At 35.9% G+C, this 72,089-nt stretch overlaps 6 protein-coding genes across 9 annotated transcripts in view; 1 reads left to right on the top strand and 5 right to left on the bottom strand.

Annotated features, from left to right (window-relative positions):
• The window catches only part of LOC18767758 (protein LNK1), a 13,214-nt gene extending 2,906 nt beyond the window's left edge, over positions 1-10,308 (bottom strand). Inside the window, exons 1-6 of one of the 4 annotated variants that reach the window (XM_020569835.1) lie at positions 10,050-10,308; positions 8,526-8,638; positions 4,761-5,323; positions 4,284-4,632; positions 2,814-3,503; positions 584-732 (exon numbers count right to left, since the gene is read on the bottom strand). In XM_020569835.1, the coding sequence (XP_020425424.1) occupies positions 584-732; positions 2,814-3,503; positions 4,284-4,632; positions 4,761-5,323; positions 8,526-8,549 (1,775 nt within the window). In that variant the 5' untranslated portion in view covers positions 8,550-8,638; positions 10,050-10,308. Of the gene's footprint in view, positions 1-583; positions 733-2,813; positions 3,525-4,283; positions 4,633-4,760; positions 5,324-8,525; positions 8,645-10,049 lie in introns of all 4 variants that reach the window. The other 3 variants (XM_020569833.1, XM_007199664.2, XM_020569834.1) reach the window with 3 other exon arrangements.
• Positions 22,870-23,430, bottom strand: LOC109950831. The gene has a single exon (XM_020570970.1). The coding sequence runs from the start codon at positions 23,428-23,430 to the stop codon at positions 22,870-22,872; it is 561 nt and encodes a 186-aa protein (XP_020426559.1).
• Positions 32,080-38,346, top strand: LOC18767944 (annexin D1). The gene is made up of 5 exons (XM_007199170.2): positions 32,080-32,714; positions 33,665-33,810; positions 34,559-34,786; positions 37,098-37,310; positions 37,772-38,346. Exons 1-5 carry the CDS (start codon positions 32,639-32,641, stop codon positions 38,066-38,068), a joined length of 960 nt encoding a protein of 319 aa, XP_007199232.1. The 5' UTR covers positions 32,080-32,638; the 3' UTR covers positions 38,069-38,346.
• On the bottom strand, positions 40,417-41,016 carry LOC18767208 (IST1-like protein). Its single transcript, XM_007200013.1, has one exon. It carries the CDS (start codon positions 41,014-41,016, stop codon positions 40,417-40,419), a length of 600 nt encoding a protein of 199 aa, XP_007200075.1.
• LOC18766237 lies at positions 42,597-47,389 on the bottom strand. Its single transcript, XM_007200377.2, has 3 exons — positions 46,982-47,389; positions 45,630-45,786; positions 42,597-42,860 (listed from the first exon to the last, which is right to left on the bottom strand). The coding sequence occupies exons 1-3, from the start codon at positions 47,153-47,155 to the stop codon at positions 42,727-42,729; spliced, it is 465 nt and encodes a 154-aa protein (XP_007200439.1). The 5' UTR covers positions 47,156-47,389; the 3' UTR covers positions 42,597-42,726.
• Positions 50,032-56,257, bottom strand: LOC18766667 (ATP-dependent Clp protease proteolytic subunit 6, chloroplastic). The gene is made up of 9 exons (XM_020570765.1): positions 56,093-56,257; positions 55,919-55,983; positions 55,557-55,626; positions 54,880-55,081; positions 54,691-54,756; positions 53,944-54,084; positions 51,933-51,986; positions 50,940-51,032; positions 50,032-50,482 (listed from the first exon to the last, which is right to left on the bottom strand). Exons 1-9 carry the CDS (start codon positions 56,179-56,181, stop codon positions 50,435-50,437), a joined length of 828 nt encoding a protein of 275 aa, XP_020426354.1. The 5' UTR covers positions 56,182-56,257; the 3' UTR covers positions 50,032-50,434.

Raw genomic sequence — 72,089 nt, 5'->3', positions numbered from 1 at the left:
ATAATTCCCTCTTCCATCTCTTTCGTTTGTAAACCCTAATGGGTTTGACAAAGATGTCCTTATCACTCGTGCAAGAAAGACAGAGATGAGAAGGGAGGACGATCGTGCCAGTTAGAGAGAGTGGACTGAAAGATAGTGGACCGAAATGTAGTGATCCCCAATAATGACCTTAAACCACTTACTGACTGGATTTGGGTTAATTTACCGTGGGTATCTGAACTAGTAGAGATGTTCAATTTTTTACATAAACTCTTCCATGAGTGTAAATATTCTAAAACCTTTAGATGTATGAATAAATAAGCACACATACAGTAAGTAAAAACAGCGGTCAAAAACAGTGCACTGTGCGGGAATGCACAACTAGTAAACTAACTGGAATGTCTTGTGAAGATAGCAATACGGTATGAGTAGTCATAAAAGATTCAAGCAATGTCAATGTACCTAGTGTTTCACATATTTCATCAACATACTTAGGTAGCAGTATTATATTCTATAATGTTCTTTATGCACAGGTAGTAAACCAGTCGAGGAAAATAAGAATCAGAACAAGAAAATAACAGAACAGTGAGAAATAGTGACATACTTGTCTGTTTCTTGGGGCAACAATACTCCATTTGCTTCTCTACTGTCTATATTGCCACTTTTCTTATTTGCACAATTATGCCTCTGTTCTGCACTCTTTGCCAAGCGGTACAGACTATCCCTTATGCACAGTTTTGTCCTGATATCCAACTGAAATGAACAAGGTTCAGTAAATATAAGAAAGCTTAACCACAAAAGAAACTTTTCTATCAGTAAAGTTTTAAATGCACAATGACTTTACATCTGTAAAATCTTAACATAGAAGTCTATTTTTGTGTTCACATTACTACTAAATCAATTAATCATATAGAAGTTTCACTAAAGTATTAATAATATCACGACTTTTTTCCAGACCAATGCATTTGCATAACTCTAATAAAAAAATATAAAATTAAAATAAATATCAGAAAAAGTAAGACACACTAGAAGAGGTTTTTTTTTTTTTTGGTTCTAACTAGAAGAGATTTTGACTTCTCCACAAATCAACCCAAGGTTCTCGTAAATCGTAATATGTATGCTTCTCCAAGTTACCATGCACTTCAATTTAAAGTAAATATTTACGTTGCCAGCAGACACAAAGTACTAATTTTCGGAGTACCAATCTCACATAACACAATAACAAAGTAACAAAATATATTGTGGCAAAAGGCTGTTGCCCATTTTCACAAAACCTCACTCTTTCACCATAAAACTCAAAAAAAGACAACATGAAGTGAAAGAAAGAATCCCTTTCGATGTTTGTCCCCGGCACAAACTAGTGCCTCTAGACAACTTTCGCATTCTATCCATTCCCATGCAGCCCATACTTACACCACAATTGCAGCATACCATACAGACCATACAGGATTATTGAATTGGAACAATTCTTACTAAGCCAAAATCTTGGCCAAATAGTTGTTCATCCTAGACATTTTTGTGTCCTATTACCACCCACTGTAGTGAAGTAAAGTTTTTTAAGCAAAACAGTTTGTTAAAGGGATAGAATGAAAGAGTTTCTAGATTTGGCATTTCTCTGTGGTAGCACGAGTAAGCTCTGCCAAAGACAATCTCTCCACCATACCTCCTACTGCCCCAAAATTTCACACCTCTCTCCGTGGAGGATTTTTTATTAAAATAAAAAGAAAGTTGAGATAGACAACTAAGAGGAATTTGGGATTAGTACTTTATTCTGAGCATTCACTAAACAATGGCTTCTACTTTTATCTTCATATCTTCCACTGATTACTTTTTATAACTTTAAGGTCACATTTTCTTTAAGGCCATATACTTTGGAAAGATAATAAATTGATATCAAGCTTTATGCCAAATGTTTGAGGCTGAGTAAGTGATTGAAAAGGAATGCTTTCTTTGTTATCCATTGAAGACGCTTAGAACCTATAAATTTTTGTTCATTTACCATTGCTCCCAAAAGCTTAAGCTATTAGGATGTCGGCCAACAGTTATTTTATATTCAACAAAAACTCTTCCTTTCCCAAGTTCTGGGACAGCAGGGCAACCTCATTCCAAAGAAGAGCATCTTAAATTAGGGATTCTGCTTCATACTTCTTTTCCCTTCCAATCCTTAAGTTTCCTTGATATCATCACTCTCAAATATAGAAATTCATGATATCCACCTCATATTTGTATTGTGTGTTAGGTTTTCCAGTGAATGATGAGCTTCCCAATTGAAGAAGGTTTCATATACTTGGTGATGAATTGCTTTCCCAATTGATGAACCCCACTATCATGGCTATACAAGGAGAGCAGCTGTGCTCGTTTACAAGAATCAGGGAGCAAGAGAGAAAAATATTCATAATACCACTCAAGGACTTAGAGAGAGAGAGAGAGAGAGAGAGAGAGAGAGAGAGAGAGAGAGAGAGAATATTGAAGGGCAAAATGTGTGAGAGAGAAGAAAATAGGTAAGAGTGTTTCCTTGTTTTCTTCTTCTTGTTCTTTCTAGTCATTCATCAGGCCTTGAACCTAGAGGCTTCATAAAGATGTTTTCTTGTAGCCATTATTGATATAGTGGAGATTTATTGTTGCTGCCTTGTGGACGTAGGTGCATAGCTGAACCACGTTAATTCTTGGTGTTCTTTATCTTACTTATTTGCTTTGGTTTCTTGAGTTCGTTTGTCTTTCCTGTTCTTAAACAATTGCACAACATTGTGCACTGGATGAGGCACTATCAGGAAGTGCGTGTGCAAGCATGAATTTAAATTATGTGCATTGTAAAGTTCTGTAAATTAGTATACCTGCTCTGTTACTTGTTGAAGCTGGCGAAAACTAGTTGCTTCTAGTGATATCTCATCCAGCACAGAGCTCAAGCAAGAGCTCTCCTGTAGATCTGAAGAATCAAATTCTGCTTGCATTCCTATACTGGCTCCTCCTTCAACATCACTATGGCCTTCAGTCTCATTTGCAGATTGCTGCACTTTCTTTTGAACTGAAACCGGATCACAATATGTCTCTGGATTTTCGATAGCCAAAATGTTAAAACATTTAGAAAATGGGGGTTCATAATCCCCAGACAACAGTTGCTTTTCTTTCTTTACTACAGAAGGAGCATTGAATGGACCACAAGAACTCTCCATGGACAGTACTTGATTTGATGCATAGGAAGTCTCCTTCAGAGAAGGACATGGGCGGATATTATTGTCAGATTGGGTGCCGGATACAGTTGGGCAGACTGAAGTTTGATCTGATGGATGACTATAGTCCAAGTGCATATATGGAATATTTGTCGGCATGTATCTCACAGATTCAGTTACCGTTTTTTGTTTATGCTGATGAATGGCAGGAGTAGAATAAACTTGACAGGATGAGTCTGCATAGGGATGGTTTGCATTCTGAAATTGGTTCAGGTCACTGTAATGAGGAAATGAACCACCCTTTTCTACATATCGGTCTATTCTTTCCCCTTCTGGTTGTTTGTGGTGCTTTGGCTGCATTTTATCAAAATTAATCTGTCAGCAAATATAGAATCTGTTAATACTATTTTTCAGAGAACAGTTTGCTACTGCATTTAATGTCACTTTGGTGCACTGTGGTGATAAATATGTAACTGAAAACTTTTTGATGTTAACATGGATAAAGCATTTAGAGGTTTGCGAAGAATTGCAAACACCTTTCAAACACAAACCAAAAACTTCTAACAATTCCGTGCCCTAAGATGAACCACACTGATGGTTGTCCAAAGATCGAAAAAAGCATCATTGGAGGCAAAAAAAAAAAAAGGAGGATTGCAGTTATTTAAGATTTCTGTGAAGCTAAGTGCAGGTTCTATGCCCATTAGAGAACTTCATATACTATGTTCACAACTATAAAACTATGTAGTCATAGATATTGGATGCACATTGACCTGCAAGATTCCATTTCAGAATCTTTTTCCTTTTTTAATAATTAATTTGCTATGCTACATCATTGAGGACAGAATCAGCTTGTGGCTGGAGGGGGCTGAAGCCAACCCCAATTTATTTTTATATTTTATTTAGTAATTCTCCTATGTAAATCTAGCATGACATTCCAACTAATTCCCAATCGTAGCCAATCTCATCCACTCCCACTGGACCCAAAATTAAAAATGTAGCTCCACCACTTTCGAACTCAATACCACCAATGATATAAGTGTGTGAATATGTTATCCAGGATCCTTCAGACATTCACCAGGAAAATACAATATAAAATCCAAATATAGTAGCCTTTCATGCAGAGACCATACAAACCTGTTCTTTTAGCGTCAAGTCATCCCCTATTTCAGATTTTGCATCTGAGCCTTTCACAACTGATAAGTGGCCAAGAGTATCCCGTACACCAGCATCCATACCTGGGGAACTAATGTTGTCACCCATGGAAGTCCCTTTTTTATTCAGACCATTGGTTAAAGGATCCACATTTTCCAGCTTGGAAGCTTCACCGTTTTCCGATAGACTTTTTGCAGTTGCCTCTGAACATGAAAACTTGATGCCAGACTTCAACGCATCTTCAGATCCTTCAGCAGAATTTGAAGATAAAAACCAGCACAACTCATCTTCATTATTGAGACTTCCTAGCCCAAATGTTGAATCACAACTTCTGCGACAGAACCAGAGACCCATATTACAAGTTACAATCACTATCTGAAAAATGTATGTATTGTATGTAACACACAAAAGGAAAAGATAATAAAAAACTACTGTAAGAGAAGAGGCCATAGAGCGTACCTAAACATCCTGTCAACATCCTCAAAATTTCCTATATCCGACCAACCATAATATAAAAGATCGCTGCTATCTCTGTCTTCACGATCATTATCCAAGAAGCTGAGGTCATTATCTGTTTCGGATATGTGATTTAGAGGGTAATCATATAAGTTGTTATCAACTACAGTACATCCGTCGCCCATGATATTGTCTTTGGCATCACTACCGCTTGAATCTGGATTACCACTTTTTAAACAATGGTTGGACATCCCTGTATCATCAGATGCTATGCTTGTCACTTCTTTGATTGAGTCACCATTACATGAAGAAGCATACGCACCATCGGGTGTGTTGGACAATGAAACCTTTTCCAGCATGGTACTCTTCTTAGTCAGAGTTTTCTCCTTTCTTTGAAGTTCAGAAATAGTTGCACAATTTGCACTACTTGGGATGCCAATTAGATCACGCCTTGGTTTCTTACGACTATCACCCTCTACTGGAAACTGATCATCATGCTCAATGCCAGGATGAGGTACTATATGGTCGTCACTCTCACCAAACTCATACCACGCGTTATCTTCAAGCTGTAACATCAATGTCATTAATTTAGATGTAAGACAAAATAATCTGGAAAAAATGAAAAACATCCATCAATACATAGAACGGAAAGGCAAACCAAAAACTTAATCATTATAACTTTCAGGCAAAAATTTAAGTCACAGCCAAAATAATTCATAGGGAAAATATGTACATACTATCAGGAATCAAACTCCATTTAACAGATTTCAGATGTGGCGTAACAAAAACATAGCAACAGCAAAATAAGATGCTTGGAAAATGAAACAAAACCTTTTAAAACACTTTAGAAAATTAAATGTTCTGAATGAAAAATTAAAGCTGTTCACAGGAAAAGGTATTTTTCCAGTTTATGATTCAATAACTACTTATATGTGAGAAGTAAGCCGCCAAGACCCAAAGCATTACCCAGCTTTTAAAAAATATAAATAAAAAAGGATTGTGGCTAACTGTTTTTTGTCTGTCACATAATGGAATGGAAAATGGTTAATAGCCCAACTTTTTCTCCCAACTTTTGTTTCCCAACCTATGTGACCCTTGACATGCACACTATATCATTGCACTGGAAAACTCACCATGTTATAGCACCCAATGGAAACATTCCCTGTTTGTTGGGAAAATGAAGTTGGTATGCATTGTCCTAATGGAATTGTTCAATCACGGGAGCTAAATTGTAAATGGGCTAACCTTTTTTATCAACCCCATTTATCAATGGCTACATGTCTCTGTTACGGAAGATAACCAATTGAATGAATATCAAAATAAGACACCTTAAAACATCTTCACCTTTTTTTTTTTTTTTTTTTTTTTTAAAAATACCCAGAAAACTAATCCACTTTGCTGATCAGATTCAAAACTGGACCCCCACCTGCCCTACAATCTTTGAGAGGCACAAAACACTGGCAAATAGCTAGGTAGGTACCTTTGAGGGTTTTGAACCTCAGACCACATGGAGCAAACCAAGGGCCTGACCAATTCCACTAACCCCTCGTTAGTAAACACCTTGACATTTATGTTCTAAGTTTATTAACTGAAAATTTTAGACAACCAAAATGAAAATTCCACTACTTAACGTAATTTTGAATACCTAAGGAGTGCAAGTTGAAAAGGGAACACAAAAAATTTATCACCCCCACCTGAAATAAAGGTTAAGGAGAAAAATGAAAGAAACACAAAGTTTATTTTATTTTTGAAAAGAAGAAAGCTATATCAACGAAAGAGGTCATTTCAACCAGTGGCCAAGGACTTGGGGATGATCTGCTCTTCATAGACAAACTTGGGATTTGCGATCCCAAGTAAGATCGGTTCAGGACTATGGAAGGGGTCCATACCCCCTTTAGGTTAATGCGGGAGTTAATCCCATAGAGATAATAAATATTTTGCCTGTAAATACAATGGGATGAATTACATCCCGATGATATCAAATCTCCGAATCATTCTCTTGAGGCCCATCCTAAATAACTACAGAAAATAGATAGATGGGAGATGGAAGAGAATAAAGTCACACAAAGATTCTGGAATGACCCAGCTCAACTGGACTCCCTAAACAGCCTAAACCAGAATGAAGATAGTGCTTGCATTTCATAGCCTAGGTTCATAACGCTTGAGAATAAATGAATTAATCTCATGAAGATATAACAAGACGCATATGAGAGGCACTGTGATGTAATGGAAATTCACAAAGTAGCTCATAAAAAATACATATGCAATTAAACTTGACCAAAAAATGAAGTGTATCTAACTTTTGACACATAAGTAGTCGAGTCGTCCTACCAGACATATAACGTTTCTGCTCTTCCACAACACAAACAATACAATCTACATGTACTGTTCAAAAATAATAAAAATAAAAATAAAAATAAATACTGTTACTAGTATCAACTCAAACAATACAAACTGGATACAGAAACTCCACCACTCCATACAGAACAAAGACACTTCCGAACAAAGTCCGATTCCTTGACGTTAAAACAACTAATCCTAACATATTCAGGCCTTCCCATCTAAAAGTAATGCAAACAGGCTTAAATCCCCAAAGACAGTAGAAACAGATTCCCAGCTAGATGAGTGGACCTTTCCTCTATGGCACACGTTTGCTTCTTTAGAATATTTTCTTGATGCAATGTTTTTCAGGTATTGGATATAAGAACACTTCTGACCCAACGCAAAAAAAAAAAAAGGATATAAGAACGCTCGTCGAATCACATCTTGGTAAATACAAAACACAGGAAAAGTATCCCTAAAGCAATATGATACTACTAAAGCACGATATATATATATCCCTTGAATATTCCACAAGAAATTGCCTAAGTCACAAAAGTTTGAAAGAAAAAAAATTAAGTTAAACAGAAGCAGCAACTTTTGATGTCTTATGCTCTTGTAATTAAACTGTGAAATGCATGTAATATAAAACGAAACAAAAGGCCAAAAAAGAAAGGGGTCAACTTACTAACTAACTCCATCAGCACCATGTTAAAAGTGAAAATGATTTTGGGATGAAATAAAGTAACAATTGAGAGTCAACAAACATAAAGTAAGCCTAATCCCATAAAATATATATACACATATATAAAGTAAGCCTAATTTCAAAAAGACCTTGTTAAGGGAAAAGGGAGAGAATAAGATGCATTAACTATAATCCTAGAAGAATCAAAACAAACTACAAACCATAACTACAAGAGAAAACAAAAACACTTAATTTAGCAAACTACATCGTGCTACTGAAAAAAAATTAGAAACCAAAGTATTCTAAGAAACTAGTTGTAGTTTTATCCTCCAACATATCCGACTACATATAAGGTTTAAAATATGACAAAACAGCCAGTAGAAACCCTATTACAGAAATTTAACAATGAGAATATGCGGATTGTAATCTTATAACAACTCAACTAGTGCGTATCTGTATCCCAATATTTTTTGTTTTAGGTAACCCTTAATCCCACCCTACCATAAAGAAGGAAAATCCAAAATACTCTGAAGGCAGGATTCAGTCCCTGGCCCCTTGTGTGATGACAAGAACTTTACCAACTGAACCAGCTGGCACCCTCAGAGTCCCAACATGTATCATATGATAAGCACACAATTGCAAAAGAAATTAGCATAACCTCAAATTGAGTCTCAAGTGGAAACAATCAAAAAGTATTATGCAGAAGTTCACATCAACCAACCACATACTGTCAATAAAAAATTAAAAATTAAAAAATTTACTACCTCATACAAGCATAAGTCTGACATTCCGGCACAAAGTTCTACCCTCCACTGAAGACACAATTAACTCTTTTATCTGATGTCATGTTTGTGGAAAAAGATATGTTTGTGCCTTTCTACACCTGCAAAAGAACATGGAAACATATTATAAAAGCATCAAACTTGCAGGAGTATTACCACTCATAATAACAGAAAAGAAAAAAAAACGAAGGAAAAAAAAAAAATACAAATACAAATAGAGGAAAGAGAAACATGTGAAACATGTGAGACACTCTAAACACTCAACTCAAATCAGTGATACAATGGTAAGTAAGTTAGTAACAATCATGATAATCCTTATGAGCTACGCAACCCTTCACTTTCTACAGTTTTCAGCAAAGCAAATTATCAAATTTAGTTAAAAATTTCTGAGCTAGCACCAAGAAAAAAGGAAAACAAACCCAGTTTAAATTTTAAGTAAACGTATATGTTAAATTACTTGAGATTCATGGAAAATAATCATCCACCAAAAAACCAGAAATTTCATAGCAATATAAATATGTTTGTGATCAACCTTGCTTGGAAAACTCCGCATACCAACAGAACTTTGAAAGAACACAACCAGAAGGGAAAGTAAAAAAAATACTCAAACTTGAATTTCTTAAGAAATCTCAGGCTTCAAGTTTATTTGTGATTTTGGATTGAATGGGGAACAAACTAAACTTAGTCTCAAATGATGAAGAACATGAGGCCCAGTTTTTATAATTCTTCTCATCTCCATCTTGCAATGGATAATTTTTCTAATAAGAAAACGGCACAAAAGTTTTAAAAATTAATCAAAACACAGTGCATAGTTCATAACTTATTATGGGCCCATAAAATTTTGGGAAAATATTGGTCAGGTCATAAATGTTGATGTAGTTTTAAGGTTATCAGTATAATAGTAAAGATTTAACTTTAACCTTGTTGTATTTATTAAATATGATCCAAGAAAATTAAACCTCAGTCCACTTTTTGCCTTTGAACCTTAGGCCTAAGTAAACCCTTATTTTCCACACCCAAAAAAAAAAAAAAAACCTTATTTAACTGAGAACACAAATTCTTTTCTCAATCATTTCAAGCCCCAAAAATATAGTTCTGTACTTCAGTAGAAAAAAAAAGTACGGTAAGGGACAGATTTACAGATCTGTCCATCATCAACATATAGTTCAAAAAACTGAACCATATTTTCAGAGGTGAAACTGCTGCTATTTTTACTCCAAGAAAACTTCAAAAACATTCAGCCACAAGTAGAAATAGTGTTAGAATCAGGTGAATTCTTTTCCCTCTGCGTTTTGAGTTCTTAATAATTAAATTTTAAAAAATTTAAAAATAATCATTTCTCTTATAACATTTTCTCAGCAACCAAAATGGAGGTAATTTCAATAACCCAAAAAAGAAAACCATACATACATAACAAAACTGCTATTAAAAATAGAAAGTTGTAGCTGAAAAAAGAAAAAAGTAAAGCAAACAGTAGATGTTTCCAACAAACACTATCACACTCACCTGGAAATGGAATTTTTCTAGGAAAATCTAAATTTTCCTGGAAAACAAAACAGATGGGCGATGAAATCACAAGAAGAGAGAAGAGCTTGTTAGCCCTAATTTGGAGTTGTTTTTTTCTGGGAGGTTCCTGAGCAGAGGCGTTCTCTCGAGCAGAACAACAAGAAAGAAAGAAGGTATCAGAGAACTGAATTTTTATTTATTTATTTATTTACTCATATTATTTTATTGATTTCTTGGATTAATAAAATTGAGTAGCGCAGCGGGCGACACGTGGCGAGGAGATCAACAACGCGGAGAGGGTTGCCATCAGAATTCGTGGATGAGAGTTGGGCGATGAGATCCGATCAGTTTCTGCGGTTCGATTGGTCCACGTAATTTAGAAGTTTCTGGAAAAACGACTCTTGGCTGGTCCCACCGAGTGTTGTGTGGTTGTGATGGTGGAGGAAGCGCGTGGTTTAGTGGGTCACGTATGCTTTGCATACAAAGGCACTGGCCACCAATTCTTGTCAGTACTTAATTCACTGATGAACTTGAGGAAAATGATAAATAAATGGGTTTTATGCTGGAATAGATTTGAACTGAAACTGGAATTTCTATCTTATGTGGTTAAGAGGTGGTTTGAGAGGCATGCGGAGTCTTAGGTTCCATTCCCACCATCCCCAAAAATCAATTTTATAAAAAAAAAATTTGACCGAAACTTTTATTCATAAATAGACTTATGGGGTGGTTATTAATCCAGTTGTGAAGGAATTGAATTGGAGAGAGTCAAAATCTGAATTCTTAGTGAAGTTGTTTACTAAATTACTAGCCTATCTGCACGCGCTTCCGCGCTTGCGAGAGGTTTTTTTTTAAGAATAAGTAAATTTATTTTAGAATTAAAAAAGATAATGGATAGTTGTGTTCCATAAAAATAGGATCCATTATCTGCTTTTTCTTTTTCTTTTAATTTTTTTAAATATGAAAAAGTGTGAATTTACCATATTATCCTCATTTAATTAATAATTTGAATTCTTAATGTTTGCATTAACCAAGGGCATTTTCTGGTATTTTGAATGTTTCACCATTCTCTGCCTTTTGCTTTATATATATAGATGTGGAATTAGGGTTAGGAACGGTACTGATTTCTTATAAGTTGTTTACATTAGGATAGTGTATTCAATTAAGATTCTAAAAGATTTTTAAGAAGTTTAAGGTCGAGGTGGATTCAATCATGATTTTATAGAAGTCTAAAAAAATCGAGGTGTATTCAATTTGGATGTATTCAATCATAACTTTAAAAGACTGAATACAAGTTTGGGTGTATTAAAAAATTCATTGATTTTAAAGGAAATGCAAAAAGTGACGGCTTTCGTTTGATTCTAGACTAATTTTTGGCCATGACAAATCTTTACTTCCCCAGAGATTTTGATAGATATATTGTTTTTATTCTCAAGATATGATTTCACCACCTTTACTACCACCATCTTGTCATGGCTATTGTCGCTGCCGCCATTACCTCCACCACCACCACCCACGACCCCACCACCACCACCACCACCATCCGCACCCCTATTACCAACACCATTGTCATTGTCACCATCATCGACCCCACCCATAGTGCCGCTACCTCCACCACCATGACCACCGACCCCACCCTCACCATCACGACCACTATCGCCACTGCCACCACCACCACCACCACCGCTGCTACCACCAATATTTTTTTATTTCTTAAACAATTGCATTATTGTTTTTACAAATCTTTTATTTTTTAGTGCTCTAAACTCCATTAAAATCAATAATAAAAGTCTAACAAACTCAATTAAAATCTATACACGAACCTGGGTCTCCCTTAGGAAATCCCGACGCGTCATGCGTCTCCTTAAGGACACTTTTTGTGGACTGCATTTCCCTTAGGACGCTTATAGTTGTTGCCTTATGTCTCCCTTAGGACGTTGCTTATGGGCGACAGTCTGCTTTTTTTTTTTCTTTTTTTTTTCTTTTGCCACATTGTTGAATGAGAAATTGAACTTGCTTTGATGTTTATATGATTACATCGCTTTAATGAAAATAACTAGATAAATAACCTAGAATTTCCAGTAGCTAATTTTCTCTTTCATAAATGGATAGGGCTCAGTCGTCTACCAGGAACTCAGCTGGTAAGAAGAAGCTTCATGGGTAATATCTTTGGAGGTGACAGGCATTCTATTGTCTTTGAATCTCCTTCCCTTCTATGGTGTCAAGTGACAGGACCTAACCCAAATTTCATTTTGGAATTTGTGTCGAACCCTGTGCATGTCTGACACTTGGCCAATGTCGAACACAAATGTCTAAAATACCCTTCTTAACCTAAATCCAAAGATTCTTTTAGAGTTCGACTGCTACCGGAAACCTACAGAGTCTCTCCTAAAAAAGGCTCAAACCAACAAATTTTCACCTATAAATAGAGTCACAAAAGAAGATTTTCCCAAACGTTCAGCATGCACAAGTTAGGTTCACACACAAAACAGTTAATTCGGTTGGCTTCAAGCCTTATAGGGTTTGAGGACTATATCAGAATATAACTAATTCAATTAAGTTTACACCCAGAAATTTAATTACAACAGAGTAAGCCCCTACATAAGAGAGAAGAAGGAAATGTAGTAGATGGTGGAAAGCCCTCAAATGGTTGTCCGGTACTCATCTATTGCCTGGGGGGCGCAAAACAAAGAAAGTGTGAGTGGATAGAAAATTAAATGTTAACATAGTAAGAACATAATAACCCCACCATTTAAAATTATTAGCAAACTAGATTTAATTCTATGCTATATTTATCCAAGAAAATGGTATTCATACATAAGCATAATATATTAAACAAAGGACAAAACACTGATTTAAAATAAATAAAAGAATTTCTCAACTGTAAAACTATCTACCCAGATATATCCATGAAAAATTCATCAATTCTAATAGTTTACCGTCAATTCTAGGTATCACACATGTGGCCACATGTGTGATACATCCTCGCAGAACTCAGGGGACACAAAGTCAGCCTGAGACGCAATCCTCGCAACACAAGGTTCGAGCGTCCCCTAGACTCGTGGCGCATGGTCATATGCACGTAGACTTATCCAAAAGTAACCAAATTGTCTGAAGACAAACCATTTTCTGACAACAACTGAGATGTCCGAGGACATCGTAAAATCAGAAGGCAACCAAAGGATATCTAGCTGGTTTTGAAAAATATTTTCGAAACTTTTCTCAAATTTAGTTTCCAAACCATTCTCAATTCACCGAACTAATCTCACTCTTATCAATAATAACAAAAATGATAATAATCTTAATAATGATAATACAATAATAATAATTATAACATTAATAATAATAACCTTTTCTTAGCCGAAACCAAATGCTTGGAAAGTAAACGCTGTAATTAATTAATTCATAAAGAAATTCATAAAATCATCTTGATATGAAAAAGTATTATAAAGTAAATGTCCACTCACTGTGAGTCCAAGCTTGCTTGACCTATCGAAGGTCCCTCCGATTGCGCACGTAAAGTCTGAGCGCCTAAGAAAGAATATAAACTTTGATTAATAAAAGTTTCGTCTCAACCCTTAATCAAAACCCAATTCCAAGAATTAAAAAGTGTGTGCACACTTCTCGAAAAGTTTGTTACCGGTTTGACTAAACCCTTTCAACAAATTCCAAGAATTTCATTGAGTTTTGACAGCCTAACTTATCGAACCCAAGAATAATGAATAGGTAATTTTTAGTAAAATACTCAACCGATCAAATTTAGCTAATCCGAGCATACCGCCGTGCTCAGGACAACTAGGGGATAATTTTAGGATGAATGGTTTGTCGATGTATGACTGACGCGTCGCCACTCCCCATCGCTGACGGTGGTGGCATGAGAAATTTTCAACAACCAAAAAATCTCCAAACCACCGACCAATTTTTGTACCAACAAGTCAAGCATATTTAGAGGAGCGTTTCTAATTCTTGAACCCCGGCTAAGGGCTGGAGCATGCTGGAGGGGCAAGGCTGGGGAATGGGATAGGTCTGGGACTTGGGGGGGGGGGGGGGGGGGGGGGGATGGGTTTCAGCTAGGGCTTGGAATGGACCTCCCGTGGCAATGGGTTTTGGCTGGGGTTTTAGTGTTTAAGGTTTATGCGGTTGCTAAAGGAGATATAGCGGTTGGTTGGCAATAGGGTTGCTAGGGGAGGGGAGTGGCAATAGGTTTGGTTTAGTGTCTTTTTCTTATTCTTCTTTTTTTTTCTTTTTTTTCTCTTGTTGTCAATTTTCCTAATTTTCTTCTTCTTTTTTTTTCAAAAAAATAAATTTTTAAAATGATTTAACTGAAAATTAGATGAAATGTTGAGGATTTAGACTGCAGGGGGAAATTGGCGAAAAAAAAGTTAATATCCTTAATTTTCTATTAAAAAAAACAGGATAACGGGTGAATCGAAAGTTAGGTACAAGTTCAAGGGGAAATCACTAGTTAACCCAAAATTTAAATATCAAGAAACATGAGAACTGAACATAAACTTCTATTTAAACCAAAGTAATTTACATTGTAATTTTACAACGGACTTTTAACCTCTTTTTTTTTTACAACAAAACATCTAAAACCAACCACAACTCGTTCTTCTTGTTTCCACGTAACAAACTAAACTTCATATTCAAAACTTGCAATAGATTTAATAAGGAGTGAGCACTACATGCTCAGTAAGGGTCCTATGTCTTATGTGATTAGTGAGATTTATAATGTACAATTTATGCAATGCATGAATGAACTTCAATTCTACCCAACCCGTTAATCTATATAATAGGGGTAAGCAAATCTGCATGTCCCATACCAAGCATTTTATCACTGAACCATTGATCTCCACGCCCAAATCACCCAATCGACAATTATACCGCCGATTTCCTAATCTACTGTGCACACGGGCTCGCCTAAACTTGGTCCCTATAATGGTCAAACTCAACTACACAAAAGATCCTTCCCATTAACCTCTTTTTCATAATTTCTTTATCAACCCAAGAATTCCAACCACCACCGATAACATATGAACATGTTAACATTAATCAAATTATAATGATAATTGACAACATGTAAACACTCAATATCAAGGATAATAATCAAATAATATTACCAAACATAATATAGTGTTCAACAATATTTAATATTTAAATCAATTTATGCAAAGCCTCCCCAAGAAAAACCCTACCTCAAATCCAAAGCTATTGTATAACTCCTGGTTGCAAGTCCAAACACTTTAGACTTCTCCAAAATCTCACAACACTTTAGTTCTCACTTTTTTTTTCTTTTTCTACGAATTTTAGGAAACTAAAGCAATTTAAGTGAAGAACTTATGATACAAGAAGTATAAGGGAGTGCTATTTATAGGACCCTACCCTAAAATTGTGCCACACAACTAGTCTATAGTTTCCTAGAGCACTTGGGTAGCTTGAAAGTAGTCTGCCACACCGAATATAGCCCTATGCGTTGACTTTGTAGAGTGCTTAATGAGCACTCTCAAATTAAGGCTATAAATAAGAATACATACAATGCCTACACCTCCTGCTTAAATATTCCACCTCATGCTTTAACAAGATTTGAGAACTATATGCTTGCAACACATCAATTTTGAATAGAATGCTTAGTAAGCATAAGGGGCTTTCTAAATGCTTTTGTAAAGTGTAAAAATATTTAATAAATCTTACATAGGTGTAATGACCCGGTAAATACCATTTCACCCTAGAATATTTTATTTGGTTTAAAGTTGACTTTTTGACCGGGAAGGAATTTGGGTATTTCGACTATACTATTGCGTAGAGCACGGCGATATGAGTTTATGGACACGTGGTGGGCTCAAATCGAAGTTGTAACAAGAGAGATACGATCAAAATACCTTCAGTGGCATAACCATAATTTTGGCAAAAAGGGTTTGATAAATCTGATTTCTCTCTCTCTCTCTCTCTCTCTCTCTCTCTCTCTCTCCCTCTCCCCGCATCGTCGTCCCCCCTATTGCAAAAACACAGCCATTTCCTCCGGCCAAGCCTCTCATCACATCCCGGTCCTTCCCCATTGCCAACAACCGCTCTGGGCGACTGAAAAACGAAGAAAACCGCCGGAACTTCGCGAGTTTTCTCCGGCTCCAATATCTCTCCTCCAGCCGTCATTTTTGGTGATCAAGGTATGAATTTTTATCTATTCTTCATACTCTAGCTGCCTGTTGGGTAGGATTCGATCAATTCCTAGTTTAGGTAGCTTGATTTTCGAATTGGATTTCGGCCGGTTTTGGGATTGTGATTCTGGCCACTTTCAGTCAGTTTTTGGGGTATGTCGAAAACAAAAGTGGTTCCAAATAGAGTGTTATACGTAGGGTAGGAACCTTGAGGCGTGCTTTTGAGAATTTCCGGCAATGCCTAATCACTTTGGACACCCAAGCGCTGCCGTCAAGTGTGGCGGTGCGTGGGCAGTGTAGAAAAAGGGCATTGTGTCCCGATGCGATCCCCTTGTTGTCTTGAGCGCGTAGGTGTGCTCGAATTTCAATTTGGATACCGTTTGAGTCTTGAACGGATATCGTATATTATGTGTTATTCAGGTTCGATAGGTTTGAACCGTTGGATAGTCTTAGATTTATAATATGTTAATCTAGACATTCTTAGGATTGTATGGGATTCGACGGATCATAAAACGGAGCCCCGGATACTCCGAAAATGCCAACCCTAGAGGTTCCTAGTAACCGTCCAATCGTGCGATCGTGAGCGATCCGACTGTCCGATTCGGACCAAAATTATGGGACGTGTACCCTAAACCTTGTGGAACCCATAGGAACTTTCGGATGGGAATTTGGGGGTCGTTTGCCCCGTGGACCCGTTTGACCAAGTTTAGGTAGTTTGACTCTCGGTTGACCGTGAGTCTTCCGAGGTAGTTTCACCCTTCGAAAGGTATTAGGATAACCTTTTTATTGAATCTTAGTTGTTATTTGAGGTTAAATTGGAAATTGATTTGATTTAGGATTTTCCTTAGAGGTTGTTACTTATCATTAATAAATATTATTTGATTATAAATAAAGTCTAATGTTCTAGTTGTGTAATACAGTATTTTATGAAATTTGTGTGAAAACAAGCATTGAATAATATTTAAATTGTTCTATGATCTTTATGAAATTTTGGTTTATGTGCATGATCGTTGGTCTAAAAATAATATTATTTTCCTGATTAAATTACGTTGCAGTCTACTATAGACTGGTATCACTAAATTGGGAATAACTCTATTATTAGTTTAGATAATTGAGAGTATGTCAGTTTGAAGTGCTATACGTACTACCCTAAATACCACCCTATGATTGTTAGGTCACACGTGGCGTAGAATTTTCCAGCTTGCTGACAGACCCAATATGTGGCGTTGGATGTTCCGGCATATGGGAAGATTTTATGATTGTCTCACGTGGCGTAGGTTATCCAGCGTGAAGACAGACCCCATACGTGGCTTTGGATGTTCCGGCGTATGAGGGAGATTATGTGATGGTTAGGTCATACGTGGCATAGGTTATCCGGCGTGTTGACTGACCCCATACGTGGCGCCGGATGTTCCGGCATACGGGGAGATTTTGTGATTGTTAGGTCTCACGTGGCGTAGGTTATCCGGCGTGAGGACAGACCTCATACGTGGCTTTGGATGTTCCGGCGTATGAGAGAGATTATGTGATGGTTAGGTTACATGTGTCGTAGGTTATCCGGCGTGTTGACAGACCTCATACGTGGCGTTGGATGTTCCAACGTATGGGGAGATTTTGTGATTGTTAGGTCCCACGTGGCGTAGGTTATCCGGCGTATGAGGGAGATTATGTGATGGTTAGGTCACACATGGCGTAGGTTATCCGGCATGTTGACAGACCCCATACGTAGCGTTGGATGTTCCGACGTATGGGGAGATTTTGTGATTGTTAGGTCCTACATGGCATAGGTTATCCGGCGCGAGGACAGACCCCATACGTGACTTTGGATGTTCTGGCGTATGAGGGAGATTATGTGATGGTTAGGTCACACGTGGCGTAAGTTATCCGGCGTGCTGACAGATCCCATACGTGGCTTTGGATGTTCCGGCGTATGGGGGAGATTATGTGATGGTTAGGCCACCTGTGGTGTAGGTTATCTGGCGTGCTGACAAACTCCATACGTGGCGTTGGATGTTCTGGCGTATGGGGAGATTATGTGATTAACAGAGAGATGAATAAAGGTATTGCATGTGTTTGGAATCGGAATTTAGTGAAAAGAACTACGTATGGCTTGATCCCTTAGTAAGGGTACGTAAGCAGCCTAGGGTAGTGCCTAGGTGCAGCCGCGGGCTAAACTTTACTTATGTTGTTTTAGTGAGTGGGTTGCTGAATTTGTAGTTGGTCTTGAAATTCGGATGGAAACGAGGCTTGATTAAAAAGTTATTCTATGTTGATTACAATAGGCATTCATAAATAAGTTTGAGTTTGTTATATGCATTGTTTAATGCTTTAATTTGATTCAAGAGCATTGCTGGCGATTCTGTTTCGAGTTATTTGAAGGTCGGAGGCCGTTTATGTGAATTGCCTGAAGTTATATTGTTCGTGCTGCCTGTTGGGATATAAATTGTGAATTTTGTGCAGGTTGAAATTTGGGGAATGTTCAACTTACAGGGAAGACTCTGCCGAAATTTCGGTAGAAAGTCTTGTGCCCTTATTCCTTTTTGGGAAAAAGGATATAGTTTTAGAAGTGGGCCCGACATCGGGGTGATGTCGAGAATTTTCACAGGATTCGTCTCGAGTTTCGGGAAATTCGGGACGGGTCCTGTCGATAGGGCTGATATGAATTAACATAGTGAAAGCTATACAATAAAATTTGATAAGGTAGGCTATACTAGTTTATAGCCAGACTCATATCATGTGGCTTGCCATGAAAATATATATATATTATTAATTATATAGTATGCAAAGATTAAATATTAATATGTATATATATATATTCTTTTTTCTTTTTTTTAAAGACAGGGTTTCACAATCTACCTTCCATAAAATAAATTTCGTCCTCGAAATTTTGAAACGTACCTGAGTGAAGGAAAAGTTCTGGATATTTTTCTTTCATCTCAGCTTCTAATTCCCATGTAGCCTCTTCTGTATTCACATATAACTAAAGAATTTTAATTAGTGGAATAGTCTTCATACGCAACACTTGTTCTTTATGATCTAATATCTGTATTGGTCTTTCTTCAAAAGATAATTGCTCATCTATGTTTAGTTCTCTCCAATCTAAAACATGCGTTGGATCTGGTTCATATTTTCGAAGCATAGAGACATGAAACACATTATGAACATTCGAAAGTTGAGGTGGTGGTGCTAACTTGTAAGCTACTTCCCTAATCCGTTGTAGTACTTCAAAAGGCCCAATAAATCGTGGGGCTAATTTTCCAGACTTTCCAAATCTTGTAACTCCTTTTCGAGGTGAAACTTTAAGGAATACATGATCTCCAATATTAAACTTCAATGGCCTTGTTCTTCTATCAACATAATTCTTTTGCCGACACTGAGCAGTATGCAAGCGTTGTTTAATAGTTTTGATATTCTCTGTTGTTTCTTGTACAAGATCATGTCCTAATAACAAAGTTTCACTTACTTCTGCCTAACATAAAGGTGATCTACATGATCTACCATAGAGTGCTTCGTATGTGCCATTTCGATACTGGATTGGAAACTGTTGTTATAAGCAAATTTTGCCAAAGCAAAATGATCTTCCCAAGTTTCATGAAAATCCAAAATACAAGCTCTTAGCATATCTTCTAAGTTCTAGATAGTCCTTTCTGATTGTCCATTAGTTTCGGGATGAAATGCACTACTAAAATTCAATTGACTTCCTAATGCTTTTTGCAAAGTACCCCAAAATTGAGAAATAAACTTTGAATCAGAAACAATTGAAATAGGAATTCCATGTAATCTCATTATCTCTCGAATATATAATTTCCTAAGAGTTATTGTGAAATCTATCGTTTTGACTGATATGAAATGTGCAGACTTGGTTCAACGATCTACAATAACTCATACTGTATCTTTACCTCTAGGTGATCGTGGTAAACCTGTTACGAAATCCATTGTGATATGATCCCATTTCCATTGTGTAACAGGGAAAGGGTGAAGAGGGCCAGCGGGTTACTGATATTCAGCTTTCAATTGTTGACAAGTTAAACATTTTGATACAAAAGTTGCTACGTTTCTCTTCATACCATTCCACCAAAACTGACGACGTAAATCTTCATACATTTTTGTACTTCCTGGATGAATAGTGTATGATGAGTAATGAGCTTCATGAAGAATTTCATTCTTTAATTCTGGAATTTTAGGTACATATAATTTACCTAAATACCTCAAACCATTTTCTTCATGAAAGGTCCAACCTTCTATTTTATCTCCATCCAAAATATGTTCTTGAATTGATTTACAGGTGTTATCCTCTTGTTGTTTTTCAACAACTTTTCCTAGCAAATTGGTCTTATTACCAAGTTTTAAAGATAAGCATCATATTCATATTCGTTCACATGTAAATCATAATCTTGAATACAATTCATTATTTTCCATTTTTGAATTTGTAGTCCTGCTACAAATCCATGTGTATTCCTACTTAGAGCATCTGCCACTATATTAGCCTTCCCAGGATGATAATGTAGACCAAAATCATAATCTTCTAAGTATTCCATCCAACGTTTTTGTCTCAGGTTAAGCTCTTTCTGAGTGAAAAGATATTTCAAACTTTTATTATCAGAGTAAAGCTCAAATCTTTCACCATAAAGATAATGTCGCAAGTCTTTAAAGCATGTACAATTGCTGCGAATTCCAAATCATGTAGGATAATTTCTTTCCTGATTTGTCAATTGACGAGAAGCATAAGCTACTCTATTAGATTGCATCAAAACACATCCTAATCCTTGTTTAGATGCATCTGTGTAAACCACATACCCTATGTCCCATTCAGGAATAATCAGTACTGGTGCAGTAGTCAATCGAGTTTTCAATTGTTGGAATGACATTTCACATTCTTAACTCCATATAAATTTCACTCTTTTTCTGGTCAGTTTGGTCATTGGTGCAGCTATTCGAGAAAAATCTTTTATAAACCTCCTATAATAACCAGCTAATCCAAGGAAACTACGTATCTCCGAGATATTCTTTAGTTGACTCCAATTCAATACTGCCTCTACTTTGGAAGAATCAATTGAAATACCTTCATTGGAAATTACATGTCCTAAAAATTTTACTTGTTTCAACTAGAATTCACACTTACTCAACTTTGCATACAGTTGATTTTCTCTTAATGTTTGTAAAACGATTCACAAATGTTCCTCATGTTCTACCTGAGATTTGGAATATATAAGAATATCATCAATGAATACGATGACAAACTGATCTAAATAAGGTGGGAAAATTCGGTTCATCATATCCATAAATGTTGATGGTGCATTTGTCAATCCGTAAGGCATAACTAAAAATTCATAATGCCCATATCGAGTCCGAAAAGCTATTTTGGGTATATCTTCAGCTTTGACTCGAAGTTGGTGGTAACCAGATCAAAGATCAATCTTTGAAAAGAAATGAGAACTTCTTAACTAATCGAATAAGTCATCAATTCTAGGCAAAGGATATTTGTTCTTTATTGTGACCCTATTTAATTGACGATAATCAATACACATTCGAAGAGTTAAATCTTCTTTTTTTTTTTTTTTTTACAAAGAGAGCAAGTGCACCCCATGGTGAAGTACTAGGATGGATATATCCTTTTGCTTGTAATTCTTTGAGTTGCATCTTAAGTTCTTTCAGTTCAACTGGGGCCATATGATGAGGAGGTATAGAAATAGGTGTTGTACCTGTGTATATTTCTATAGCAGACTCTACTTCACGCTTTTGAGGTAAACCATGCAAATCTTCTGGAAAAACATTGCTAAATTCCTTTACTACATGAATAAGTTGTATCGGAGATTTTTCTACTTCTTCAATTCCGATTCTAGCTATCCAACTCAAATATTTATAATCTCCAACACCATATTTCAGGATTTCCTTTTTCACAAAGAAACTAAAGGTTTCTTCCTTAGTAATGTGTAAGCCAATCCATTCCTAAAATAATATAATATTCCAACATTTCCAATACCATCAAATCAACAAAAATTCTATGGCCCGACATCTCTGTCATGCAAGATCTACATACTTTATCAACTTCTAGACTACCACCCAAAGGAGATCCAATTAAAAAAGAAGGTTTCATATTTTCAAATTCTAACTCAAGCGTTGATGCAAAAGATGTGGATATAAAAGAGTGTGTAGCTCCACAGTCAAATAACACTCTAGCCCAAGAGTAAAATACCAAAAACATAACTTCTATTGTTTTAGGCTCAGTTTGATCGTTCACATTTCCCACAATGTATACTCTTCCTTGTGTGAATTGTCCAGATTTCTTTACAACTACAGGGACCCGTGGTCTAATTTGAGAATATTGTCCTCCTAGACATTATGATAATTGGCTAGTAACTGGGCAAGGCTAGTAACTAGTCTTGCCCAGTTAGATTGAGATTGAAAAGTAGTATAACTTTGAGGTGGCGGTGGAGCACGAAAAGGTACATGTGGAGGACGATATAGTGTCTGCTGTACTTGAGGTCCTTGATATCTTTGAAGTTGTGGACAAAATCTCTTTACATGTCCCACTTGTTTGCACTAATAACATAGTGGTGGTCCGAAATTTTCTTGTGATTGATACTGAGGAGTATTAAATCTTGTTCGTTTATTTATTTGTCCACTAATTGAATCCCAAGTTCTCTTAGTTTCAAGTCTTTGCTCTGCTATATGTGCTCTATCAACCACATCAGTATACTTAATTTCAAAATGTCAACCTTTTCCAAAATTGACGGTCTCAATCCTTCTTCAAATCGTTTTGCTTTTGTTGCATCATCAGGGATCATATATGGTGCAAAACGCATGAGTTCTTCAAACTTAGACTGATACTGATCAACAATTAAGTTGCCTTGGACAAGGTTAACAAACTCCCTTGCTTTCATTGCTTTCATAGTACTTGGAAAATACTTTTCCATGAAAATACTTTCGAAGGCCTCCCAAATTGTAATTTCAGTATTAGGCATACTCATAATCGACTCCCACCAAAGGTATACTTGTCCTTCTAGATAGGTACAAGCAGTAACAACTCTAATGTCTCCCGGAATTCTTTGATTATCCATCTTTCTCTTAAGTTGCCTCAACCATTCTTTAGTTGTCATAGGATTTGGTTCACCTTTAAATATCGTTGGTTTCGTCTTATGAAATTCTCCTTGTATCCTCATAACTCGATCTTCTTCAATTTCATGACGGAGATCTTGGTTACTATTTTCTCTAATTGCTGAAGCCATATCCTGAATGGCTAAGATTACTCAAGCATCTCCAATGAACTCATTTCTAGATTCAGCCATCTTAAATAAATAAAAAGAAAATTATCTAAAAACAATATTATGAAATAGTAAAATAAAAGTTTAAGAGAAAGAATAAACAAAAAACTCATTTATTATATTTCACAAAATTTTACAAAAGTAAACACAATTTTACAAAAACTTAAACTTATCTTACAAAACCTGACGATTTGTTTCTACAACTATAAACATTTATATAACTCTCTTTCTTCAATACTAATTTTCTTCATCAGAACTGATAATAATCACTTCGGATAGTGACTGAACTTCTATAGGCCTAGTGACTGATCCAATTGACTCGATAGGCTCCCAAGGAGACTTATAAGTAGGTTCCTGAGCAGATTCCTCATTACCCCTTTTACTAGTCATCTTGTCTAAACCATTGATCTCCAAGCCCAAATCACCCAATCAACAATTATACTGTTGATTTCCTAATCTACTGTGCACATGGGCTCGCCTAAACTTGGTCCCTACAATGGTCAGACTCAACTACACAAAAGATCATTCCCATTACCCTTCCATAATTTCTTTATTAACCCAATAATTCCAACCACCATTGATAACATATGAACATGTCAATATTAATCAAATTATAATGATAATTGACAACATATAAACACCCAATATCAAGGATAATAATCAAATAATATTACCAAGCATAATGTGTTTGCAATATTTAATTAAATCAATTTATGGAAAGCCTCCCTAAGAAAAACCCCTACCTCAAATCGAAAGCTATTGTATAACTCCTGGTTGCAAGTCCAAACACTTTAGGCTTCTCCAAAATCTCATAACACTTTAGTTCTTACTTTTTTTGTTTTTTTTTTCCTAAGGATTTTAGGAACTAAAGCTATTTAAGTGAAGAACTTATGATACAAGAAGTATAAGGGAGTGTTATTTACAAGACCTCACCCTAAAATTGTGCCACACAACTAGTCTATAGTTTCCTAGAGTACTTGGGTGGCTTGAAAGTAGTCTACCACACCAAATATAGCCCTATGCATTGGCTTTGTAGAGTGCTTAGTGAGCACTCTCAAATTAAGGCTATAAATAAGAATACACACAATGCTTGCACCTCCTACTTAAATATTCCACCTCATGCTTTAACAAGATTTGAGAACTATATGCTTGCAACACGTCAATTTTGAACAGAATACTTAGTAAGCATAATGGCCTTTCTAAATGCTTTTGTAAAGTGTAAAAATATATAATAAATATTACATAGGGCTAATATGAATTAACATATATACAGTAAAATTTGATAAGGTAGGCTATACTAATTTATAGCCAGAGTCATATCATGTGGCTTGCCATGAAAAATATATGTATAAATATATATTATTAATTATATAGTATGCAAAGATTAAATATTAATATGTATGTATATATATATATCATACAGGGTTTTACATAGAGCTTTGGCCTCGATCCATTTAGTAAAGTCGTCAATGGTGACGATCATCATGTCTTTCTTGGCCGGTGTCGGTGGCATGGGACCTACTAGGTCATGGCCACAAACTGTTATGCGTATGGTAGACTTCGGCAGGCAGGTTTGGAATCGGTTTGTACCTTTGGCATCGATCTCATCTTTTGACATACTCAGTGGAGTCATGGAGCATGGTGGACCCGAAATAGCCTATGTTTAGAGTCTTCTGGGCAAGTGATCTGCCCCCAGAGTGGTTGCCACACTCGTCATCGTGAATTTTGCAGAGCATCTCAAGTGTTCGATGGTACTTTATACAAGTGAGATGATGGCTGGAGTATGATCGGTGAATGAGCTTGTTGTCTTGCATGTTGTATCTCGTGGCCTTCTCCTGAACCTTCCAAGCTTCAGACTTTTCCTTTGGCAGATTTTTAGTTGCCAAGTAATCGATGATGGGGTCTTGCCAACTAGGGTCATCATCAATTTGTATTGAGTCAATTTTTTCTATCTCTTCAATGCTTGGTCAGTCAAGGTGTTCGATTGGGATGAAGCATCTGAACTGGGTGTCTAGCACTGAACCTAGGCTTGCCAATGCATCTACATGAGTGTTCTCTGCTGAGGAACTTGTTTGATAGTGAAAGTGGGGAATTTCAAAAGCATTTGGACTTTGTCTAAGTACTGGATCAATCGTGGGTGTTTTGCTATGCGCACGCCCGAAGCTTGATTTATGATCAGTTGGGAGTCTGAGTAGATGACCAATTTCTTGATCGACAGTTCTTTTGCTAAGCCCAATCCGGAGAGCAATGCCTCATATTCTACTTCTTGTTTGAAGCTGGAAAGCCCAATGTGATGGCTTGTTCTAACAAAGTTCCATCTTAGGGTGATTATGATGATGCCTGCCCTAGCTCTCTTATAATTTAATGCTCCATCTAAGCGCAACTGCCACATATCTTTGGGCAGGTCTGGATTGGCAAAGGAGGTACCTTCTGCTCTCAAATTTTCCTTGTTTTTTGTGACCATCTTCTCTTCTTCAGTTGTTAGAGTAAACTCTACAACAAAATCTACTAAAGCCTGAGCATTTATAGCAGTCTTTGGCCGGTAAAAGAGGTCGTACTGACTGAGTTTGATAGCCCATTTCATGACGATTATTCGGTGAGCATGATAGTAAGGTCTTAACTTTCTTGTGGAAACTACAAGTGACAAAATGAGCCTATCTATTTTAGGATAGCGAGTCTCTGCATCGAGAAGGGCTTTTGACGTGTAGAATACCAGATGTTGTGCCCTCCCAACTCTTCCTGGATGAAAACTTAGCTTACTGCTGAGTTAGATACCACCAGGTAAATGAACTAATCTTCGCATGTTACTGGTTTTGAGCATAGGGGGGCGAAGTGAGGTAAGTCTTCAAGTTTTGAAAGGCTATTTCGCACTCTTCGTCCCATGTGTGTCTTTGTCCTTTCTTCAAGGCTTTGAAGAATGACCTGTACTTGTCAGTAGATCTTGAAAGAAATCGGTTAAGAGTTGCAGCTCTACCCGTTAGACTTTGCATCTCATCTGTCGTGGCAGGCAACTTCATGTTGAGGATAGCCTTGATTTGATTAGGATGTGCTTCGATGCCTCTTTGGTGACTAAGTATCCCAAAAATTGGCCGGATAAGACTCCAAATGTGCACTTGCTCGAATTCAACTTCATTTGGTATTTCGGAGCAGGCTGAAAGCTTCAACAAGATTCTTGATGTGGTCTACTCATCGGGGAGCTTTGACTAGCATGTTGTCTACGTAGACCTCCATAGTCTTGCCGATCTTCTCCTTGAAAACCTTGTTCATTAACCTTTAGTAAGTTGCTCCGGCGTTCTTCAGCCCAAAGGGCATGACTTTGTAGCAATATGTACCCCTTTCGATAATGAATAAGGTCTTTGCTTTGTCGTCTTCATGCAACTGAGTAGTTGATTACTAGAAGTTGAATCTATGAGTTGATCAATTCTTGGCAGTGAAAAGTTATCCTTTAAGCATGCCTTATTAAGGTTGGCGTAGTCGATGCAAACTTTTTTCTTGCCTTGGTCTTTCTTTGCTACTGGAACAACATTGGCCAGCCACTTTGTGTAAGAGACTTCTTCAATGAAACTGACAGCTAGGAGCTTGTCAGGATGGCTACCTGATGGCAACCTGCTCTGGAGCGAAGTTGCATTTCTTTTGTGCTACTGTACTGCTGGCTGGGTTAACGTGAAGGCGATGGAAGATAACCTGTGGGTTGATGCCTGTCATGTCAGATGATGACCTTGCAAACATGTCGTTGTTGTTATAGAGGAAGGTAGTCAGTTCCACCTTCACCTCTGGGCTTAGGTGCGAGCTGCTAGGCACTTTTCTCTCTGACTTGTCAGGATCAAAGGGTACTAGCTCAAAGTCCTCTTCGAGCTTCCATCCTTCTTCAAGAGAGGCCTCCATACGAATTCCCTTGGCTTGGTCTTGACTCTTTGATTGCTATTGAGGAGTATGTATTCCCTTTCCTTTTTAGTCTACTCGACTGTTAGGAGCGAGATCTGCTACCTCTTCTGCTTGTTTTGCTCCCTTCAGATCTACTTGATTTATAGGTACAAATCGTGCTTGCTTGCTTTTCTTCAACCCTTGAGTTGAGCATTCTCTTGCCATTCCCTGATCGCTGTTGATCTGGCCGATACCGCCCCAGGGACTGGATAACGGATTTTCTGATACGTGGCGGACGTGATGGCGTTGATCTTGCCAATTCATGGTCTGCCTAGGATGCCATTGTAAGGGGAGACTTCATCAATGATCATAAAGGTTTGCTAGCTAATTACCGATGGGAAGTAGACATCAAGGTCTATCGTGTTAATAATAACTGAAGTCGCACTATTGAAGTCAGTCAGTGACCTGGCTGATTTGTTGATCTTTGTCTCTATGCCCATATGCTGGACGACCGACAATTGTAGGATGATGGCTGCGTTGCCCTTGCCTACGTAGATTCGGTTGACCATGGCTTGAGCAATCTGAATGCTGATTATGAGTGTGTCGTTGTGCGGCAGATCGAGGCCAATTAAATCTTTCTTTTAGAAGCCGATCACAGGATTGTCTTCAGCTGATGAGAGGCTAGTTAAGACTTGTGAGATTACAATGTCATGTTTAATATTCCTTTTCTTTTCTTTGCTGGTTAGCCCGAACTCCTTGGAGTCGGCTAGGATAGTGTTAATTGATGAACAAAATGTTATATCTCGCAAGTGCACAAATCGATATGATAGTATAGCAAGCAAATACGAGAGTTGTCCCATAGAGATTTGTAAAGTTTATCAATTAATTCCAAGTATGAATACCTTAAGAAAACTAGAAAATAAAAATGAAACTTTAAAAGTACTAAAATAGCCGAAAATAAGATAACTAAATTTTAATCTGAGTGTTGAAAATCAAAAAAATAAAATGAACAAAGGTTGGAAATTGGTTTTGAAAATCAATGGATGAAAACTAGGATTTCGACTTCACCAGAACAATCCTATTCTATGTATTGAGTGGATTTTGAGAATAAAGTTCCAATTCAATTCCAAGGGTTCGTTCTTTCTTTATTATGATGATTCGTTCGGCCACGGTGTCCCCAAGTATCCTAAATTAAACCTAACTAATGAATCCCATAGCCAAATTTAATCGAGAACCCGTTAAGTGTACGAAGAACAATCAAGAGCTAAGAAGTGTCTTAGCTTAAACCCCGGCTTTAATAACAACACATTCATTCATAGTGCATATAAGATTAGGGATGAACCCTTCACCTTATCTTAGACAATCCAAAACACCTATAACGGCTAATTACAAAAACTATGCAATGTTCCAACCACTCCTTTTACGGTACAAACTTGGGTATGAACATAAAGTGACCAAATTCTTTGACCAATTGATTTCGGATCAAGCCCAAAACTTAGGGAACATTATAATATGGTGTGAGGAATCATTTGGTGAGTTTTTACTTAAATTCAATTACTATAACTATGCAAAGTTCCAACCATTCCATTTACGGTATGGTTAGCGCTGGTGTCTTCCACGATTCGAGCGCCGCTGATTGACTTCGTCATTAACTTGCAAGGGCTGACCTCCTCGGCTGTCCTACTTGTGTGGCGTATTGGTGGACTACGCCTGCAAGGGATTCCATGTGGCTTGTCGATGGAAATTGGTTCTTCGGGAGTAGACTGTAGAGCGCCTTTCTTCATGAACCCCGAGGGTCCATAGATTGACCTCCCCGAGGTCCTAACCTCCCATGAACATTTCCTTGTGGGCCCAGGCGAGGGCCAATGTCAAGTCGCGAGCCCAGCCTTTTTTTGCATATTGGTCCTTGGACTCAACCAAAATCGAAGACTCAGTCTGCTTTGAGCGTGGGGTCGCAGATGCTTGTGACATGTCGGCATGCTAATCACGCTCTTGTATTTCTCCTTATCGCGCATTGGTCCATCCTTCTCTCTTCACCTTGCGGTCCAAGGCTAAGGTTTTGGACCAAGTCTATCTGGTTGAGGAGTTATCTCACCAAGTTGTTTTGGTCATCCATTTTCTAGGTCAGCTAGTCAACTCTAAGACTGAGGTCTACTTGGCTTCATGGATTAAGAGGAGAGAATTGTGTGGAGCCCAATTGAACACGAGCTAGGGTTTCGTTTGAGGTGTATGCGGGAAGCGTTAGTCGAGTGTGGTGGCAAGCGAGGGAACGGATGAAGTTGTTCCAAGATCATGCCATAACTTGTGATGATGGTGAGATTGCCGTGATGGGAGCTAAGTGCGGCAGCGGCGGCCGTGTGGAGAAGGATTGCTTGATCCAGCCGCGAGGTGGTGCGGCAGCAAGTGGTGCGGCAGCAAGGCCGTGGCAGCCACAAGACTGTGTGGTTGCGGAGCGGTTCTGGGTCGACAATGTGCGAGGTAGATCATGGCGCATGGTAGTGAAAGAAACTGTCGCCAGATAAGTATGCCTATGAGGCGATGCTGGCGACGACGAGTCCATGATGTGCAACTGGAGACGGAGTCTCAGTTGCGGGGCCGAGAGGAAGAATGACGGTTGGAGTCATGGAAGAAGCCATGGTGCTGCTAAGGTTTTAGGTCACAATCTCGGGGGTGAAAAGCAGCAGTTGCCTCGGTGTCGCAATGTCGCAGTGTCGTGGAGGCTTGGATCGGTCGTGGATTGGATCATTGCGACGATCTTGTTTCTCATGCTTCTGCTTCCTGTCAGGGTTATTCAGAAAGCTTTGGTTGAGTGAAAAAAAAAAAAAAAAAAAAGAGGAGCAAATAGATTCCTTTGATTCAAGAGCACGCGTTGAGTATAATTGGCGCTCTCAATGAAAGCACCAAATGTTTGTGCAAATATCTCACAGGAGAATATTTGCTTGAAGATCCTTTGCCTTTTGAACTTCTTTCTCTCACTTCCTCGATTCCTGTAAAATCAAACAAGAATAAAAGACCACACCCCAGGGGTGTTGGCCAAACGCTCTCCGATGTCTAAGTTAGTTCGATTGAATCCTTGAGAAATAATAGCTAAAAACGGGTACAGAGTTTTCTCTATGGGGACACTGGGGTAGCCGGAGCCGTGTATGAAAATATGGAGAGATAGGGGGACGGTGGGAGAGAGAGAGAGAGAGAGAGAGAGAGAGAGAGAGAGAGAGAGAGAGAGAGAGAGAGAGAGAGTAGGTTTCTCGTGTCAAAATTAGATTATCTTGTGTGTTGAATGTAGCCATGTGTTTATAGGGTTCTAGGTATCTAAGGGTTTTTCAAAGAATATCTTCTTATTTTGAAGAAAAATATTCTTTCCCCAAATTGTAGAGATTGAATCAATTAGGGATTTGATTGGGAACAAATCACTAATTGATGATGATATCTCCCGAATAGGATAACCCTAATTTGGTGATATTTTCTTTTAATTGGTGATTATATTCCCAAATATAAGATAATATCCCATATTTAAGATAATATCCCTATTTTTACTATCAATTAATTGGCCAAATAAATGGCCTCAATTAATTGACCTAGGAGATATTATTCTTGTCCACATTGCACTTTGTGATTGGAAATCGGACTATTTGCTCCCACAAATCTCACTCGCATTTTCATTCCTCCTTGTGAAGTAAACACATGAGTCGATAATCGGAATTCAACTCCTCATTTTGATTCTAATTAATGATTAGTAAACATGCCACTAATGAAAAATTGAATTTTGACATAACCTTAACTATCTTATATTTGTATAGATACTCTTCATTTAAATTAACTATCTTATATTTGTTAGTGGGATATAACTCAATTGTATGAGCACTTCCACCTCCATTCATGTGGGTAGAGGTTCGAAACCCCCAAACATTCAATAAATATTTGTGTATACCCTCCAATCGCTTGTAAAAAATAAAAAAAAAAATTAGACCACCAAATGTTTTGACCAAAAAAGAAAAGTAGACCACGAAATACCAATCACTAGTAACCCTATTCATTTCATCAGTTTCTTAATTTCTCTTAAATGGAATTGGGATTGTTGTTACACCATTGACTTCGAATTTTTTTTATTGCTTCTTAGTGTGTGGTGGCAGATATATGTGATTGTTTTGTGGGTGTGGCTGTCAATTGAGTTTCTTGAGAAGTTTTTTCGTGGCTAAGGCAAATGGGATGGTCGGGTGGATATGGTGGCATGGTGTGGTTGTTTGGGCAGGAGGAGGAGTTAGTGGTGGTCATGGTGGGAGCGGTGGCTAGGAAAATGATCTTAAACCATCGTTGTGATTGTATTTTAAGCAGAAGCCAAAGTCAAAAAACTCTAACGCTTATCCAGACCTAGCAATTCATTCTATGCTTTGTATTTCAGGCAGTTCTGCCTGGATTAATTTGTTATATCTCCATAAATTCGTGTATTTTGCTCTACCTACTATTTTTTTAGATAAATTGTGAAGTCATTACCAGTCTGAGGCATAGAAAAGAACTTTCTTGGGCGGTTTCCCCACCCAAAATCACAATAGTTTGTTTAAAGTCTATTACTTGGGGCGCAAGTATATAAAGTCATTCAAATATGTTAGATCTCTAATTGCTAATAGTGGCACACTCACATAAAAGAAAGTTAATCCAAAAATTATTAAATAGTTAAAAGATTAATGAAAATTTTTACTTAGCTTACAATAGGATCAAATATAAAAAGGGTAACAGAAAGAAACCGTGGTGGTCTGAAGAGCATATAATTGAGTTTATACCATTTGTCATGAAATTTTTATTGAAACGAAGCTTTGTGCAAATGTGTATTTTAATAAATTGTCAGATGTAAGATTTATTTGGGAGTAATTTTGAATAAGTTAATAATCCCTTTTATGGATAATTAGTTCTTCATATAATTATTGAAGTAGTTCTTTTTTTTTTCTTTTTCTTTTTTGCCAATATTTAGGCAGGGAGAGGGGGTGCAAACTCACACGCTTTACAATGTCAAGCCTCGAACTTAAGACCAGCTAGGTGGAGACAAAGCTCCTTACCACTACATTAGTAGGTCACAGCGGCACGGACAATCACTTAAGCAGTCATAAGTAATACGCGTAATGTAAATACACACCATCAACATAATAAGCAATTTAGCTCACCATAAATTGAACAATAACCCAAACTTGGATTAGTAACGCTTTGACGTTTATAAAGCCAACACATATTCCTTTCTTTTTTATACCCACCCACGCATATATAATGGCATGTTCAATTCTCTAACACACACATATTCACCGTCACCAGAACAAAAATGGCTACGTTTGCAGTACCGCAGCAGATCCCTCCGGTGGCTGAAGACTGTGAAAGGCTTCGTAAAGCTATGCAAGGTCATCTCTCTCTCTCTCTCTCTCTCTCTCTCTCTCTCTCTCTCTCTCTCAGAGTAAAATGAATAAAAAATGTGCTATATATATATATGGAAAGATCCAAAACATTGATACTATAAAATCATTATTAGCAAATGCTGTGGTTATTTCTGGATCTGTTTTCTGTTGATTTTTTACTTTTGTAATTCCTATGTGAATCACTTTCATAAGATTTAGTATGATCACTATGGTTTGATTTAACCTTTTCTTATTTTTATTTTTATTTTTTTTCCCCATCGAATTTGGATCTTTTTCTATAACAGAAACCATATCACATGCTAAGTTCATGTAGGATGGACAATGTCAAAGGGATGTTTGGATGACAAGATTTAAAATGTGAGATTTAGATTTGACCTTTTTTAGTGTATATAACCTTTATGAACAATTTTTTTAAACAAGGAAACATAATAGGGGAGGAGAGGGAATCAAACTTAGGACCTAGAAATATAATAGGAGAGGAGGGAATCGAACTTAGAACCTAAAAAACTTAAAGATCTTTTAAAATTATAGATTTGAAAGAACATTTATGTCTCCGTTATTTGACATGTCGTAATTGTTTTACAATAATAAAATTTATAAATAGATTTCATCAACATAAGCTTATTAAGAAAATTTACAAATTGCTGGAAATGAAAATCCTTAATTTTTACTTTTTCCATCCAAACTGTTTAATCTTTACTCGAATTTCAATTTCAAGTATCCGTATTTTTACCATTTGGTCTTTTTCTTTGTATGGTGTAAATATATGCGCATGGTTTTGTTCCACAGCCTCATGGTTTAAGCTGGTACCTTAAATAATTAAACCAGGCAGATGTGGATTATATGCCAGTTTTTCAGGACGTTGTTTACAAAATGATATATGCATGAAAAGAAAATATTTACAAATTTAAAGTTGATACAATGTTGAATTGCAGGGTGGGGAACAGATGAGAATGCGATCATATCCATATTGACCCATAGGAATGCGAGGCAACGATGTTTGATACGACAAACTTATGCTGAGAAATATGGAGAGGATTTTTTCAAACCTCTACAGGACGAACTTTCTGGTGACTTTTTGGTGAGTTCTTACTTCTTCTGATTTTATTATCAATTCATTAAATAGGGTCGATTTTGAGATTTTGAGCGTTTTGTGTGAAACTTAAATTGAAACCCTCACATAATCTAATACGAAAATACTCAAAATCATTTGCTGTAACTTAATGTCAAATAATTTTTTTTATAACTAAAATTCATCATCAATTAGCATACTATGTCACTCACAAATCAAATTCAGAACAATTTTAATGTCTTCATTTGAGAAAGTTAAATATTAGTATATGTAAGGTACAAAAAACGAAGTAGTATATTTTGTACTTAATTATATATATATATATATATATATACACTTGATTACAGGGAGCTTAAGTTGAGGAATTTCTCAAATAAGCTTAATTGAGAGACACTCTTGTAGGGCCCGCTTTGTATTGTATTTCACTAATCCAAACCATCTATTTTGTAGATACTCATTCAAATATCATCTCTGCAAAAAAATCACTTAACTCCGATATCATTTGACCACTCAATTGAATTATTAAAATTTTAGTAATTTCTTGAAGCACCGTGTTCATTTATTTTGTAAGACACAATTAGATATCGAAACGGTTTTCGATTTGTCTAATTTTTTGCAACGATAATCTATGAATGAAGACCTAAAAAATAAATAGTTTGGATCATTGAAAACAATTCGTATGATACCTCATTAATTAAATATACATAATTACAGTAGCTAATTGCATGGCTGTCTACGTATACATGCACGCATGCAGAGGGCAGTGCTTCTATGGACACCACATCCAGCTGAACGTGATGCATTGCTAGCTAATGAAGTTACCAAGAAGAAACATTCAGCTGCCCATAATCATTTGGTTATAATGGAAATAGCTTGTACAAGAACTTCGCGAGAGCTTTTCCAGGTGAGAGAAGATTATCATGCTCGCTACAAGAGATCTCTCGAAGAAGATATTGCTTACCACACAACTGGAGATTTTCGCAAGGTACACAAGGGCAAAACAATTCATTTTCATAAGAATGAGCTATAATATATTATATATATATTTCGTCTAAGGAGCTGCTCGGAGTAATTTGGGCTAGTTCTAATATAGGCCCTACAATTTTTTATTTTCTAGACATCAATTCATTAATTTTCAAATTTATGTTTAAAACCTAAATTCAAACTAAAATACCCCGTAAGATATCAAAGGTCATAGTACTCCTATATGTTTACATTGTTTGCCACCACTTCAAATAAATCAACATGACGTTTTTCAGCATGTCATTAAGTCTCTCATTTTTTATTCATACTTCCTCATTTATAGCATATCAATGTCTCCCGTTTTTTTTTCAGGCATCCCTAAAATTTCAACCAATAAAAAAAATCCTTAAATTTTCAACCAATAAAACATTCGTCAAATTTTGTCCCAATAAAATATTATAAGTAAATTATTATCAATACAATATAATGTACCTACAAATTTACCTATCTTGTATATATCCAATACACAGTCCTGATCTTTTGGACTACAAGGGTCCAAGAGATTTGTGGTCACTCACCATTGGATGTAAATTCAACGGTTCACTCACTCTTGTATTCCTTTTAAAAAACTTTTTTGAACCATTGGATTAATATCTAACGGTGGGTGACCACAATCTCTTGGACTCCTGTGATCCAAGAGATCGGGATTGATCCAATACATGTAGGTATATTATTTTCACAGTATACCTATTAATGTGCTGGCTTTAACCTACAATATGTACATATCCAATATAATATAATAGGTAAATTATTATCAATGCAATAGAATGTAATGTACCTACAAATTCACCTATATATCTTGTATATATGCAATAAGGGTAGGTAAATTATTTTCACAATATACCTATAAATGTGTTGGCTTCAATTAATATGCCGATAATATACCCATAATAGGTAAATGACAAATTATATTATTGCATAATAGGAAATTATTAGATAAATTTTATCCAAAATGCGTTTATAAAAGTTGGGTATATTATTTGAATAATAAGTAAATTCATACTAGGTACATTATTTTTAGTAAAAGAAGTAATAGGTATGTTATTTTTTCAACATAAAATTATATATACGCTATTATCTATATATATAAAGCAAAAGGCAGAGAATGGTGAAACATTCAAAATACCAGAAAATGCCCTTGGTTAATGCAAACATTAAGAATTGAAATTATTAATTAAATGAGGATAATATGGTAAATTCATAATTTTTCATATTAAAAAAATTAAAATTAAAAGAAAATTCAAATAATGAATCCTATTTTTATGGAACACAACTATCCATTATCTTTTTTAATTCTAAAATAAATTTAAATTTTTTAAAAAAAAAGCCTCTCGCAGGCGCAGAAGAGCGTGCAGAGAGGCTAGTATTTATAAAACAATAATATAATGGATAATTAATCACGTATACTTCATAAATAAATAAATAAATATTTTTTTATCAAATAAACCGGCTAGGTATGTTAAATATAAATTTATTGTTAAATTTAAAAAAGTTACCAAATTAATTCTTACATCCATTTGGAGATCTTTCCAAATTCAACATGTGTCATTAGTTACAATCCAATTAAAAATTGTTTCTATATTTATTCCTACATTAATATACAAAATGCAATAATGACTTAGTTGGGGGTATTTTATGAATAGAAAAAAATACAATAAATTCAATTTTGCACTAGATTAGGTAACTTGCCAAGTTGGATCCTAGTCATTGGGTTTTATTTAGAAAAAAACAGGATTTTATTCAAACCAAAAATAAAGAGATGGGTTGTAGTTGAGGAAAAATGACTTTGAAAGGGTTAAGCTAAATTTACTATAATTTTTCTATGATAGAGTGGGCTAGCTATAATTTCCACTAACTAAGTGAACTTCCTAAACTTTAACACTAAATTAATTTTTGAAAAACATTCGCACTAACCTAGAGCCCGCCTTAGTCTAAGGTGGCTCCATCATTGGGTATACATATACATGTGTGTGCATACATATAAAACCTACGTAACACTGGATTTTGTCAAATAATCTGACATCGTAAGATGATTATGTGCTATATTGCAAACATGGACTAGAAACTCAGAAAAGAATCAATCTAATTAACAGATAGTGTAGAACTTGATCTAATTTTATTATACTTGGCAACTTTTTTCTAGGTTTGTTAAATTTAAAGTTACAATTGATTTATACCACACAAAAAAAATTAAATAAAATGTCTAATTAATATTCTATTCTAGATTTTTTATTCTAGATGTACTGTTAATTTTTTTGTCCTTGCGTGGCAAGCTATTGGTACCTCTGGTGAGTACTTACAGGTACGAGGGAGGTGAGGTTGATATGACGGTGGCGAATTCAGAGGCTAACATACTTCAAGAGAAAATATCTGAAAAGGCTTATAATCATGATGAGCTCATCAGAATTCTAACTACTAGGAGCAAAGCACAACTGAATGCAACATTCAAAGTCTATAACGACCAATTTGGCCATCCTCTCAACAAGGTTCTACTAGATCGCTATTTAATAATATTTGCAAAAATATATGTGCCGGCTGTTTTTATTTACACTCCAAAATAATCATTATATACTCGTTATTTATTTATTTTTAAAAAATAATGCATAATGATAATTTTAGACTGTCAATAGTCATCATAGACAAACAATCATTTAATTAATTAATGGTGATTGTATGCGCACACATGTTTTTTTTTTTTTTTTTTTTTATATAAACGCTATTTGAGGAGGAAAATTTAAATACAAAAACTCATGTACACGAATAACTGCTCTTAATTAATGGAGCTACAAGCCGTTAATGTTGAGGATAGAAAGAGAGAGTGGTAGGAGAAAAAACGTACATATGGAAGCATTATATTAATTTCTCTTTTGCTTTTTAAATGATTGTTCAATACAGTTTTACTGTTTATTTTTTGAGTTTTTTTTTTTTTTTTTTTTTTTCCCTGCAGGACCTGAAGAAAAAGCCAAAGGATGAATACCTTGGGTTAGTGAGGGCCACCGTACAATGCTTGACATGCCCGGAAAAGTATTATGAGAAAGCTCTCCGGCTGTCGATGAAGGGCCTCGGAACGACGGAGGAGACTCTGACCAGAGTTGTAGTAACTCGAGCGGAGGTTGACATGAAGAGTATAATGGAACAGTATCAACTCAAGAATAGTGTCCCTTTGGTTCAGGACATAAAGAGTGATACTTCTGGGGACTACTTGGCCACGTTGCTTGCCTTGGTTGGTCAATCATCATCATGATGCGTGAGAATGAAAATTATACTAATAATAATCATAATAATATACGTTGCAAAACAAATTGTTAATTTTCTAATAATAATAAATCTTCTCTCTTTTTCATTTTTTATCAAGCTTGTCTTATAATTCAAACTAGCATTCGGTCTAGTTGTATTTGTCTCCAATTAGTTGGAGGAGATTTTAAGTTCGACTCACATAAATAACATTTGGTCTTGTGGGCCTGTAGCTTCATTGTGGATATATTGACTTGTGAACCATGAATTTTTAGATAGTTGGGTTAGCTAAAAATTTTAGGGAGTGTTGCAGAAGAAAAAAAAACAAAAACAAAAAAACTTGTGGAAGGAAACAAACAATCAAAACTGTAGCTTACACGTTTATTATATACACGTGGATGTCATTAAAATAATAAAAAAGAAGAGTACTACTAAACGAACTCTAAAATTAACTAAGTACACCCTATACCAAATTATTTATTGAAGTACTAACTTACCCTAATATAAAATGACCAAAAAGAATATATAGAATTGTGAAACAAATATAATTTTAATAAGTACACCCAACTAGTGTAGTGGTTTGGAGTATTTACTCCCTCAGGCAAGGTCCTGGGTTCGAGTCCTAGCATTCGTGTTGTGTGTGTGAGTTTAATATGCTATCGCCCCTTTCAATAGGAAAGGACTTCAAAAAAAAAAAAAAAAAAAAAAAAGTACACCCAACTCACCGTATTCAACCCTAATTTGTAAGTGAAAAACCCTTCCAAGCTTCTTGTTGTACTTCGAGTGCAACCTTTCAAGGCTCTTCTAATTTACTGCGTCATGTACATCCTAGTTGCAAAACAAGAATTTAACAATGTTCACCAAGGCGTGATGAAGAGAGGTAGATTCTTTGTGAGCCTCTTCAGAGACCAGAATATAGAGGTTAATGTGGGAACCGACTTTTAGCCAAACCTTAAGTCAAATATTTCCTTTCATTTGGGGATTATTTGGCCTAATTGGGAGTTATTTGATTCAATTGGCAATTATTCGATTCTTACCCTAATTAGGAATTTGATTTAAATCAAATCCCTAATTACTTAAATCTCTCTAAATTGGGGAAGAATAATTCCTATCAATCTGTGGAATTATTCTTCTGAAACCCTAGCCTCCGAGGCTTCTATAAATACATGGCTACACCAAGGCTTGAGGTAATTCTGAACCTACTTCTGGAACTCTATAGAAATTTTATCTCACAAACCCTAGCTGCCATAACTCGTTCTCCCTCTGACACAAGGCTCCGACCACCACACAGAGCTTCGGCCACCCGGTTCACACCATACATACATCTCCGTACTCTTTAGTTAGCTATTGTTTTCCTACAAACACTTGAACTAACTTAGGCATCGGAGGGCTTTTAGCCAACACCCCCTGAGTGTGGTCCTCTTATTCCGATTTATTTTACAAGAAGAAAGAGACGACGAAAGGAAAGACAGAATTTTAGACAAATATTCTCGTGGGACAAAAATCGCTCCCACAGTTAACAAAGAACTAAAGGAATGCTTCTGTTATCTATAAAAGATTACTTATCTTACTCTTAGGAAATCTGCATAGAAAGAGTTGAAAAGTCAATAACCTTATTAAAGAGACTGGCTATAGCAATATGAGGAACTGAAACTTTTTCTTTTTTTAGAACTCCCTGAAGTAATCTTATGATTGATTCAAAGAATCCAATTTTGGGTTTATAATTCGAAGAATGCTAACGAATGGGAAAAATGAGTTTGGTGTTATGTGATAAAGTGTATTAGGTTGTACCACGAGTATTTTTAGTAGTTAAATAGAGTGTACTTAATTATTTTTATATTTTTATTTAAATATTAAAGTGTACTTAAATAATAAATTATATTTAATTGATTTTAGAATTCATTTAGCATCACCCTAAATAAATTTACGTGTACATATATTTGTGAGGCTAGCCAAGTCTCATATGACTCCCCATTCAACCCTCCATTTATTTATTAGTTTTCATAATTGGGCTTGAGTTTTAGGTCTTCTTTTTTCGAATGATGCTTGCTTTGTAGTTTAGCCATGCTTGGCTTTCAGATGCTAAAATAGGAGTGCCAAAACCCCTACCTTTAAAATTGGGTGGCTTACCATCCCTGGAATCACTCTCAAATTCCTCATGAATGAAGGAAAAGTTAGTGCTGCTCTAAAACAAGAAACTATCTTCAAATAACCAAAAATAAAAAGGAAATATTATTTTCGTAGTCAATTAGAAAAAAGAAAGAGTGTGACAAGAAGGAAATTTATAGAGTTAAAAGAAAGGTAATAGTGATCAATCTGTACATTAGCTAAATTGGTAGCTATGACGTTTGTGGTCTTCTATACTTTGACCAAAGCATTGCAGTTGTTTCCTGCAATCTCTACCCATGATCCATGAATACCGTATTTGTCGGCTATTTCTTGCACAATTTTCATTTTTTCGTCACCTTGAGGATTGGTATCTGCAAGCTTCTTTATCATCGTGGTATCCACACCACAATTAGGTCGTATGTTCGTAGCTGCAGAGACAAAAGCCTTTCCATATTTCTTCCTGAAAATATTCCTAAGTGTCACCAGTTCTGGAATCTCATGAGAGCACTTTTTGGCTGCAAAGACTAGACTACTTATCCCTTCTTTCAAGTTCTCTGGACATTCCCTCACCTCTTTGATGGTCGACAGTCTGTCCACAACCAAATCGCAGAAGGCCTCGATGAATTCGTACGCAACCGAGACGTTCTGCTCTCTTATCACCCGTTTGATCAGGACATGAGCAGGGCCGGCAATGGGGTCTTCACCGGCGCGAAGGCGACTTGCGATGTCACTCTTCAGCTTCGCCACCTCATCTTGTTTCTTCTTTTGCAAGAATCGAGCTTTTACCACCACTGTCTCCACCGTTTCTTTGCATTTGGAGGAGTTGAAACCGATGCCGAAGAGCTTCATCTTGGGTTGGAGGAGGAAGAGGAAGAGAAGAAAGCTTGGAACAAGCAACTTCAAACCACACCAACGGGAGCTTTGAGTGAAACTAGTTATGAGAGAGTGGAGTTATATAAAGGGAGCTGAATTAAGAAAAGGAAAGCCCAAACCAATTTCCTTTTAGGAATCCCTTTCTCTTTAGGATATTGGACCTTAATTAACAAGACAAATTCTACAATGCCAAGTGCGCCCAAATTTCAGCCATTAGATCACTTTGAATCTATGGCTGTTAATAAACACTGAAACTGAATCCCACCAACCTGTTTACCCTCGAGCACTGCAACTCGATTCTTCTTCTTCTCTCTTGCAACTCGACTTCTGTCTGCAACTCGATTCATCTTCTTCCCCTCCGACCAAAAAAAAAATCCAGCCCCTAGCTCGCCACTCTGTTATCTCCACTCCAGCCACGAAAATCCAAACCACAGCTTTAAAAAAATCTCAACCCTAGCTCCCCAGTGTCATCTCCACTCCAACCACAAAAGATCTAAACCCCAAATATATCTTCAAACATCTGTATGCTAATTGTGGAGGACCAAAATCGATAGCAACACAAGCATCTACCCTCCTTGATCAATGATTTTCACAAAAAATAGATTCTTGAACCCATTAACAATTCGTTGACCTTCTCTTGGAAACCAAAATCAGGCGAAAGTTGAAACTCAAAATCAAAACCACAGCAAAACAAAATTTTCATTAGGATTCGATTTCCTTGTTGTTTTCTTTGATGACAAAACCGTTTTTATCTGGGTTTGGGTTGGGTTTTTGGTCTTAAAATTTTTTATCTGGGCTTTTTCTCTGGGTGTTTTGGGGCGATGAGAGAGAGAGAGAGAGAGGAGGGGGAGCGGGTGTGTACTGTGGGATGGGTTTGTCTGGGGACTACTTGGCCACGTTGCTTTCCTTGGTTGGTCAATGGAGAATGATAATATATGTTGCCAAACAAATTGTTAATTTTCTAATAATAATAATAAATCTTCTCTCTTTTTCATTTTTTATCAAGCTTGTCTTATAATTCAAACTAGCATTCGGTGGTATTTGCCTCCACTTAATCGGAAGAGATTTCAAGTTCGACTCACATGAATAACATTTGGTCTTATGGGGTGTAGCTTCATTGTGGATATATTAACTTATGAACCATGAATTATTTTATGGATGAGCTAGCTAAAAATGGGTGAGCTAGCTAAAAAATTTAGGGAGTATAGCAGAAAAAATAAGACTTGTGGAAGGAAGCAAACAATCAAAACTGTAGCTTACACATTTATCATATACACGTGTATGTCATTAAAATAATAGAAAAGAAATTAGAAAAGCCTTCAAACAGCACATATGGTGGGCAATATAGGTTTTTTTTCTTCAAAAACTCACGAAAGGAAGCAGACTGGTTGTTGTTGGCCAATGTAGATATAGTTTTTTCCTTCAAAAGCTGGTGAGCTGTATTGTAAAAGTATCTTGCACATATCCTATCCTTTGTCCAAAAGGGGAAAAAAAAATACTTATAATTAATTGTTGGATTTTATCCGTAAAAATTAAAAGAGAAAACAAAGAAAATAGTTGGATAACAGGAAGATGAAGCACTTTATTATTATGTTTAACAGGGCACAAATTGTATTGTTCCTCTATATAAATTTACAAGGGAAAGAGAAGGACCAACTTGATACTAAATTTCACAAGACAGATTTTCTACCCTTTTCTCGAATGCGACTCCTTTCCCCCAAGCGTCTGAATTATAGCTTCCAAGAGTTTGATTTCCTTATCACGCTTAGCTATTTCTTCTTGCTTTGCCCGCAACTCTTCCATGTGCAGCTCAAATACCTCTGCACCAAATAATAAAATTATATCATATGACTTTCATCACGCATACCACACCTCTGGTTCCAATTGTTAGAAAACCACTAGCCCGAAAAGCTTAAGCTATTAGAGAATGGGCCAACAATGTATATCACGATTACACCCTCCCTCACGTGCACACTCATCCTGCAAGTGGAGAGGCAGACCAATAGGAGAAGAGAGACAAATATATATAGGTGTAGCCCCAGCGTACACCCTGCAAACCAACAAAGAAGTGGGAAACGAGAGTTGAACTCAGGACCACTTACAAGGAAAGGCTCTAATACCATGTTAGACGACCACTAGCCCAAAAAGCTTAGGCTATCAAAGAATGGGCCAACATTGTATATCAAGCTTACACCAAAGTATTTAAATTTAAATTGAAAGATCCAAACCTATCTCTACCAATAATAATCAGATTATTGCAATACCTCCGGAAAACAAGTTTTTCTTTCTATATGCGTTCAGCAAAGACAATGCTTATTCTGATAACTAGTGGAATGGTGTCCAATTGTTAAGAAATTCCAGTCTTTCAAAATTGATTTCCGTATCATTAATGCTTTAGTTGAGTAACAGTAAAAGCTTCATGCCAAAAGTATTATTAACTTAACTTCAAAGTCAAACAGTCGTCAGCCAAATGATATGGAACTCAATGAAACAGCTACTATATTATACAGCACCACCAAAATAATTTTGTTGATAAGGACCCCAAAGGAAAAAAAAAAATCAGCATTATAAAGGAAAAGTAAATTCATGAATGTTTTCATTCATGAAGCCATTAACACAACCAAAGGGCAGAAAGAAGACCTAAATTTCTCCATCCTTAAAAATAGAACCCCAAAAGATGTAGTTCAACACACTAGATGTTTCTTAACATTTCAACAACAAAAAAAAAGGAAAATAAAAAATCGTGTGCAAAATTGGAACTATTTGGGGAAAATCAAATTGGAGATTGGGGAAACCCTCATTAGTAAATAATTTGAGCACTCCACTCGAATCAATTTTAGGAAGATGTAAGATATTCAAGCCTTTTTCCCTGATACTGCTCATGAGAAAATAAATACAAAGGGTTATTAACTCTGCTAGAGATATAAAGGGAGACATATCTCACCCAGTGTGCTCAAAAGTTTATGATAACATTAAGCCTAAATACATAATGCACAAAAACGTAAGCTTATATGTACTTCGGAAACAATTTTTTGCCCAATGGGGGTTCCTAATTCTAGTTGAACAAAGTTTACTCATAGATTTGAACTATCCTATCAAATCCAGAGAAGACTTGGATTAGATAATTAGACAAATATAGAAGGATAAATACACCATCGAACTGGAACTTTGGCCCATATCTCAATATCATCCCTGACTTTCAATTTGGCTCACATTGTCCCCATGAACTTCAGTTCTTGTACTGAAATGGCCTTTGTGGTGAAGTCTGTTATATTTTTCATGATTTTTCATGAAAAATGGTACTGTGCCAAGTACGTGGGCACAGTTTCAGAGGTACAGTCATCACTTTCTTTTTTCTATAGGTAACAAGAATTTTATTGGAGGACAAAAGAAATACAAAAGAAGATGTGTTTGGACGTGTACAGGAGGCAAAATTAAAAAGACAATTATAGTGACTTCCCTTAAGTTTGTTCCTTCTTATATTTCAGTTTCCAATTTGGATTTGGCTTCCTTTTTCAGTTGCAACTTGAGAATTTTAGAGCCTACAAATTGGCTTGTAGAGCATTAATCACAATACATCGACTTAGAGAGAATTTAGAGTGACTCTTTGAGAGAGTTTAGCATTTAGGGAGTTGTGAGGTTGTGTATTGGGATTCTCTATTGCAAAAAGGTTGAGATGAGAGTATTTTTGAGAGTTTGGGAAAGACTATTTCCTAAATCTTCTTCTTTTGAAGGTGGATCATTGTCAATGAGTATAGCCCAATCTGACCGAGAACCAAGTAAATCCTGTATTTCTATGGTTGTGCTTGCTACTTTTAGTGTTTTCTTTGTGATTGTGTTTGTATGTCACTGTGATCTTTGGGCTAGGGAATTTGGTAGTTGGACCATAACTTCCTAGCAACTGGTATTAGAGGAAGGTTGTAGGAGTGAGTGAAAGCAAAGTTCTTACAGAGCCTTAAGGAAACCTGTACATAAATGTACGAGCCGGAAAGATTGGATTAAGCTTGACAAGGAACCCCAGGAGATATTCAGCTGATGTTCCCAGCTAAAACAAGGTTGGTGGGACTCATATCTCACAAGACTCCAAAAGAGACTATTTCTGCTGTTGTTTCCATGTTACACAAAAATGTCGGACCCAAATGGTTCAACTTTTCAATGCTTCAAAAAACCACAAAAGTAGGCTGAAGCATCACCCTTCAATTGTTTGGAATACTATTTTCTTATGGGTGCAGCTTGGAACTAATTTGGAAGTATGAATTCCCTTTTAAAAGCCTAAGTAACTGCAGATGTGCTACTTATTTATCTCTAGTCCTAATTTTAAGGCCATTCAACCAAAATCCTTGCCATTACAAATTTAGCGGCCCATGGTTCTTCAGTTAGTAAGGAGGACATAACAAGCTATGAGGATATTAATCTGTCCAGGTTTCGCTAGATGTGGAAGTCAATATTGTTGTTGGTAATGCTAACACAGAACCATTTACAATAAAATAGTATCAGACTTCTTATACTCAAGGAACTTCAATTTGTAAGCCTGGAAATACTCACAGCACAAATAAAAGGTAAAAAGGAGATATTTGGATTGCACATACTTGAGGTGTTCTCGAGCTCTTTTGTAACTTCCTGTGCATGTAATTCAGCAGCCTTTTCTGCTGCCTCAGCCTGTCGTTTTTCTGAACGAACACGAGCAGCAGCTGTAATGGCAGCATCAAGTTCTCTCTCCAAAGTTTCTACTCTTTGCTCAAGAACCTAGACAGAAAGAAAGCTTTTAAACATAAAACACACCAATTCGTAGAATGAAGTATGGAATCGGTCTCACTTCTATTGGTACATAAGAATGCTATTAATAGACTGCACAGCACTGAAATATAATATTCAATGGTACACAAGAAAATAAAATGCTATTTCAGCTAGATCGTTTAGCTGAATCTCACAGCCATAGCATCAAGCCTGATTTTAATATGTTGTTGGTAAATGAACATCAAGGCTTCATGAAAGGAATTGCTAATAAAAAATAAAAGTAGTTCCACATTCATCAAAAGTTTGTTAAATACACATCTGCAATCAGCTCTTTCTAAAATGGCCACAAAACTGAAGAACTCAAAATGCATGCCGGCAAAATTACTTTACGAAATTAGATATTTCTAGAAATAACATCTTTTGGTATTTAAATTTTTGGTGGTAGAAGGAGCCTAAAAGGTCTAAAACAAAAAGAACTAACAAGCATCTCTAAGATGACTGACCCCAATAAGGTTCTCAACCAAAAAAGACCCAACAGAAGAACAGCAGAGGGAAACAAGGGGAAGACGGCATATAAAATAGAACCCAGCTCAGCCAAGCAATCGGCCACCATATTCCTCTCTAATAAACATGACACGACACGCCCAGTCCCTAACCAAGCAGGCTTGACAAGCAAGGATAATGGTTGCTTGCGGGTGGAAATTGTCAATAGGACTGTTAATAAGATCCACAGAAGAGGGTATTTTACTTCATTCGTTACAAAAATTCAAATTCATGTGCGTGATCCCTCCAAATGTGGGCGATTAAAAGAAAACTTCTTCCTCAGGCCAGAAACCTAGAAAAAACTAGTTCTGGATAACTTGGCTACTCAAAACTAGCATTATCATCTGTTCTATAACAATTGTATACAAAGAGTATAAAGAAAGGTTAACGCCCAGATCTTCAATTCAGGGCTTCACCCTTCTTCAACATATATTGATCAAGACTATCAAAACGCCAGATGCTTAAACTTAAGATTCATAAAATATTACAAAATTTTTTTTTTTTTTTTATAAAGGGAAAATCTTATACAAGTAAGAACCTAGTATTCTCAACAAGATTTGCACAACAAAATTCACCTGATTGCATACAAAAATGAAAACCTAGATTGTAATATTAATTAAAATATATACATATTTATAAAGAGTTGAATAAAGCCAAAAACCTTGATGGTTCGTGCTTGTTCGGAACAAAGCGAGGCTTTGGCAAAGGTTTCTTCGTCAACAAAGACAGCCTTTTTGAGGAGTAGCTTCTGGAGTGACTCCAAATTGAAGGACATTTCTGTCAGATTGCTTATGGCTCCGTTCCATCTTTCGTTTCCTTTCCCCTTGTCCTCCATTTTCTCTCAGTGCCTTTGTTTGAAGATGATCACTATGCTTTTGATTCAGGTTGGTCTTGTTGTCAAATTGGGAGAAGCTCATAAGTTGTGTCAAACAGAACTCGCCAACAAGTTGATGGTGCCGTGCATCCTATGGCTGAAAATGAATGAATGAATGAATGAATGACTAGTTTTCCCCTCAACTTTGGAGCTGGGTTTAGGGGTGAAAGTTGATTGGAAATTCCGATTTCGCCTGCAGTCTGAATATTTGGGTTAATCGTTTTATTATTCCTTGAATTTAGACCCGATTTGCATTTGAGTACCTCAATTTCCAAAATGATTCCCGTGGTCCTTAAACTTCACTTTCGTTATGACAAATGGTCCTGATGTCAATTTAATTAACTTTTTCTGTTAAATGCAGGGGCAAAATGATATTTTTATGTTAAAACCAAAAAATGAATAAAAAATCATATCTTTAAAATAACAATAAAAGAAAATCAAATAAAAAACCAACCAAAAAATAAAAGAGAAATCAAGTTTTGGGGAGTAGAAATCGGGATAGAAGGGGAGAGTGAGAGTTTAATTTTAATTTTTAGTTATTTAATTTTTTATTCATATTTTAATTAATTTTGATACAAAAATACCATTTTGCCCTTGCATTTAACAGAAAAGTTAACAAAATTGACGACAGGACCAGTTGTCTTAACGAAACTGAAGTTGACGAATCACAGGAACCATTTTGGAAATTGAGGTACTCAAATGCAAATCGGGTCTAAATTCAAGAACTAATAAAACGATTAACCCGAATATTTTTTATTTTGGCGAGCCTATATTAATTCCTACATACGAAAGTTATAAAATCCAAAAATTCTTAGTTTAAAAAAAAAAAAAAAAAGGAATTAGAATGTATATAAGATTCTAAAATTTCTAAAATTTGAAATATATTCAGGTTTTAAAAGTAAACTATATATAATGACTAATTTTATATTGAACCAAATATGAAATAGATATTGATGACTTATTGCACAAAGAATTACAACATCTAAGTATAATAGACATAGAAAAATTATTTTATATTGGGGTTTTCCGTGTGAAAGTTTTAACTAGGCCACTCTTACATGCTAGTCTTTACTTTGTATCAATTTCGTGGTTAATTAAATCTCTCCTTTGTTATAAAAATATATAAAAAAATCTAAGTAATTATATATAATAGCTTTTTGAGCTTTGCCATATGATTTTTTCAGTTTTGAATCAATTTTACCCTTTAGAATCATTGGGCATTTTAAAATTTTCAACCAACTATTTTTCAAATCGGAATGAATGTTAAAATTCCAAATTTTTTTTAATTGACTTAGAATCTCCTCAAGGTGGCTATGGCTGTCAAGTTTTGATAATTTTTAAATTTTATTTAGAGCTTTTTTGTCAAATATTTTTATTTAGAGTGTTTTTTGACTATACTCTAAAATATCGATAATATCGATGAAATATCGAGGATATTATCTTTTTTTCGAATTACGGATATTTCGAAACATATCCATGCACATATCATATAAATATCGAGAATATCAATGATAATATTGGCAAATATCGACGTCGATAATTTCGCTCACACTTTAGCAATATTTTGTTACAATATCGCTAAAATATCAAAAATATCGATGTAATGAAAAAAAAGGGGGAAAAAAAGGAAAAAGAAAAAAAAAGAAAAAACACACAAAGGGGATTCAAGGTGTTTCCTCTTGTAAAATTAGTCATCCTTGGTTTGCTTTGTATTGTGGCGTCCAAATGGAAAGTTCTTTTTTCCTCTGAATATTGAGACATGGACAGGCAAGGAATGATGGACCTTACATTTCTTAATTTGACAAAGTTCACACATGTATATCATTATTATTTTATTTTTTTGGGACGTATAAAAATGACTCTTGAAACCAATTTCTTCTTAATTTGTATAAAAATGGGGGCCATTCTGCACTGTTTACTCATAGAGAAAGAGGCAAGGCGATTTTGTCAAGTCAAGAAGATGATTCGTTATCTATAACTTCGGACTCTGTTGGAATGAGAAGTAGTAACTATGATTATACTCATAACCAACCATTTCCCTACCCTTCATATCTCATTCCTTTTAGGAAGGAATCCAGCAGCTCATGGAAAGAATCCAAGACTCAATCTTCAAATGATTTTGCTCATAGACATCGTCAACCAATCTTGGATCCATATGGGTGACATGTTAACAATTACATGCAAAACTATTTTGGAGATTTATCATTTGATGACTACTCTTCACAATACACTTATTCTACACATAGAGATGATGAAGATAGTGAAAAATTTGAACCTCATAGGAACTCTATATGGTACTAAGTGACTTATGTATCTTACCATGCAATGTATAAAATGTAAAATATTGTAGTAAATCATTATATATAAATAATTGTGGTGTGTTTAATTTTCTTTCATTAATTATAAATAATTTCTACACTCACAGTGTTTGTCAGCTCACTATATAATCAACTTAAATTAGTTAAATCTATCATGCAATGCATTTTCTTCCAATTTTTTGTGATAAACTAATAGATAATTAACTAAATAAACATCCTCCAAAGTTTCAAAAAAAAATTCCAAGTTTTTCTTACAATTTCCGTGATTTTTATTCAATTTTTATCGATATCGATAATATCCCGATATTTTCATCGAAATTTCCGTGTTTTTTAACTACCGATATTTCCGATATCACCGATATTTTAGACCTTGTTTTTAACAATGTAGTTACAGGTTTTTTTCGTTTTGATCAAGGAAATAATTTTCATTCAACAATACATTGTGTTAAATGTATTCAAGACCCTCTAAGTTTAGCGAATGACAATGTCATTTTTTGTCATAAGATAGTAGAAAATCAGTAAACAAAAAACAAAAACCTCGAGTATAAGTACATCAGCAAATGTTACAAAAAGTTTCCACAAATTAGACAAACCGGTCCTGTCATTGGTTTGTCCAATTTTGGAGGAGCTGGACTATTTTTACATCGCCTTCCTATTTGTCCTTTCATGGTAAAACCCCTGAATACATTTCCTCATCTGCCTTTTTTTTTTTTTACCTCTGGCCATACTTTTGGAGCCAAACTCCTCTTAAAGAATCTATCATCCAAAATCACTTCTTTTTCTTTTTTTCCTTTTAATGGACAGTCACAACTTCATAGAATAGCATTCAAAACTAATGGAACAACAAATTGCCGATCATAATTTGTAAATGCAGCCCACTTAATCAATTTTACAGCAAACATGAAATGGTAAAACTTTGAATTCAATATTCTGTTTCCAACACGCCATCAATAAGCCCAAATTCCATTGCCTGCAATAAAAAGTAACAGAAAGCTCAAGGTTAATACACCAAGCTGAGTAGATATGTAGTGGAGTATTAGATGCTAGAAAAGTAGAATCTAATTTGGTTAAAAGCTGTTTATGATAATTCTGTAATTGTTCTGTCATAATAGATTATATTATGTACCGAGTACACTGCGCACAAAATTTTCTTACACAACCTTTTATAAACATACCGATTTAATTGACCACTGAAATTTCAGCATGGAAAACAACTTACAAAAACATTAGAAAAGTTACCAGACTTTCCTTCTGTTTTCTCCCTTCTCTGCTATAATTCTTGTTCCCACTTTTCCTTCCCTTCCATTTCGAATGAAGCTCGGAAAAGTTGGGAGAGGGGAACCAAACATTTTTCCTCATATTTAACAATTTATGTCATTACCAATTTACAAAAATCTCTAATTAAAGACATGAGATAGCAATATTACCTCAGAAACGGATAAGAAACGATCCCTCTCAGTGTACTGTTGCACTTTCTCTAGAGACTGGCCAGTAAAAGCAACGTACATATTGTCGACTTTCTGCATCAAATACATCTAAAAGGCTTAATATGAAGCAGACAACTATGCACTCAAATTTGACTAAATAAAGCACAGAGAAATAGCTGCTATGGAAACTGAGGGCATGTTGAGCACAGTATTGAAAAGCAATAATCACGGATGCATAGCCTTCCAAGCATTAAAAGGGGATGTCCAGTGCATGAGGCTCACGCCAATACATGGTCTGACTGCGTACATAATTTTTCAAAAGCCCCAAGAATGATTTTGAGCTTCCAACCTATTTCTTTCCTATGTGACTTTTTGGACCAGTAAGAATAGGAAAATTAGCTCAGCAAGAATAGAGACACCCCTTCATCGTAGGTGCTTCTGCTGACAATATATCCATGCTTCTTCAAAATGGTTATCATGGCATTATTATCGAAAATTATTTGAATAAATATAGACCACCAAATGCCCTGGACAACCAAAGGTTTGTCTGTCACTAAATGAAGACCAACTAATGGCACACTGAATTTGTTTCTAACAACCCAGCACTGAACAGGGGATGAACCTAATTTTCATTTTCCTAATAGCCCTGTGAGGCAACAGTTCTCAGCATCTGCATCCAAATTGTAAAATTCTAAAAGATTCCAATTTTTTCAAATACTAACCAAAGAGAGATGCCCTGGATAACCAAGGTTTGTAACAGGGCTGAACCTAAATTTCAATTACCCTAATAGCCCTGTAAGGCAACAATTCTCAACACTCGAATTCAACTTGTAGAAGTCTACAACATTTAAATTTTGAATCAATTAGTAAAAGTTCATACAGAACTGGTTCATTCTGGTTCAGCTTGATTGAAGTCAATTAGGCTGAAAATTAAATATATAATGGTTAAGAAATTGTCTGAAGAATGAAACTAAGAAGGCAGAAAACACTGACATGGCGAGTTTGAACTGCTTCATTCACTTGGCGCCTCACATCTTCCACATGACCCTACAATCAGCAAATGCAAAATCAATTTATGGATTTTAAACAAAACAGATCGTGTAATATATAGGAAATTCCTTTTTATTTTAGGGAAAAAAATGCACAAAGAATTCATGAATTTGAAACAAATCGATAACATAAGGTCTCAGACAACCCTTTCAATCTGTTGACTGTACATGCCAAATTGTTAGGTTATGAGAATGTTAGAGGTGACTTGTGAGCTAGGTTCAAAGTCCGATGGTTCATGGCCGTAAGGTGGTCCAGAAGTATTAAAATATATAAATAAAAAACAGATACAAACACACAAAGTCATGTCCTCACAGTAGTATTTCTTCTTCCCACTTGTAAATCATACATTTATAGTTTAATACAAAAATTGGTAATAGATTACGAGATCTTCTCACACAAAACCCCACCCCCCCAATGAGCCAGACAAAAGGGCCCCCGGGCCACCCTCATGATGTCTCGCACTTACACGCTTTCATCTCCAGGAAATTGGCCTGCCCACCCCAACCTGTTGGTGGGAATCGAACTCAAAACCTCTTGGTGAGCAGCTCGACCCCAATTCCACCCCAACGTTTGATGGTTGGTACTCATAACCCTCCTTGAGTATGAAACAAAAGTACTTAACCACACTCTTGGTAGAACAAATAAAGAGACTAGAGAATCTGGCATTTCTGTCATCATGTAAGGCATACTGAAGCTACCAATATAGTTATTTATATCCTCTCAAGCATATGCAAGGCTCAAAAAGAACATTTAGGAATTTAGGCATTAGTAAAAGGACTAATAAATACTGTGCTTTGAACTGTTCTTTAATAGTATGAATCAGAATAGAGAACATAAATAAATAAATAAAAAAGAAGGAAACTCTCTTATAATATGAATTTTTTTCCCAGTACTACTATTGTGAAACAAAATTACAACATTTTGTTTCTGATCAGCATAAAACAAAAAATAATTATACTGAACTTTCAGATCTTCTCACCTTGCTAAATTAGTGGAATCATATGTGAACAATATAACTAAGTTATTTCCATGTCAAGTACGCATGAAAATCAGTAAGAAAAGCCCTCTTATTGCTAGTTGAGATTTGAGATTTTACATATGCTTACCAAATTTTTATTATGTATAATCCTAATTATACTACAAACTTAACCACACTCTTGGTAGAACAAATAAAGAGACTAGAGAATCTGGCATCTCTGTCATCATGTAAGGCATACTGAAGCTACCAATATAGTTATTTATATCCTCTCAAGCATATGATAGGCTCAAAAAGAACATTTAGGAATTTAGGCATTAGTAAAAGGACTAATAAATATTGTGCTTTGAGCTGTTCTTTAATAGTATTAATCAGAATAGAGAACATAAAAATAAAAAATAAAAAAAAGGAAACTCTCTTATAATATGAATTTTTTTCCCAGTACTTCTATTGTGAAACAAAATTACAACATTTTGTTTCTGATCAGCATAAAACAAAAAATAATTATACTGAACTTTCAGATCTTCTCACCTTGCTAAATTAGTGGAATCATATGTGAACAATATAACTAAGTTATTTCCATGTCAAGTATGCATGAAAATCAGTAAGAAAAGCCCTCTAATTGCTAGTTGAGATTTGAGATTTTACATATGCTTACCAAATTTTTATTATGTATAATCCTAATTATACTACAAACTAATCTTAATATGGTACAAAAACTGATAACAGCACAAAAGAGGAAGGGATTTAGTGTTACCTACGACTACAGAACATCAAACAACAATTCACATTTACTTCTTGTAATATAGCCAATATAAACCATTTACTTTAATTTGGAAATTTTTGCATTATACAGAAACATTTGTCACAACCACTATAAATCCATCCAAGTTCTGGAAGAAAAAGATAATGGTTAATTCAAAGCTTCCTATCCTCTTATACTAAATTCGGTAAGATATACTAAAAGGGAATTCATACCCCACATCCACTCTGTGGTTGGTGTATCATGATTCGCGCATTTGGCATCGCATAGCGCATTCCCTTTTCTCCACCAGCAAGAAGAAGTGCTCCTTGGCTTGCTGCTACTCCAAAACACACTGTTCCCACCTTAGGTTTGATCTGATAAAGTATGGAACCATTTAGTCCAAACAGAATATAATTTTTAAAATACAAAATCATTTCTTCATTGATGCAGTCAGGTTGTGGTTATAATCTTCTGTATGGTTTAGAAAACCATACAGATACCCTTTAAGCTGTGAACTATTGGACTGAATTACCACTATATTTCGCTGGTTGCTTCATTTAACAGTGAGAATATAATGGTGGTTTAATCTATTCCCAGATTAAAAGGTCTACATTGGCTAGGTTTTCTAAACACTACAGAAGAATATAACCATAGCCTGAGCTTGGAAGGTGTCGAGGATGAAAAGCTAGTGAGAGTCATGGGGCTTGCATAAGACCGTTGGGTGAGTCTTGTATAGTGCTTATTCTCATAGTGGATTTACTTATGCACTAGGTCTTGTGGTTTTTCCCTTTTGGGGCTTCCATGAAAACTCTTGGTTTTGAAAGATTGGTGATTTATTCACCAAACCACAATATCACAGTTCGACAATTTCATAATGTCAACAAATAAGAATAATTAAAAATGGAATAAAGCAGAGAGCAAGGAAATGTGAGCAAAACTAGAAAAGAAAAACAGATGAGAAGGAAACTTCATGACATTACCCAAGACATGCAGTCATAAATTGCCAACACAGAGTATGTACTCCCACCAGGGCAGTTCAAATACACCTGTCATGTTACAGGACAAAGTCACAATCTGTAAAAGAACTGGACTTCGACATATTAACTTAGCCAGGGCAAATCAATTGCAAGGGGGTGAGGGTAGAGAGCAACATAAAAGTATAAGCACACCAGAATATCCGCATTCTCATCAACAGTAGCCAAAGTAACAAGTTGGGATATGACTCGTTGAGCCACCAATGAGTTGACTGGCTGCCCAATGAAGATTATGCGATTCCTGAACAATACAGATGAGAGGTCCAAAGGTCCACCAGGGGTCATCACAGCTGGAAGTATGGGTGGATTCCCTTTTCTGGCTTCTATTGCACCATAACTAAAAATACAAATAAAAAGATTCACAAATTTATAACCCAACATAATAATGGACATCATAGAACATATTAGCCCTAATTACAATTCAAGATTCTTGACCTAAATAATAGAATATACACTGATTTTCTGAATGTATTTTTAATGAGTTTCTAAATTATCATTGCCCAGCTAAAATGCTTTACTCTCCATCCAGTTTTCATCAATCATTCATCAGTGAACCAATATGTGCATTTGTTTTCAGAGTTTTACATAATTTCCGACCTGATCAATGTAACAATCACAAAACGCTCCCAACTTATTCTATTAAAGATACATTAACCCCTAACAATAATATATGATATGCAAAATCAACACAAATATAGTTCAACCGAAATCAGTTAATAACTAAGAACACACCAGATAGAATTGAAAAGAAACTTGAAAAAACAACGAAAAGTAGATGAAACCCATTAAGCAAAAGGGCACGAGCTATACACCTTGTACTAGTATCACCAAAATCCTTCACGTCAAACTTTAGAGGTGACCCACGAGTTCTACTAGATAATCCTGAACACAGCAATACGTTTACAATTAATTACTCTGCAAAAATTGTAGTGTGCAAAAATAATTTATTAACTCTGAATTATTAGCACAGATATACAGCCATAGATATGTAATCACATAAGCACAAGCACACACATATTTGTGAACTGAAATTGAACTGGTTCAGGAGACATAAGCAGAGAAGGACAGCTGGGTATACATGAAATTGAACTTTGGGAAGAGAAATTTAGTAGTTCTAAGAATATCTAATTAAAGAGTAATTAGTAAAATAGGAAAGAAAAAAAAAAAAAGTTACCAGTTGTTAACGAATCGCCGTACGGACTCTGCAAGGCAGAGACTGTGGACTTTGACGATGGGTTTCTGCATAACACCAGAAAAATTAATGAACAAATAATAAGCAATTATGTATATATATATACACACGAAAATTTAAAATTGGTTGTATGACTTTGTGTTGTGTGGTTTGTACCTGAGAGAAAACAAATGAAGAGAAGAGGTTCTGTGGCAAGAAGCGAATGAGAAGCTCAGTGGCGCTGAGAAAGCTGATGCTACCACCATTTCTCGTAGCGAGAGAGAGAGAGAGGGCTTAGGAGAGTGGGAGTGAACGAGAGTTGTGAACAAAAATCCTCTCTTGCGGACGCTTATTTGCGTGCAATAAATGCGGAAAGAAAATTAAACCGTTAGATCTATATGGATGGTTGAGATTAAAACTTGGGTTAAAAAGGTTACATGTAGAATCGGGTAAAAGAAAACACAAATGGTGATTTTATTTGAGGGAAATTGGCGGGTTTTATCCTGGCTCACCTAATTTGTTCACTAATATCCTTATTTTGAAACTCAATCACAAATACCCCTCATAAAAACTCCTTATTGACAGCCTATTGCCCATCCTTCACTTCGTTTTTTTTTTCTCAGTTGTTGCTCTTCCTCTTCCTCTTCTTCCTTCTACCAAACCAATCCACCTCAACCATAGAATCTCCCCTAACTCTATCTCAGCTTAGTTATATCTTCCAACTAGGAGCTGATTTCAACCTAAAAGTTGAACCCTAAATTTGGACCGGACCCTAGCCAAGGCGCGACTCGCCACCCCCGTTGTCGGCCTCCACAACGAAGCCACAGTCTTAACTTGCCACCTCCATTGTCAACTTCCACCACAAAGCCACGACACCTTCCTCGTCGATCTTTGGTGAGTTCTGATATTGGTTTTGTTTTTATTATTATTATTATTATTTTTTGGTTTTTTTGATTGATTGAGATTATTGGGTGTTTGCTTTCACTGTTTTGAATGATATATTAATGGGTTTCTGTTGTGGCTTGCTGTTTCTGTGATTGAATGAAACTTACCAAATATTTCATGGGTTGTTAAGCTCTTGGACTTGGATACACTATTTTGTGCTTATGATTTGTCTTTGAAATGATGTATGCACTGTTTTGTGATTGAGACTTGGACTTGCAGATCTTCTTGAAAGTAATGTATTAACTCTTTTGGATGATATTCAATATCAAACAACCTTGGACAGTCAAGGTTTGGCAATTTATAAGTAGTTAGTTAGTAATAGGATACCCTGGCTAATGGCTTTGGGTTGGATTTAACTTTAAGAGTTCTTGATACATGCCTTCCTTGCTGGAGCTTGAAACACAGCTATGCTAGTTGAACCGTTTCACTTTGCATAATACTGATGTTTTAAAATTGTTGGTTATTAATGTTTAATTGATGTTTTATCTGTATGGTTTATACACTAGTTGATAGATTTTTTATTAGTAGCTTAACATGTGTTAACAAAATGGGTTTATGATGATGGTCAAAATGTGTTAACAAAATGAATTTTTTATTGATAGATTTTATGATGGTCAGAAATGGACACAATTGCAATTTTGGTTTGCTACAATGGAAAATGGGTAACCTCAAATAAGATGTGCACATATGAAGGGGGTGACTCAAAAGGCATAATAGTTACGCGAAACATCATGTTTGGTGAGCTTTTGGAACGGGTGCATAAGATTGTTAATACAAACAACATGGAAGACAAGCTTTGTTTAAAGTTCTCAGTTTCAATATCCTTGAATGAGTGTAGGCATATCAAGAGTGAGGACAATGAAGATGTTAAATTTTTTATTAAGTACATCTGTGACGTAATTCCTTCGAAAGTGGCTCTTTTACTGGTGAGCATAGAAGACAGAGGAGTGACAAATGTCGTAGGTGATCGTATGCATATCATGATGGATATGAGTCGGATGGCCTGTTCTTCAAATGCCATAGTTGAAAGCAATGGTGATGTACATGGTGATTTTGGAATAGAATATTTAGACATGATTGATTTTACAGGAGTGGAGGGGGTGCATAGTGGTGATAATGGTATGGAAATGAATGGCTTGCAAATGCACTCAGCCCCTCCTATTTTGGCCCATTTGGAGACATTTTCACAAGTGGGTGTGGTAGGTTTTGGAACAACGTCTGAACTTTCTATTCAACATAATTTGAGGCAAATGGGTAAACAAAACATGCACAATTTGGGTATTGTAAATGATGAAGAAGAAGATATTGAAAGCGCGTATTCACGGAATAATTGGGATCCAAAATTGGAAGTTGGGAAAATGTTCTCTACTAAGGAAGCCCTGTCCAACAAGTTACAGTTGGCGGCAGTGAGAGGTCACTTTGAATTTAAGGTGAAGCAGTCTTGCAAGAGTCGAGTGGTTGTGGTTTGTTCTCAAGGTCCATGCCCATGGCGGCTTCGTGCATCTAGTTATGGAGAAAAGAACTTCATGATTGTGAAATATAATTCGGTCCACGAATGTGATATGAGTTTTATACATGACAAGCATCGTCACGCAAGTGCTAAACTTGTTGGTAATGCAGTGAAACGGAAGTTGAAAGATTCTCGCACAATATACACACCAAGTGATATAATCAGAGATGTGAAACAAAACTTTGGTGTCACCATTAATTATTGCAAAGCTTGGAGATCGAGGGAGTTAGCTCTAATGTCCACTAGAGCTTTAGTAGAGGAGGCATATTCTCTCCTTCCAGCTTATTGTCACGAATTAGAGCGTGTGAATTCTGGCACAAGGACATACATCCACACCGAGGAGAACAATCACTTTTTGTATTTTTTTATGGCTGTTGGGGCATGTATTAGAGGGTTTCAATCTTCAATGCGGCCAATCATTGCTGTGGGTGCCACACATTTAAAATGTAAGTATAAGGGTGTCCTCTTTGTTGCCAATGCATTTAACGGAAATCGAAATATATATCCTCTTGCTTTTGGAATTGGGGATGTAGAGACGGATGCATCATGGCATTGGTTTTTCAGTAAGCTTCATGAAGCCATTGGTGAGTGTCCAAATCTTGTGATTATTTCTGATCGGAATATTAGCATAGAGAATGTGTGGCACAACGTTTTTCAAACGGCGCAACATGGCATATGCTTTTACCATATGAAGGGGAACGTGAAACGCACTTTCAAATTGAAAAAAGGTGATAAATTAGTGCTATACTTTGAACAAGCTGTGAAATCTTATGATATCGCTGAATTTGATCGTCATTTTTGCAAGCTTAAGGGAAATGATGAGGTTGCTCAATATCTTGAAAGTGCAGGATTACACAAGTGGTCTAGAGCTCACATGGATGGACATCGATATAATGTAATGACAACAAATATTGCGGAGTCAATCAACTCAGTCCTTCGATTCGCAAGGATGCTACCAGTGGTGCATTTGATTGATGAAATCATCAATCTGCTTGTGAAATGATTCAGTAAATGTCGTGATTTTGCTTTGAAATGTACATCAACATTGTGCCCTGACTTTGGCAAGAAGAAGCTGAGACGTAGGTTGGAATGCGCTTCAAGGATGAATGTCGTGAAACTGAATCATGTAGAGTATAATGTCGTGGACGGTGATATGGACGGCCACGTACATTTGACGAATAACACTTGCAGTTGTAGGAAGTTTCAGCTTGAGCAACTACCTTGCAAGTATGTAGTTGTAGTTTGCCGTTTCTTGAAACTAAATGTATACTCCATGGCTTCTCGTTATTACACTCGAAATACATGGTTGGATGCTTATTCAGATACCATCTACCCGGTACAGCCTCAAGAGCTGTGGGTTATTCCTGAAAATGTCCAAAGTAGAGTTGTGTGTCCTCCCAATGCAAAGGTCATGCCAGGCTGACGAAAGAAGCTAAGGATTCTGTCACAAAGAGAGGATATCCTAAGGAGAAAATGCTCAAGGTGCAGTGGCACATGCCACAATAAAAGCACTTGTAAAAACAATATTCCACTACCTAATATTGGACATACATTATGAATTGTGTTGGTTTGTTATGGAGTGTGAATTTGAATTGTATTTGTATTGGGTTTGGTGTTCTGTGGATTGTGAATTCTGTTAAATTTTCATAATTTGGTATGTATTGCATATTCTATGTGGTACATTGTTGTTAAAATCTGTCATTTTTGGGCCTATATTGTGTATTCAAATTTTCTGATTCAGTGGGTCGAATCGGGGGTAGGTATGTCATTCTCATCCTCATCCCCACCTTCATTCATGCAATACAGACTTTAAAAAAAAAGGGATATACGAAGGCAATACACTGGCAATATACAGGCAATAAAGGGCTATACAATGACAATACACATACTCCTATAAATTTATTCCAACACAGACTTGAAAAAAAAAGATATACAGGGGCAATACAGTAGCAATACACAAGCAATAAAAGGTTATACAATGGCAATACACATACTCCTATAAATTTATTCCAACAGACTTGAAGAAAAAAAAGATATACAGGGGCAATACAGTAGCAATACACAAGCAATAAAAGGCTATACAATGGCAATAACAAAACTTCATAATCCCCCTATAAATTTATTCCAACAGACTTTAAAAAAAAAAAAAGGATATACGGGGGCAATACACAAGCAATAAAGGGCTATACATGTGCAATACATATGCAATACATATCGGTCATGGCATTTGCCAATTAAATCACTGATTTGGTTACATTTGTATTTTTTCTTCTTTGCAAGGGGAACAATAAAACCATGGAAACTAGAGATTGACAAATTTATTTCTAACTTGACTTTCATAAATGGATGAATTAACAATGTTATCTAATTACATCTTAAGATATACAAAAGAAAGTGACAAAAAACAAAAAGTTTACATCTCCTCTTGGTCGGGAATTTTAACACATTAGCAAAATTCGAAGACATCTCCTCTTAGAACCGAATTTAAGCTGAAAGTTAGCAATTTTGTCCCCAAGAGAACGCTGCCACTTGAAACAAGACAATCTTCAATCTATATAAAACGGATCAAAAATGCATATTAGAAGCAAATCATTCAATCACAATGGAAACAAAAACATAACATTCAATCACAACTAAAACCAATTTCAAAATATAAACCAATTCCAAAATTCATAACCAAAACCAATACCAAAACAGATTCAGAAACCAATACCAAAACAAGTTCAGACATATTTACATGCACTACAAGTATCATACACATACATTTACATGCACTACAACAAATAGAGTGGATAAATGTAAATTACAGTATGATATACATTTTTTAATAGAAGAAAGACAAAAAAAAAATTATGATATACATCTTTTAAGAGCTGAGCTTGTAGTTTGCTGAGTTATACATACCCCTGAGAAATCTATTTGTGATTTCTCTAGTGAAGGACAATCTTCAAGAATCCTATCTTCATACAGATTGTTGGCTTTTTTAAATGACCCAATTCTTCATATAGCAAACTTTCACAAGATAGTACCATTGCAAAATTATAGTTCACATTCATGCACACGATTTCGTTCTACTCAATTGCAATGTAAAAGTTATTATAAACATGGGTGAAGTGAATGTGTGCTTTGGCAGGCGAATAAAAATACAAATAAGGAAATCAATAGTGCATTTGGCATTGTTCAAACAGTTAAAGAAGCACAATCTCAGAGAAGAAGAAGAGCAAGACAATGGAACTGGATAAATGCAAGAGTTGTCAAACCTTCAAGTTTTCCGAGAACCCTTTTCACGGCACCAACACAATCTTGGCATGATACCCACCTTGAGGACTATAGACTGCACCAAAAACAGATCCAAGATTGAATTACGAAAAATAGAGAAAACTAAGATCCAACATATGCCAACTTTACAATATCAAACTTATGTTAAAATATTGGCATTCTCATAAAACTTACAAACTCCACAGTCACTTTTGGAGATTTCCTCCACCTCAAGACATAATCAATTTATGTAGTTCATTCAAAAAATCACATCCCAAAACAGAACAAACAAATTCAGACCATTGAACCAAATAACTGTGTTTCTTCAATTGTTTTTTGTCAGAATAAAAACCTAACTCAGTAATAAAATTCAATAAGCAAAAGAAAATCTTCAAAATCATTGTAGATTGGACAAGCGTCAAGCATAATATTCCTTAAGACAAACTGAGAAATATTTGTTGCACAATCTCAAAATTCTAGTTCAAAAAGTTCTTGTATAATCCCACTGAAATAACATTCCCTACACAAGCTGAAAAATATTAATTGTAAACAAAGAGAGTAAAATTTTAAATTAAACCCACAATTATGTTTCAACAAATTTCTGTAGAATCTCACCCAAATTTGACTTGGAAGGACTTGAACTCACATCAAGCACCAAAAATTCAAACCCTTATATGAAATTGAAACAAGGAAAAGAAAACCCAAATGTGTAGAAGAAAAGCCAAGTTGTCTACCTGAGACGCCATCTTTAGGCATGGAGGTCGAAAGAGGTGATGGAGAGTGAGAGACAGAGGTGGAAAGGTCGTCGTCGCCGATGTGGGTTAGGGTTTCTGAGGAGGTGACAGTGACTGTTGTCGATGTGGGTGTGAGCAAGAAAGAGAGAAGAGAGGAGAGGAGGGCTGAGTGAGTGAGATTGAGAAATTGTGAAAGAGGATTTGAGAGAGCTCATAACGACTAAACAAAAGTGAAAGATGGGCAATAGGCTGTCAATAGGGAGTTTTTATAAGAGCCATTTGTGATTGGGTTTCAAAATAAGAATAGTAGTGAATAAATTAGGTGAGCCAGGGGTAAAGCCGCCAATTTCCCTTTATTTGAACCCACAATTTGCTATATGAATAATCTATTTTATCTTTGTATATAACTACTGTTAATGACAAAAAACATTAAAAATAAAAATTAAATTTACTCACTCCTCACATATGTTCTTGCCACTAGCAGACCCACAAAGGTATAATTTTTAAAGGCTAAATGCTCAACAACAACAAAATATTGAAAACTAAATATTCTTATAATTTAACCAATATTAATGCTATTCAAAATTAATTTTAAAAAAATAACATTACAATTAACATACAATTGTTCCTGATGAGGTTTGATATCAAGAAAACGTCGATTACTCTCCCTTATAAGTGTTTAGGGAAAGTTTTGGCTTTCATGTAACACTCCGTCCCAAAAATACTGTTAATTTGATTATTTAATTGCGAATTTATAATTTTGCCCTTCAAAATTTCGTGCGGCAGCAAATTTCCAAAGGCGATTTCGTTGTCGCCCGATGTCTGATTCGAGCGAAATTGGTTGCAAAAATTGTGTACCAATGTCCTCTATCTAACCCACCCATTTTTCCAGCTCAAAAACCCAAGGAAATTAAATTGGAATGACTCGAAGTTAGGGTGATTTTTGAAGTTTCCGATGCCATTTTCGGCGATTCCGACGGCTGTTTTCGTTGATCCAGGTATGAATCTTCATCCCCTCCATGTGCTCTAGCTGTCTATGCTGGTATTTTGGAATCAATTTTGAGGTTTTACAAATCATTCAAAATACCCATTTTAGCCGACGATTTCAGCTTCAATTCGGCTAGTTTCGACTAGTTTTTGGTCGTGGTCCAAGAATAAAAGTTGATCCCCTAGTTAATTTGAATCTAGTGGCATAAGTATTGGCCGATGGTTTGGAGATTTTCCGTTGCAGACACCCATGCACTACAGGCGGTGGTGGTGGCTCGCGGGCCACTGTGTGGTGGCCTATTGAGTTCCAAATTGTTACCCTTGTCATCATGAGCATGACGGTTTGATCGAATTTGGATTTAGTTACCGTTTGGTAGTCGAATAGATATTGCACCTATTATGCGATATTCGAGTTCGATAGGTTTGGATCGTTCGATCTGTCCCAATTTCAAATATGTTGTTCCTTGTACTTCTAGGATCGTGTAGGAACTAGTTGATGGAGAATTGGAGTCCCTGATACTCCGAATCAATGATTCTAGGGTTAAGTAAACCAGTTACCATCCGATCGTGCATTCGAAAGTGATCCGACCGCTCAATTGAGACCAAACTCTCGAGACGTGTTACGTAGACCTTGTTGGACTTATAAGAATGTTCGGATCGAAAATCAGAGGTTGTGGGCTCCGCGGGCCCAATTGGTCAGTCGAATTCCGCTATTGGGGTCAACCAACTGTTAGATCGTGATGGGACTTCTAGAATGGGCTAAACTTCTTGTTATGGATCAATTGGAATTGTCATATAACAAATTGAGGTCATGGGCCCTACGAGCCTAATTGACTTAGATAGTGAGCTTTGTCGGCTCGATTGAGGCCTTTTAGTAGTTATAATTGTAATTGGAGGTTTGTTTTAAAATGGTATTATACTTTGAGAGTTTTATTAAATGTTTATGAATTATTATGTAATCGCTTTTACTTTCCAAGCATATTATATTATGTTTAATTGTGTGGAGTTGGGAATGGCTTCGATAATTAGGTTTTGGCATGAATAAGGAATTAATTAAATGCCTGATTATATGTCTATATTTAAATATATGCTCGGCAGCTTGAAATCGATGACTTATGGATACTAGTTTTCTCAATAGTATGTTGTACATATTTGAATGTAGTTTGAGGATAGTTTTGAAAGATTATGCATGGTCAGATTCAAGTTAAGGAATGTTGGGAAATGTCCGTTTTTCAGGGGAGACTGCCGGTTTTCTGGCAGAAATTAAACTCTTAAGTGTGTTTTCATTTTGCAGTTCAGGGTAAAAAAGGTATTTTGGTCATTGATGCACAGCACCTGCCAAGTGTCGGACACGCAAGGGGTTTGATCAGGATTCCAAAGTGGAATTTGGACCGGGTCTTGTCATTTTAGGCTAACGAGGACCCCCTTGTATTTTTAATTTTATTTTTTGGTCAAGGACCCCTTCGTAGATAGGCTATCGGATTTGTTCTCAAAAAGTTGGATTATAATAAGTCATTGAAGGTCTAAGTTCATGGTTTGTAGGAAGATTAGCCAATATTTCATCCAACTCGGTGACCTCCGATCTTTTTAAACTACCTGAATTATTCAAGAGATGATGTGAACTACCTGAATTATTTGAAGAAGGATTTGAACTAGCCAGATTATTTGAAAGAGGGTTGGAACTAGCCGGATTATTAGAAGGAGGATTTGAACTACCCGGATTATTTGAAGGAGGATTTAAACTCTTTCTCTTAAAGTATCGTTCCATAACTATATAATTAAATCAAAATAAGGGTTTTATATCTATAACTATAACTAATTGACTATAATTTATCAATTAAATAAACAAATAAATATCAAATTATCAATTAAATAAACAAATAAATATCAAATTATCAATTAAATAAACAAATAAAATTACTTATACCTCGAATAGTGTGTTGTGCAGTCTCTTCCTCCTCGAGTCTGGTACTCATCTTCCTAATACATAGAGAGCTAAGTAAGAAAAAGAAAATTATTAAAAAAAGAAAAAAAAATGAATAAACAAAATTGGCGTTAAGAAGAAAAAAAACAGGGACATTTTGGAAAAGGCCAAAGGAGAGAAATATTTTTAAAAGAAGCCAAAATGGACAAAAATGCCCTTATTATTTTTGGATTTCCTAAGGAATCCTTTACATTTGCATGTCTTTGGTTTGAAAGTTGATAGGTTTTTCTGTCTTTTTTGGAAAAGTTTTGACTTTTTCCAAAAGTGAAAGTTTTTGTGTGGCTGAAATCTAAATTTACTAAAAAAATATGCATCCGACTTACTTTGGATTGGCGTACTCAAGAAGGAAAAAAAGCACAGGATTCTTCTGATGTACTCACACTTTGATAAAAGTGGGTGATGTTAAATTGGTCATTTGTAAAGAGAATTATCGATCTCACTTAAATAAGGAATTGTACAAGCCCTATTAAAGCCCAATTAAATAAAGAGAACTCCCAATCGCATTTAAATAAGTAATAATGAAGGCCCTACCCAATAAATGGTAGCAGGTTTCCTATTTTTTTGCTTTTTTTCTTTAAAGCAGAGGTGCAATATGCAACACTTCTTATGACTTTTTCGGCAAGAAAAGGTGCAACTGCACCTCCTTACGCCTTAATAAGTCCTCCAATGGTTCATGCAACCCTAGTCACAGTTATTTCTCAAACCATTATGTTCTTACAATGCTAACAAGGTTTATTCGTTTATATTGGTGAAAACATACCTAGTATTTATTCATGAAGGGTTAGACTAAAGTTAGGGAGACTTCAAATGAGGTATGAGTTAATTTGTTTTGGCCTTTTTTTGGGTGTTGAGTTGCATGGCGGTCACTAATTAGGTTCGGTAGACTAGTACCGAACGCGATAGGAAAATTCAGTGGCCTTCAACTGAAAAATTAAACCTGTTTTGGTTATATAGGACCGACAACTTAGGATATGCTGGAGGTGTCAAATGGGCCATGTCGGGCTCGTTCGTCCCATTTAAACTAGTGCTTTTAACGTTTTCGTGTTGCGCTGGGCCGTCCCATTTAATTTATCGGGCCATGCAGTGCCTGCCTATTTAGTAAAATCATTGATCCTGGCCCGCCCCAAAGCCCATGTCCACATTGAACGGGCCAGGCCGGGCTCGTGCCATGCCCGTGCTCATGCTCATGCCATGCCCTAGCTTGTGCTCTTGCCATACTTGGGCCCAAGAACTAACCCCTTTGATTTGAATTTTTTTCACTTAATTTTTTTTTTTCACTAGATAATTCAAATTATAAACATTAAAAATATTATTAGAGGCAAGAAATGATGAACTATTTGAAAACATTAATCAATCAAACATCCAAACAATATGAAAGGGGGGAGACTTCATAAAGTCCACTTCAACTTTTTGTCTTTAAACAACTTATTATTTTGTATGTGAAGAATTGTCTTGCTTTGATTATAAGAGAAGCGTATATGTCATATGTATTGATTCGATATCAAGTCCAATGTTGTTTATTAATTTGTAGTTGATATGTTTAATTAATTAAGGACCCAAGTAATTTTTCTAAAATGAAAGACATCAAATATATGTTTATGATTTTTTTATTTAAAAAAATCATATAAACAATGACATTAGATGTCAAATGATTGCATTTTGACTTTTGAGAAAGAAAAAAAAATGTTAAGTGGGCCGGGCTTGGGTCGTGCTTGAAGCGGGCTTGGGCTTGTGCCGTGCTTGAAGTGGGCTCCGGCCAAGCCCGGCCCATGTCAGACCATGGGCCGGCCCTCTCCATTGGACCTCATTTTTTTATCTCGGCCTGGCCCATTAATATTCGTGCTCGTATCATGTCGTGCCTTATTTAAACTGGCTGGGCCGACCCATCCCATTTGACACCTCTAGGATACAGTGGAGTCCACCGTAAAATGGGAATGGGTTTGGTACCATATGACTGAACTGCACCTATTATTCAGTGGTGAAACACCGAAGTATATTTGGTTTTTCAATAACTTGTTGTCGACCTTAAATTTAATGTAAGCTATTTTGACATTACTTCTATTGAATAAACAAAAAGAAGGTGACGCCGCTATTAAAGGAAGCAGTGTTAGAACATAATGTGTAGGGGACTATAGTGATCAATTCACAAATTACGAGGTAATCATTTTGAGTATCTTCTTTTTGTCTGAAATCCTTTCTAGTATCATTAACGTAGCAATTATTTTTCAAACTTTAACTTAAAATAACATGATTATTATGTGTATATATTCAAAGGTAGAGATGCATTAATTAGATGGGCTCGTGCACAAGGAAAGATGAATAATATCATAATTGCAATTAGAAGGTCTTATTCGACATTGTCAACAAACAAAGTGCAACTCAAGAGATATAACAAATATGCTCTCGCTGAAGACATGTTGCGATCTTGTGAATCTGTGCCTGAAACATCGGAGAATCGTGCCTGTAACCATGGCAAACTCGCAAACTCATCATTGTATTGGTGCAATTGTTTAGTAGCCTTTTCTTCAGACACTCTTAAGTAATTAACTAGCAACTCATAATTTGTGTCTTTATTATCTTCAAGTGGAGAGATCACTACTCCAGACACAGGAATACTTAAAATAGATGATAAATCATCAAATGTAATGGTTTTCTCACTAAAAGGCAAGTGAAAGGAGTTTGTTTTAGAATGTCACCTCTCAACGAAGGCAGGTACAACAATCTTATCGACATTTTGATAAAAACACATAACAAGTTGCTCTAACCCAGATCTCTGAATGTACCATTTGAATATAGCATTATTCGGTTTAGCCAACCAATTCCACTCACGAAGGGTATATGTCTTCGACATGCACCTAAGGGGCTCATGTTCCTGTAGTCAAATCCAAAAAAAAAAAACTTAATTAGCATGAACCAAACTTATATTTTGCCTTTTTATGTTTACCTGGTTATTCAAATTACAGATGCTACGTGAGTTTTGAAACCCGTAAGTAAAGATGGATCAATGGGACCTACTCGAGATGGCTTAGTAGGCTCAGCATCTATCTCAACATTAGTATCATGAGTAGCAGCTACATGCTAAACCTCTGCAGTATCCTCAGAGTGGTTTGGGGGACTATGCTAGGTTGGTCCTCTTGAGGGGCTAACCTTATCGCTCTATGTCTCCTCGCTGAGGCTGTGAGACAATATATATTAAGTCAAGATGATGCAGCCTCAGTAGTACCTCTACAAGTCCTCTCCATATCTTAAAAATAATATTAAATACAAAGTCAGTAACGAATTCGATAGACTACTACTGAAAAACTAAAACAAATTTGGTAGACTACCATTGAAAAACTTAAACTAATTCAGTAGAAATCCACTGAAAGTTATGGTTATTTTCGTAAGACCATGTTCGAACTCATACAACCACTAGAATCCTACCCAACTAAGGAGGGTGTATTCACTTGAGATTTTAATAGATTGTAATCATATTATTTTAATGTGATGGATTTTAACATAATTTTAATTCACTTAAGACTTTTTTGTATTCTCCAAAAGAATTAAAAGATTTACTATATGATTTCATATGAAACAAAATCATATAACATGGGTTCCATAAGAATGAATCACTAGCTAGGTTGCTATGAAATACACGCATTAGTAAAATGTACAAACTAGTATAAATACAATGCTAAAAAATGACCCAAATTAGTAAGGAATCTACCTCCAATGTTTAGAGCATCTCCAATGAGGGGTTGTATAATTAGGTGTATGTTAAATATACACCTTTTGTAATCGGAATCACGCGCAATGGGAACGTATAAACGAGTGTAAATTTGCATCACTACCATGAGATGCAAATTTAGATGCACATGTACATCTTTTTTTACATCCCTTGCAGGTGGGACCTACTTGCCTAAAACGCGCGACTATAGTAGTTACTAGACCAAAACTTCATATATGAGCCCATGCCTATAGGATGTCATCTCCCCAACGGCTACATTGCAAAATTAAATGATGCAATTCTTGTTTTTTTTGTTTTTTTTGTTTTCAAAAATAGCCAATAGCTTTAATTTTTTCAAAATGAAATTAGGTCCAACGACTAGTTGATCCAAGGGTCCAATTTGAACTCTGACTTTAGCCAAATCCAACAAATACAATAATCCAAAAGGCGAAGAAAAATTCAGATTTTTCTGTATATACCCACCTCTTTGTTCATAAAATCACAATTCTTCTTCACTCACAATTCTTCTTTACTCTCAAACATTTGGTTTTTTATTATTATTATTGTGCTTTCCTATCTTTTGTGATCATCAAAATGAGTGGAATCGGAGAGGGTTCAAAAAGAGCTAAATTGCCAAACTTTTTCATTGAGGAAGATGTAGCTCTATGCCATGCATACCTAGCAATTAGTGAAGATCCAATTATTGAAAACTCCCAACAAACTAATGTATTTTGGGCTAGGATTCAGAAACAATTCTTTGAATTGTGCGCCTCCAATTCTAACAGCCTCAAATGCCGATGGAATTACATTTGACCACGATGCCAGAAGTATTGGGAGTGTCTCGTTGAAGCAGATTGGAAAAATAAAAGTGGATCTAGTGAGCTGAACAAGGTAAATCTATTTTGTTATTAATCTCTAAATGTTGTATTTTTTATTCACTAACTTTGAATTTATTTTATCATTCTATAAGTGGACCTAGCAAAAATTTTGTACCATGAGAACGACCCTCCTATTCGTTTGGAACATTGTTTTGCAATTCTAAAGAATGAAATCAAGTGGTCAACCATAGATGTTGGCATGTCCTCACCAGCCACTATGTCTCCAAACATTGACGTTGACTTGGATTCTGATAATCTAGTTGAGAGTGTTCCAAAAACCCAGTACAACAGTGAAATCTCACGACAAAAAAAAAGGGCAATAGGAAGGAAGGCTGCTAAAATTGCGAAACAAAAACGCCCTGCAAATAGTGAAAGCAGTGTTAAATACAAGGCACTCTCGCTGTTGAATTCAAGACGTGAAACAATGGACAAGTATTGGAAATACCAGCAAAAATAAATAAATATTTAAAGGCATGTCAAGCTTCCTGGGCTTTGGAGTTCGATGATAATGTGTATCGTCCTGACCCCCCTCCTGGGTTTAACCAAGAATGAGTTTTATGTTTATGTTGTACTTTATGTTTAAGAAATAAAATGTAGTTGTTAATCGAAGTTTATGATGTACAACAAATGATTGAATGAATTGAAGAAGAATTGGCTCAAAAAATGGAAAAATGACGTAACATGAATTTACAAATTTGGTATCCGAGCTCTGATTGGGGCACATGATACCTTTTTGAAAAGGGAACGACTTCAAGAGTCTAACTCACTACTTTCAATGACATATGGTGGATTTTGGGCTTCTGAGGTCGTTTGGTCTTCCAAAACAGCATTTTCTATTTTGTAACATATTTGCTTGTGTTTAACATTTTTTTTTTATTCATTGCAAATTCTAAAAGCGTACATATGACTGAAATCAAGATACATAACATACTAACACTACAAGGACACTGCTGGTTAGTTATTGAAAGCATAAAAACATACATAACATACTACATTCTTCATTCTCCCCCTTCAGTATCCCACAAGTGCTTAATAAGATCATTTCGAATAGCATGGTGGTGAATTTCATCTCTCATCATTCTTCGCCTACCTAAATATGCTCCAAGTGGTGCTACATCTCGTCGCACTTTGACCTCAGCAAGATCTGTAGGGTCATAATATGAAGGTGTAGGACTAATAGGAGTTGCATCATCATTGTCATCGTCATCGGATGCATATTCATCACGCTCATCCTCCATGATCATATTATGCAAAATGATGCACGCATTCATGATTTGCTTAAGATCTTTTTGATGTAGGGGCCCTAAGGATAGCAAATCGTACTTGAAGGATACCAAATGCTCGTGTGATATGCCTCTTATTTCCTTGAAAAATGTTTTTTCTTCTGACCTTGGGGTTGAGAAATTGTTTGAACAATATTTGACCATTTGGGGTATATCCCATTAGCAAGATAATATCCCTGGTTATATTTGGTACCATTGACAGTAAATTGAACATTTGGTGCATGCCCTTCAAGTACCTGCACAACTAGGGGTGACGAGTAAACACTACTACAAAAAAGCAAAAAGACGACGGTAAATCACCGTCGTGTATTTGGTTTTTCAATGGTCGTGGAATCCACCGTCATCTTTTCCCTCATAAACCACGACGCTAAATAACCGTCGTTGTTAAACAATACAACGTCATCAAAAAATACAAAACGACGTCTTTGTACTGCAAAAAGATCTAAAAAAAGCAATCGAGGATGATAATAGACGACCAATTCTCTAAAAAGACCGTCGTTAAAAAGGGAAAATATGACACATATTAAGAGAACAAGGCCGCAAGATAGACATACAACGACGACAATAAAAATACGCCGACGTTAAATATAATTTTCACGACAATAAAAAATATGACGTCTTTAAATACATTAGAAGACGACGTTATTGATACCTACTACGTCGCACATATAAACACAACCGTCGTACAATTAATTTTCCACTTCGATTTTTCGATAAAAGATGACGTGGAAATAGTTGTCAGTGTCATTATTTACGACGTATGTGTTTCTATAGTAGACGTTGAAAAACTAAACAACGTCAGTTACAAATATATGAGAGTCGTATTAAAAAATTTATACGTCCTATTTTCAGAAACAAACAACGACCATAAATATTAGACGTTGTTAAA

Source organism: Prunus persica, chromosome G8, assembly GCF_000346465.2.
Source record: "Prunus persica cultivar Lovell chromosome G8, Prunus_persica_NCBIv2, whole genome shotgun sequence".
Taxonomy (NCBI): domain Eukaryota; kingdom Viridiplantae; phylum Streptophyta; class Magnoliopsida; order Rosales; family Rosaceae; genus Prunus; species Prunus persica.
The sequence above is the reverse complement of the archived record's forward strand: the minus strand, read 5'-3'. Positions and strand labels throughout refer to the sequence as shown.

Bases quoted from the DNA above. Each gene is read 5' to 3' on its own strand.
- LOC109950831 (XM_020570970.1), bottom strand. From the start codon at position 23,430: ATGGCTTCAGCAATTAGAGAAAATAGTAACCAAGATCTCCGTCATGAA.
- LOC18767944 (XM_007199170.2), top strand. From the start codon at position 32,639: ATGGCTACGTTTGCAGTACCGCAGCAGATCCCTCCGGTGGCTGAAGAC. The intron at 33,811-34,558 runs GTGAGTTCTTAC...GCACGCATGCAG, and splicing joins AACTTTCTGGTGACTTTTTG to AGGGCAGTGCTTCTATGGAC. The intron at 34,787-37,097 runs GTACACAAGGGC...TTGCGTGGCAAG, and splicing joins CAACTGGAGATTTTCGCAAG to CTATTGGTACCTCTGGTGAG.
- LOC18767208 (XM_007200013.1), bottom strand. From the start codon at position 41,016: ATGAAGCTCTTCGGCATCGGTTTCAACTCCTCCAAATGCAAAGAAACG.
- LOC18766237 (XM_007200377.2), bottom strand. From the start codon at position 47,155: ATGGAGGACAAGGGGAAAGGAAACGAAAGATGGAACGGAGCCATAAGC. The intron at 45,787-46,981 runs GTTTTTGGCTTT...CTTTCTGTCTAG, and splicing joins AACAAGCACGAACCATCAAG to GTTCTTGAGCAAAGAGTAGA. The intron at 42,861-45,629 runs GTATGTGCAATC...TATTTGGTGCAG, and splicing joins AGAGCTCGAGAACACCTCAA to AGGTATTTGAGCTGCACATG.
- LOC18766667 (XM_020570765.1), bottom strand. From the start codon at position 56,181: ATGGTGGTAGCATCAGCTTTCTCAGCGCCACTGAGCTTCTCATTCGCT. The intron at 55,984-56,092 runs GTACAAACCACA...GGTGTTATGCAG, and splicing joins CTTCATTTGTTTTCTCTCAG to AAACCCATCGTCAAAGTCCA. The intron at 55,082-55,556 runs GTGTATAGCTCG...TTGTATTTTTAG, and splicing joins TTTGGTGATACTAGTACAAG to TTATGGTGCAATAGAAGCCA.